At 39.5% G+C, this 72,089-nt stretch overlaps 1 pseudogene; it reads right to left on the bottom strand.

Moving 5' to 3' along the window:
• Positions 1-45,181: 45,181 nt before the first annotated feature.
• Positions 45,182-46,806, bottom strand: LOC129557940 (chromodomain Y-like protein pseudogene; annotated as a pseudogene).
• Positions 46,807-72,089: the final 25,283 nt, after the last annotated feature.

The following is a 72,089-nucleotide window of genomic DNA, read 5'->3' as shown; positions in this document are numbered from 1 at the left end:
GACGCTTACTCCTTGGAAGGAAAATTATGACCAATCTAAACAGGATATTAAAAAGCAGAGAATTACTTTGCCAACCAAGGTCTGCCTAGTCAAGGCTATGGTTTTTCCAGTAGTCATGCATGGATCTGAGAGTTGGACTATAAAGAAACCTGAGTGCAGAAAAATTGATGCTTTTGAACTGTGGTGTTGGAGAAGATTATTGAGAGTCCCTTGGACTTCCAGGAAATTCAACCAGGTTATCATAAAGGAGATATGTTCTGGCTGTGCATTTTAAGGAATGATGTTAAAGCTGAAACTGTAGTACTTGGCCATCAGATGTGAAGAGCTGACTCATTTGAAAAGACCCTGATGCTGGGGAAGATTGAAAGCAAGAGGAGAACGGGATGACAGAGGATTAGACGGTAGGAGGGTATCATCGACTCAGTGGACATGGGTTTGGTTGGACTGCAGGTGTTGGTCATTGACAAGGAGGCCAGGCGTGCTGCCATTCATGGGTTCGAAAAGAGTCGGACACAACTAAGCGACTGAACTGAACTGAGCTGATAGTTGATTTGAGGAAGATACCTTTAAAATGGATGCCTTAGTAAAATTAATATTTTCTTGTACTTACAGCCATCATGGGAATGTAATTCAACATAACAGTATAACCGGTTAAAGATTTTGTAAAGCTTGAATTCCTGTGAATGAAGAGCTATTGCTTTTTTAAATAAATAAGTAAAGGAGATTTAAAAGAGCACATAGACTGCCATTCATCCATAATATATGGCAACAGGTAAAAGACGTTGTGTGACAAATATAATGAATATTTTAAAGAGCAATGCAATAAAATTAAATAAAAAAAAATTACAACACTATAATATATAAAATGCACAAGTACATAGCATGGGTCAACTAGACAGAGTTGATTGTTGATGGTTCTGCCCCACCTCTTTTAAGGTAATTTTTTTCAGTGGAAATTTTTCAACCTTTAGACATGCACATATGCAGCAAAATATAATGTACACTCCAGTGTTCTTGCCTGGAGAATCCCAGGGACGGGGGACCCTGGTGGGCTTCTGTCTATGGGGTCACACAGAGTCGGACACGACTGAAGTGATGCAGCAGCAGCAGCAGTTTTATTTTTATTGCTGTTTTCTTCATAAGTGTGTTATGAATTTTGATGTAATATTCTGACATTTGCATTTCATTTGTCATTAAGTTGTACACATATACAGTTCTACTTTTGACTTCCAAGGTAATGTAAGATTCATTAGGAATAATGATGTTTATAAAAAAGTTAACATACTTTTAAAATTTAATTTTTTTTAGAATATACTTGCTTTCCATTATTTTGTTAATTTCTCCCCTAAAGAAAAACTAGGGAATGCTGCAGTCCTTCACGTCATAAAGACTAGTAAACGAGATAGTGACTAGACAGCAACCATATATCTATCTCCATGTTTTTGACTTCTATCTAAATCTGGTCACCACAGTGCATTAAGACTTCCCTGTCCAGTGATCATGTATGGAGGTGAGAGTAGGACTGTGAAGAAAGCTGATCGCTGAAGAATTGATGCTTTAGAACGGTGGTGATGAAGAAGACTCCTGAGAGTCCCTTGGACTGCAAGGAGATCCAACCAGTGCATTCTAAAGGAGATCAATCCTGGGTGTTCATTGGAAGGACGGATGCTAAAGCTGAAACTCCAGTACTTTGGCCACCTTATACGATGAGTTAACTCACTGGAAAAGACTCTGACGCTGGGAAGGCTTGGGGGCGGGAGGAGAAGGGGACGATAGAGAATGAGATGGCTGGATGGCATCACCGACTCGATGGACATGAGTTTGAGTGAACTCCGGGAGTTGGTGATGAACAGGGAGATCTGGCGTGCTGTGATTCATGGGGTTGCAAGGAGTCAGACGCTACTGAGCCACTGAACTGTACTATACTGTGCTGTACATATAGATCAGAAGTATATATGTGTCTGTTGTAATCTCCTAATTCCCACCACCACCAGTCATTTCATCCTTGATAACCGTATATTTCTTCTCCATTGCTGTGTCCCTATATGTTTCTCATAAAGAATCATCTATTACAGTTTTACCTACGTCTCATATATTTGTGTTAATATGTGATATTTATTTTCCTCTTTTGACTTAGCTTCATTGTATCTGACACTGTCTCTGTCCTTCTGTATCTATACAATTTACCCGATTTCATTCCATCTAAGGCACGGGTATGTATGTATCAACTAATTTTATCCATTCCTCTCTAGATGAATGGATATTTCTGTTGCTTCCATGTGGTGCTATTGAAAATATTGCTGCCATCAATATTGAGGTTGTGCATCATTTGGAATTATGATTTTCCTCACGAAAATTATTGACAATTATTGGGATTTCTTGATCATATGAAAGCTTCGTTCTTATTTTTAAACGATCCCCTGTAGTCTTCTCCATTTTAATCTACCAATGTACATTCCTACCAACAGCACAGGATTGTTCTGTTTACTCAGCACCGTCTCCAGCAATTTTTGTGTGGATTTTTTTTTCTTTGATAATGGTTATTCAGACAAATTTGAGTTGATACAACCACTGAAGACTTTATTTCCCTTTCTCTCACAGTGAGAGATGCTGAGCATCTTTACAAATGTTATTGGACATCTGTATGTCTTTTAGGAGAAATGTTTATTTCATCATCTATTCATTTGTTCCAATTGGGTTTTCGTTTTGCTGTTATTGAGCCACATGAGCAGCTTCCACATGTTGGAGATTCTTCTGTTGTCATTATCTTCAGTTGCAAATGTTTTTCCCATAATGAGACTTCATTTCTGTCTTGCTTATTGGTTTCTTGTGCAAAATGTCTAAGTTTAATTATGTCTCTTTATATATATTTGGTTTTATTTTCATTACCCAAGGGGTAGGTAAAAAAAAAAAAAAAAGATGCTGCTGCATTTCATGTCACAATATATTCTACCTATGCTTTCCTCACATATTATTGATTTACAATTTCTGGCCTGATATGTATATCTTTAAACCATCTGGAATTTGTCTTATCCTATGGTGCTAAGGAGAGACTAAATGTGATCCACTGGATGAAGGAATGCAAATCACCCAATTATACTTGCTATGGAACCTCTATGAACTGTATAAAAAGGCAACAAGTTGTGACACCAAAAAATTACTCTCCCAGGATGGTTCAGTTCACTTCAGTTCAGTTGATTCACCCAGTCGTGTCCGACTCTTTGTGACCCCATGAATCACAGCACGCCAGGCCTCCCTGTCCATCACCAACTCCAGGAGTTCACACAAACTCATGTCCACTAGTCGGTGATGCCATCCAGTCATCTCATTCTCTGTCGTCTCCGTCTACTCCCACCCCCAATCCTTCCCAGGTTCAGAGAATTTTCCAGTGAAAAGTATTTTCCAACTCTTAGCATGAGGTGGCCAAATAATTGGAGTTTCAGCTTTAGCATCAGTCCTTCCAATGAACACCCAGGATTGATCTCCTTTAGAACGGACTGGCTGGATCTCCTTGCAGTCCAAGGGACTCTCAAGAGTCTTCTCCAGCACCACACTTCAAAAGCATCTATTCTTCGGTGATCAGCTTTCTTCACAGTCCAACTCTCACATCCATACATGACCACGGGAAAAACCATAGCCTTGACTAGACGGACCATGGTTGGCAAAATAATGTCTCTGCTTTTTAATATGCTATCTAGGTTGGTCATAACTTTCCTCCCAAGGAGTAAGCATCTTTTAATTTGCTGGCTGCAATCAGCATCTGCAGTGATTTTGGAACCCTCAAAAATAAAGTCTGACACTGTTTCCACTGTTTCCCCATCTATTTCCCATGAAGTGATGGGACCAGATGCCATGATCTTCATTTGCTGAATGTTGAGCTTCAAGCCAAACATTTCGTTCTCCTCTTTCACTTTCATCACGAGGCTTTTTAGTTCCTCTTCACTTTCTGCCATAAGGGTGGTGTCATCTGCATATCTGATGTTATTGATATTTCCCCTGGCAATCTTGATTCCAGCACCATGTTCCTCATGATGTACTCTGCATAGACGTTCAATAAGCAGGGTGACAATATACAACTTTGATGAACTCCTTTTTCCTATTTGGAAGCAGTCTGTTTTTCCATGTCCAGTTCTAACTGTTGCTTCCTGATCTGCATACAGTTTTCTCAAGAGGCTGGTTGGGTGGTCTGGGATTCCCATCTCTTTCAGAATTTTCCACAGTTTATTGTGATCCACACAGTCAAAGGCTTTGGCATAGTCAATGAAACAGAAATAGATGTTTTTCTGAAACTCTCTTGCATTCTCCATGATCCAGCGGATGTTTGCAATTTGATCTCTGGTACCTCTGCCTTTTCTAAAACCTGCTTGAACATCTGGGAGTTCACGGTTCACATATTGCTGAAGTCTGGCTTGGAGAATTTTGAGCATGACTTTACTAGCGTGTGAGATGAGTGCAATTGTGCGGTAGTTTGAGCATTCTTTGGCATTCCGTTTCTTTGAGATTGGAATGAAGACTGACCATTTCAAGTCCTGTGGCCACTGCTGAGTTTTCCAAATTTGCTAGCATATTGAGTGCAACACTTTCACAGTATCATTTTCAAGATTTGAATTAGCTCAGTTGGAATTCTATCACCTCCACTAGCTTTGTTTGTAGTGATGCTCTCTAAGGCCCACTTATCTTCACATTCCAAGATATCTGGCTCCAGGTGTGTGATCACGCCATTGTGATTATCTTGGTCATGAAGATCTTTTTTCTACAGTTCTTCTGTGTATTCTTGCCACCTCTTCTTAATATCTTCTGCTTCTGTTAGGTCCATACCATTTCTATCCTTTATCGAGCACATCTTTTATTGAAATGTTCCCTTGATATCTCTAATTTTCTTGAAAATGTCTCTTGCTTTTCCTATTCTGTTGTTTTCCTCTTCCTCTATTTCTTTGTATTGATCTCTGAGGAAGGCTTTCTTATCTCTCCTTGCTATTCTTTGGAACTCTGCATTCAGATGCTTATGTCTTTCCTTTTCTCCTTTGATTTTTCACTTCTTTTCTTTTCACAGCTATATGTAAGGCCTCCTCAGACAGCCATTTTTCTTTTTACATTTCTTTTCCATGGGGATGGTCTTGGTCCCTGTCTCCTGTACAATGTCACGAACCTCCGTCTATAGTATGTCAGGCTCTCTATCAGATCTAGTCCCTTAAATCTGTTTCTCACTTCATCTGTATAGTAAGGGATTTGATTTAGGTCATATCTGAATAGTCTAGTGGTGTGCCTTACTTTCTTCAATTTATGTCTGAATTTTGCAATAGGGAGTTCATGATCTGAGCCACAGTGAGCTCCTGGTCTTGTTTTTGCTAACTGTATCGAGCTTCTCCATCTTTGGCTGCAAAGAATATAATCAATCTGATTTCGGTGTTGACCATCTGGTGATGTCCATGTGTAGAGTCTTCTCTTGTGTTGTTGGAAGAGGGTGTTTGTTATGACCAGTGCGTTCTCTGGGCAAAACTCTATTATCCTTTGCCCTACTTCATTTGGTGCTTCAAGGCCAAATTTGCCTGTTATTCTAGGTGTTGCTTGACTTCCTACTTTTTCATTCCAGTCCCCTATAATGAAAAGGACATCTTTTTTGGGTAGGTGCCTAATATGCTACTTGGGAGGAGCAGAGGTTAATAACTAACAATTCCAGAAAGTAGTAAGTTGTTGCCGCAAAGTGGAAATAAACCTCATTTTATATGTGTCTAGACATGAAAGTAAAACGGAATGCTGTAAAGAACAGTATTGCATGGTAACCTAGAATGTCACATCCATGAATAATTTAAATTGAATGAGGTATAACAGGAGATGGCAACAACTAACTCATTGGAAAATAGCCTGATTCTGGGAAAGATTGAAGGCAGCAGGAGAAGGAGGAAACAAGGATGAGATGATTGGATGGCATCACCTATGCAATGGGTATGAACTCGGGCAAACTCCAAGAGGTGGTGAGGGACAGAAAGGACTGGCATGCCGCAGATCATGGCATCCCAAAATGTCAGACACGACTCAGCCACAGAAGAATAACCAGGTCGTTTTCTAACTGTATTCTAATACTTTTAGCTGTCTGGATTTTCCAGCTTAACTTATCAAATATATTATCTTCTTTCCATTGCATATTCTTGCCTCCTTTATCAAAGATTAGGTGATTATTTGGGCAAGAGATTATTTTAGGGTTTTCTATATGTTCCATTGGCTCTAATCCCAATACTGTGCTAATTGCATCCCATGTTCAAAACTATATGTATTTTGTACAGACTGAAGTGAGGAAACCTGAGTCCTGCAACTCAGTTTTTCTTTCTCAAGTTTGCATGGTTATTCAAAATCTTTGTGTTTCCATCAAGTTTTAAAGTTTTTTTTGTTGTTGTTGTTGTTCTATTCTGTGAAAAATGTCATTGGTAATTTAATAGGAATGACACTGATTTTATAAACTCCTTTTTGTAGTGCAGTCATTTTCACATATTGATTTTTACAATCCCAAGAATAGTATACCTCTCATTCCATTTCTATCACCTTTTTTAAAAAAAATTAATTTTTCTATTTTATTTGGAGGCTGATTACTTTAAAATATTGTAGTGTTTTAGCCATACATTGACATGAATCAACAATGGGTGTACATATGTTCCCCATCCTGAGACCCCTCCCACTTCCCTCTCCATCCCATCCCTCAGGGTCATTCCAGTACAACAGCCCTGAGCACCCTGTCTCATGCATCAAACCTGGACTGGTGATCTATTTCATGTATGGTAACATACACATTTCAATGCTATTCTCTCAAATCGTCCCACCCTCGCTTGCTCCCACAGAGTCCAAAAGACTGTTTTTACATCTGTGTATCTTTTGCAGTCTCAAATACAGGGCCATTGGTACCATTTTTCTAAATTCTCTATGTGTTAATATTCTGGATTGGTGTTTTTCCTTCTGACATAGTTCACTCTGTATAATAGGCTTCAGTTTCATCCACCTCATTAGAAATGATTCAAATGCATTCTTTTTAATAGCTGAGTAATATTCCATTGTGTATATGTACCAAAGCTTTCTTATCCATACATTTGACAATGGCTATCTCGGTTGCTTCCAAGTCGTGGCGGTTGTAAGCAGTGCTGCAATGAACATTGGAGTACACATCTCTTTCTCAATTCTGGTTTCCTCAGTGTGTATCCCTAGCACTGGGATTGCTCTGTCGTATGGCAGCACTATTTTTCCAATTTTTTTTTTAAGGATTCTCCACCCTGTTCTCCACAGTGACTATACTAGTTTGCATTCGCATCAACAGTGTAAGAGGGTCCCCTTTTCTCTTCACCCTCTCCAAAGGATGTGTCATCTTTTATTTGTCTCATCCATACCTTATTCTTTCCGGCACAAAGTTCCTTTTTGTGTTTAGGCAGGGTTATTCCCAAGTATTTTATTTTTCCTTTTAAAAGGGTGAATCAGATTATTTCCTTAAATTTTTTTGTTTGTTTTTCTCTTGTTATTTATACGAATGCAGATTTCTTCCTGTTTATTTTTTATCCAACAACTTCCCTAAAATCATTGTTATTAATATTCTAGTGACATCTTAGGATTCTCTGACACAATAACTAATGTCCAAAAACAGTGACAGTTTTACCTCTTCTTTTACAGGTTGCTGGTAATTCTTCTTCTTCTTCTTCACCGACTGCTATAGTTAGGAGTCCCAAGATTATGTTGAGTAACAGTGGTGAGAGTGGCAAACTTTGTCTTTTTCATGACCTTAGGCAACATGCTTTCAGTTTTCACCTAGGAGAAGCATTTTAGTGTTGGGTTTATCCATACATGGCCTTTATTAAGTTGAAGATGATCCTCTCTGTTCCCACTTCCTGTTCAGCCTTTTACATAAATACGTGTTTAATTGTGTCAAAGGTGCTTTCTGCATCTATATTTTAGATGTGTTCAAGAGCTCTCTTTGGAAAGTTTTGTTATCTTTCATTGTTCTTTTCTCCTCTGGCCACCTGATGCAAAAGTGCTGTCTCATTAGAGAATGCCCTGATACTGGGAAAATTTGAAGTAAAAAGGGAAGTGGGTAGCAGATGATGAGAGGGTTGGATAGCATCACAAACTCTATGGACATGAGTCTGAACAAATTCTGGGAGATAGGGAAGGTAAGACTGATGGGACACAGTCCATGGGGTGGCAAAGGGATGGGCAAGAATAACTGACTGAACAACAATAGCAAAACATTCTTTCCTGTTATTGACAGTAGTAGTTATTCGTGACTACTTCATTTTCTATCCCACCATACCCTATTCTATATCTCAGTTGCACTCATTTCACCACGTACCATGCAAAGATTCAGCCATATTTGTTGTCATTATTGTCCCCCAAATGATCCAAAATATATGTGATTTCTCAACTACACATGATCCAGTGGTCTCCTAACCATTCTCCAGCATCCATTCTTGTTCCTCAGAAAGTCTCTACCTTGCTATAGACAGAGAAAATTGTCACTCACTAGCTAAGCCATGCGCTAGAAAGCAAGTTCTTGAGAATAAATACCCTTTCATGATTCTGTATTCTAACTTTGTCTCCGTCTTCACATTGTTCGTTTGTCCCATTTCTTCAATCTCACTGAAGTTTCAGTCTGCGTTCTCTTTTTCTCAGTCTCACTGTGCAGACACTGTTCTTCTATCTTATTTGATTTTCCTTTTTTAATTAATGTCTGTGAGATCTTATTTTAAATTACTCTGCAAATTTTTTCACTTTACAGATCATTTTGAGATTTTAAATTTAGATTAACCTGATTGACGAACTTTGATAGACTGTCCTCTCCAAAAGGAATAAATTATGACAACCCACATCTATTTTAGCTTGTGATTTACTCGCCTGTATTCAGGCATAAAGGGTGGTATTTGAATAATACAACCTGAATGAGTGTGCAAATTAGTCATTGAGTCATGCCCAACTCTGCAACCTCATGGACTGCTTTCCATCAGGCTCATCTATCCATGGACTTTTCCAGGCAAAGATACTGGAGTGGGTTGCATTTCCTTCTGCTGGAAAACATGAACAGTGGAACTAGTAAGAAATCAAAATTTTAACAGATAAAATTTAATAAATTCTGAGCTTGAAGAGTTAATTCCCTCCAAAGAAAAAAGTATCTTGATTGCAAGCTAAAACCACCAAGTTTCGTTGTCTGTCACAAAATCGGGTAAAGAAAAAATCATCAGCTTCTCTGAAAAGCATATTTTTCAATTATTAATACGACTAAGAAATATTAAATATTAATATGACTAAGGAATATTAAAAAAAGCAAAAAGAAATCTCAGAGATCTATATCATAGACAGTAGAGACAAATAATGGCATTTCTCTTCAAGACAAATTGAGGCTAGAATATGAATCTTTCTCACTTTATTTTTCTTGGTGAATGTTATTTGGCATTCCCAGTGGTAAATTTTCTTCAAGATCCCTTAAATCCGGGTCCATACTTGTTTTTCAAGAGAATTATTCGTGAGGATTTTCAGGAGAAACGGAATGACGGAAGCAAGATAAAGCAGAGTGAAACTAAATCCAATCTCTCAGTTGGAGGCAAAATGGTACTGGGTGTAAAATTTCTACATCAAATGTGTCAGTTCAGTCTGTCACTAGTGTCTGACTCTTTGCAACTCCATGAATCACAGCACGCCAGGCCTCCCTGTCCATCACCAACTCATGTGTAATATGTATATTGTACAAACGAGCATAGTAGTGCAGGTTTTCATCTTCATATATGGAATTATCGATGTATCAAATATGAAAATTTGAATGAATGTTTTCTGACAACACATGAAACTTTGCATATTTGGAAAAAGAAAGGCTGGTGATTTTTTATCTGAAATACGAACTGTGAATTTCACATGTAGCATTATAGGTTCAGTGTTGAGAGCTGAAATAGAGTTTTGTGTTTTTGTTTTTTTTTTTAATAGGAGAACATGAGGATACATTCTCAAACATGTAATTAGAAAGTCTGAATTCTTATAAACAGGACTGCACAAAGATATTCATACATATATTATGGACCTTTGATATTTTGTATATGAAAATATCACTTCATATTTTCAAGCATGAAGTGTAACATTCCTATATTTTTAATTTGGTAATCTGAGTGCAGAGGACATATTATTCTAATGAATTATGGAATAAACACTATTTCACATTTGAAAAGTTGAAGACAACATTTAATTATAGAAGTTTGGAATTTTCTGTGCATGATATATGAACAACTAAGCTGCAATTTTAACACGGAATATTGAATTCTTTACCTTTCAAATATAAATAAATGGGTATCAGATATACTCCCTGAAATATGGAATACTGTATATTTCACATATGAAATTTTGAACATATCTTATCTTACATGAAATATGCAGACTTTTCAATATGACGCATGAAAAGCTGCACTCTGATTTTCCTACATGAAATATGGAAATCTCTGTGTTTAGCATAAGAAAACCTGGACACAAATTACCTTATAAAATAGATAGATATCTCTATGTTTTACATGAGAAAATCTGGGGACAGATTTTCTACTGAAACATGCCATTTTCTACATTCAACATATAAAATTCTGGGCGTAGTGCGTTTGTTGAACAAGAAATATAACATCCTTGTGTATAACTAACATGTGAGAATCTGGACACAGCTTATTCTACATGAAAAACAAAATACTCTTTCACGTTTAAAACGTGGGTTGGATTTTCTTTTCCTCCGTGACCTATAACATTCTCTGTATTTCACATATGAAAATTTAGGCAAAAAAAATAAAAAGAAAAAAATTAGGTGCAATTTGGAAATGTTTATATTTCCCAGGCAAAACTCTAAAATCAGTCATTCCAAATGCAACTCTGTGTATTTTACATATAACATGACATTTTTTTCTATATTTAACATACAAAATTTTATGTTGATATTCACATAAGAAAAGCCACTAACTAGTTCTCCTGTGTGATGAACATTGTGTAAAAATGTTTCTTGAAATGTAGAATTTTTTTACATTCCACATAAAAAAATCTTGGTGCTGATTTTCCAACCTGAAAGGCAGAATCCTTATATTTCACACTTGGAAACCTGGGAGTGACTAGCGGTCCCTGGATAATGGAATTTTCTATGCTCATGTGTGTTAATCTAAGTTCAATAATTCCTATATGAAATATGTTATTTTTTCTGTACACATATGAAAATCCTGGTTAAGAATGTTATGAAATATGTTTTTGTCTGCATATGACATATGGAAATATAATCACAGATTTCCTTATGTGAAATTGGGAATCATCTGCATTTCATATTGAAAATGGAGTCTCATAATTTCCATAATGAAGTATGGAATAGTCTGTATTTCACATATGAACATCCGCTTGCAGATATTCCAACATGCAATGTGGAATTTTCTATATTTAATATGCCAAATCTGGGCAATAATTTTCTAACGAGAAATATGGATTTTTTTCATTATTACACATGTGAAAATATGACTATCTGGAATACACTACATTTCCTTTTTATTTATTTTTCTTTTTTTAATTTTTTTACTTTATATTATTGTATTGGTTTTGCCATACTTTGACTTGAGTCTGCCCCTGGTGTGCATGTGTTCCCCATCTTGAACCCTCCTCCCACATCCCTCCCCATCTCATCTCTCTGGTTCATCTCAGTGCACCAGCCCCGAGCATCCTGTATCATGCATCGAACCTGGACTGGCGATTCATTTCACTTATGATAATATACGTGTTTCAATGCCATTCTCACAATCATCCCACCCTCGCCCTCTCCCACAGAGTCAAAAAGATTGTTCTATACCTGTGTCTCTTTTGCTGTCTCGTATACAGGGTTATCACTATCATCTTTCTGAATGCAATATATATGCATTAGTACACTGTAATGATATTTTTCATTCTGGCTTACTTCACTCTGTATAATAGGCTCCAGTTTCATCCACCTCATTAGAACTCATTCAAATGCATTCTTTTTAATGGCTTGATAATAATCCATAGTGTATATGTACCACAGCTTTCTTATCCATTCATCTGCAGATGGACATCCAGGTTGCCTCCATGTCCTGGCTTTTATAAACAGTGCTGTGATCAACATTGGATTACATGTGTATCTTTCAATTGTGGTTCCTCGCTGTGAATGCCCAGGAGTGCAATTGCTGGATCGTATGGAAGTTCTATTTCCAGGTTTTTAAGGAATCTCCACACTGTTCTCCATATTGGTTGCACTAGTTTGCATTCCCACCAACAGTATAAGAGGGTTCACTTTTCTCCACACCCTCTGGAGCATGTTTTGCTTGTAGACTTTTGGAAAGCAGCCATTCTGACTGGCGTGAAATGGTACCTCATTGTGGTTTTGATTTGCATTTCTCTGATTATGAGTGATGCTCAGCATCTTTTCATCTGTGTGTCTTCTTTGGAGAAATGTCTTTTTAATTTTTGGCTCATGTTTTGATTAGGCAATTTATTTTTCTGGAATTGATCTCAGGAGTTGCTTGCATATGTTTCAGATTAATTCTTTGTCAGTTGCTTAATTTGCTATTATCTTCTCCCATTTTGAAGGCTGTCTTTTCACCTTGCTTATTGTTTCCTTTGCTGTGCAGAAGCTTTTAATTTTCATTAGGTCCCATTTGTTTACTTTTGCTTTTATTTCCAATATTCTGGGAGGTGGGTCATGGAGGATCCTGATGTGATTTATGTTGGAGAATGTTTTACTTACGTTCTCCTCCAGGAGTTTTATAGTTTCTGGTCTTACATTTAGATCTTTAATCCATTTTGAGTTTATTTTTGTGTATGGTGTTAGGGAGTGTTCTAGTTTCATTCTTGTGGTTGACCAGTTTTCCAAGCACCATTTGTTAAGGAGATTGTCTTTTGTCCATTGAATATTCTTGTCTCCTTTGTCAAAGATAAGGTGTCCCTAGGTGCATAGATTTATCTCTGGGCTTTCTATTTTGTTCCATTGATCTATATTTCTGTCTTTATGCCAGTACCAAACTGTCTTGATGACTGTGGCTTTGTTGTAGAGCCTGAAGTCCAGCAGGTTGATTCCCCCATTTCCATTCTTCTTTCTCAAGATTGCTTTGGCTATTCGACACTTTTTGTATTTCCATACAAACAGTGAAATTATTTGTTCTAGCTCTGTGAAAAATAATGTTGGTAGCTTGATAGGGATTACATTGAACCTATAAATTACTTTGGGTAATATATTCATTTTCACAATATTTATTCTTCCAATCCATGAACAGGGTATATTTCTCCATCTATTAGTGTTCTCTCTGATGTCTTTCACCAGTGTTTTTTAGTTTTCTCTATATAGTTTTTTTTTTTTTGTTTATTTCTTTAGGTAGAGATATTCCTAAGTATTTTATTCTTTCTGTTGCAATGGTGAATGTAATTATTTCCTTATTTTCTCTTTCTATTTTCTCATTATTAGTGTATGGGAATGCAAGAGATTTCTGTGAGTTGATTTTATATCCTGCAACTTTACTGTATTCATTGATTAGCTCTAGTAATTTTTTGGTAGATTCTTAAGGGTTTTTTGTGTAGAGGATCATGTCATCTGCAAACATTGAGAGTTTTATGTCTTTTCAAATTTAGATTCCTTTTATGTATTTTTCTGGCCTGATTGCTGTGGCCAAAACTTCCAGAGCTATGTTAAATAATAGTAGTGAGAGTGGGCACCCTTGTCTTTTTCCTGATTCAGAGGAAGCGCTTTCAGTTTTTCACCATTGATGATAATGTTTGCTGTGGATTTGTCATATATAGATTTTATTATGTTGAGGAATGTTCCTTCTATTCCTGCCTTCTGGAGGGATTTGATCATAAATGGATTTTGAATTTTGTCAAAGGCTTTCTCTGCATCTATTGAGATAATTATATGGATTTTATTTTTTATTTTGTTATTGTGGTGTATTACATTGGTTGATATGTGGATACTGAAGAATCCTTGCATTTCAAATATGCAAAGTTTCATGTGCTGTCAGGAAACATTCATTCAGATTTTCATATACAATCTATCAAGAATTCTATATATGAAGATGAAAATCTGAGCTAGGACTTTCATATGTAAAATATACACAATTACACATTTGATGTAGAAAATTCTGCACCCAGTGCAATTTCACCTCCACTTGAGATTAGATTTAGTTTCATTCTGCTGTATCTTGCTTCCCTCATTTCATTTGTCCTGAAAATCCTCACCAATAATTCACTTGAAAAACAAGTATGGACCATGATTTAAGGGACCTTGATGAAAAATTACCACTGGGAATGCCAAGTAACATTCACCAAGAAAAAGAAAGTGAGAAATATTCATATTCTAGCCTCAATTTCTCTTGAAGAGAAATGCCATTATTTGCTATTTCTTTTTACTTTTATAAAATATCTTCTTAGCCATATTAATAATTGAAAAATATGCTTTTCAGATGAGTTAATGATTTTTATTTTAACCTGATTGTGGGATAGACAACAAACGTTGGTGATTTTAACTTGCAATCAAGATACTTTTTTTTATTTGGGGTGAATTCTCTCTGCAAATTCAGAATTTATAAGCTGAAAACTTATATTTATTAGTTCCAGTATTCTTGTTGCCCTGGAGAAGGAAATGGCAATCCACTCCAATATCTTTGCCTGGAAATATCCATGGGCAGACGGGTTTGTAAGGCTGCAGTCCATGAGTGTGCAGAGTTAGGCATGACTCAGTGACTAAGATGCACACCCATTCAGGTTGTATTATTCAAATACCACCCTTTATGCCTGAATACAGGCGAGTAGAATCACAGCAAAAATAGATGCAGGTTGTCATAATTTATTCCTTTTGGAGGGGACAGTCTATCAAAGCTCATCAAAAAGGTCAATCTAAAGTTAAAATCACAAAATGATTTGTAAAATGAAAAAGAGCTTCCTGAGGAATTTAAAATAAGATCTCACAGACATTAATTAAAAAGAAAAATCAAGAAAAAGAGAACAGTGTCTGCACAGACAATGAGACTGAGAAAAAGAGAACGCAGACTGAAACTTCAGTGAGATTGAAGAAATGGGACAAACGAACAATGTGAAGACGGAGACAAAGTTAGAATACAGAATCATGAAAGGGTATTTATTCTCAAGAACTTGCTTTCTAGCGCATGGCTTAGCTAGTGAGTGACAATTTTCTCTGTCTATAGCAAGGTAGAGACTTTCTGAGGAACAAGAATGGATGCTGGAGAATGGTTAGGAGACCACTGGATCATGTGTAGTTGAGAAATCACATATATTTTGGATCATTTGGGGGACAATAATGACAACAAATATGGCTGAATCTTTGCATGGTACGTGGTGAAATGAGTGCAACTGAGATATAGAATAGGGTATGGTGGGATAGAAAATGAAGTAGTCACGAATAACTACTACTGTCAATAACAGGAAAGAATGTTTTGCTATTGTTGTTCAGTCAGTTATTCTTGCCCATCCCTTTGCCACCCCATGGACTGTGTCCCATCAGTCTTACCTTCCCTATCTCCCAGAATTTGTTCAGACTCATGTCCATAGAGTTTGTGATGCTATCCAACCCTCTCATCATCTGCTACCCACTTCCCTTTTTACTTCAAATTTTCCCAGTATCAGGGCATTCTCTAATGAGACAGCACTTTTGCATCAGGTGGCCAGAGGAGAAAAGAACAATGAAAGATAACAAAACTTTCCAAAGAGAGCTCTTGAACACATCTAAAATATAGATGCAGAAAGCACCTTTGACACAATTAAACACGTATTTATGTAAAAGGCTGAACAGGAAGTGGGAACAGAGAGGATCATCTTCAACTTAATAAAGGCCATGTATGGATAAACCCAACACTAAAATGCTTCTCCTAGGTGAAAACTGAAAGCATGTTGCCTAAGGTCATGAAAAAGACAAAGTTTGCCACTCTCACCACTGTTACTCAACATATTCTTGGGACTCCTAAGATTGCACCAGAAAATTAATAGACAATGACTTTACGGAAGTTGTTGGGAAAAGAAATAAACAGGAAGAATTCTCCTGCATGACTATAAATAACAGGAGAAATCCAAAATCAAAAAATAAGGAAACAAAACAATCTGATTCACCATTGTAATAAGAAAATAAAATCCTTGGGAATCAGCCTGCCTAACCAGAGAAAAGACTCATAGCCCGAAAAGAATAAAGTATGGATGAGACAAATCAGAGATGACACAAATGGAATGAGAGATATACTATTCTTTGGACTATAAAAATCAATATGTGAAAATGGCTACACTATAAAGAAAAGTTTACAGATGCAATGTCATCACGATTAAATTACCAGTGACATTTTCCACAGAAATAGAACAACAACAACAACAAGAAAATCTATACAACTTGATGGAAACAAAAAGACTGATTAACCAGGCAAACTGAAGATAGAAAAACTGAGCTGCAGGACTCAGGTTTCCTCACTTCAGTCTGTATAAAAATCTATAGTTTTAAACATGGCATGCAATTGGCATAATATTTGGATTAAAGCCAATGGAACAGATAGTAAACCCTAAGATAATCTCTTGCCCAAATAATCACCTAATCTATGACAAAGGAGGCAACAATATGCAGTGGAAAGAAGAAGCTATATTTGACAAGTAAACTGGAAAATCTGGACAGCTAAAAGTAAAATAATACAGTTAGAACAGTACCTGGTTATTCTGTGGCCGAGTTGTGTCTGACTTTCAGGATGCCATGAACTGCAGCATGCCAGTCCTTCCTATCCCTCACCACGTCTTGGAGTTTGCCCGATTTCATATCCATTGTATAGATGATGCCATCCAATCATCTCATCCTTGTTTTCCCCTTCTCATGTTGCCTTCGCTCTTTCCCAGAATCAGGGTCTTTTCCAATGTGTTGTCTGTCACCATCTCTTATTATACCCCATTCAATTTAAATTGTTCATGGATCTAACATTCCAGGTTGCCCTGCAATACTTTCCTTTACAGCATTTTATTTACTTTCATCTCCAGACACATAAACAATGAGGTTTACGTCCACTTTGGGGCAACCACTTATTGCTTTCTGTAAACATTAGTTATTACCCTCTGCTCCTCCAAAGCAGTATATTTGGCACCTACCATCCTGGGAGGCTCATCTTTTGGAGTCATACCTTGCTGCCTTTTTATATAGTTCATGGAAGTCCCCTAGCAAGTTTAATGGGGTGGTTAGCCATTCACTCCTCCAGTGGATCACATTTAGTCACTCCTTTCAGTTCAGTTCAGTTCAGTCACTCCTTAGCACAATGGAAAAGACAAATTCAAGACGGATTAAAGACCTATATATAAGGCCAGAAACTGTAAATCAATAATATTTGAAGAAAGAATAGGTAGACTACATTGTGACATGAAATGCAGCAGCAACTTTTTTTTTTTTTACTTACCTTCTTGGGAAATTAAAATAAAACCAAAATTAAATAAAGAGACCTAATTAAACTTAAATATTTTGCACAACCAACCAACAAGCAAGACAAAAATGAAGTCTCGTTATGGGAAAAACATTTGCAACTGAAGATAATGACAACAGAAGAATCTCCAAAATATGGAAGCATCTAATGTGCTCAATAATAGCAGAACAAACAATCCAACTTGAACAAATGAATAGATGATAAAATAGACATTTCTCCTAAGAAGACATACAGATGCCCAATAATATTGGAAAATATGCTCAGCATTACTAACTGTGAGAAAAATGGAAATAAAATCTTCAATGGGGGTATCAACTCACATTTGTCTGAATACTTTATATATATATATATACGTATTATATATATATAAGTAATATATATAAATATATATATGTATGTATGTATCAGTAATTTATATACATAAATTCCGCACAAAACAAATGCTGGAGACATTTGTGGAGAGGGTGTGGAGTAAACAGAACAATGCTGTTCTGTTGCTAGGAATGCACATTGATCGATTAAAATGGAGAATAGAACAGGGTTCGTTTAGAAATAAGAATAAAGCTATGGTGTGTTCAAGAAATTCCAATAATTGTCAATAATTTTCATGAGGAAAATAATTCCAAAAGATGCACAACCTCAATATTGATGGCAGCAATATTATCAATAGCAGGCCATGGAAGCAACAGAAATATCCATCTAAAGAGGAATGGATAAAATGAGTTGGTACATACATACCAGAGTGTTAAGATGGAATGAAATCAGGTAAGTTGCATACATGTAGAAAGACAGCGACAGTGTCAGACACAATGAGGCTAAGTCAAAAGAGGAAAAGAAATATCACATATTAACACAAACATATGGGATCTAGGTAAAACTGGAATAGATGATTCTCTATGAGAAGCATAGATAGGGACACAGCAATGGAGAAGAAATATACATTTATCAAGAATGAAATACCTGGTGGTGTTAGCAACTGGGAGATTACAACAGAAACTTATATACTTTTGATCTATATGTACAGCACAGGGAAGTCTACTTAATGCAATGTGGTGATCAGATTTAGAAAGAAGTCAAAAACATGGAGATAGATATGTGGTTGCTGTTTAGTCACTATCTGGTTTAATTGTTTATGACCTGAAGAACTGCAGCATTCCCTAATTTTGCTTTAGGGGAGAAACTAACTAAATAATGTAAAGCAAGTATACTCCCAAAAAAGTTAAGTTTTAAAGATATAATAACCTTTCTTAAACATCAATATTTTTAATGAATCTCACATTAACTTGGACGTCAAAGGTAGAACTGAAAATGTGTACACCTTAATGACAAATGCAATGCAAATTTAGAAAGCTATATCGAAATTCATAACACGTTTATTAAGAAAACATCAATAAAAATTAAAGTGAGTGTACGTTATATTTTGCTACATATGTGCACGTCTAAAGATAGAAAAATTATCCCCAAAAGAAAAGTTACCATAAAAGAGGTGGGACAGAACCATCAACAATCAACTCTGTCTAGTTGACCCATGCTATGTATTTGTGCATTTTATATATTCTAGTGTTTTTAATTTGTTGTATTTAATTCTATTGCATTGCTTCTTTGAGATGTTCATTGTATTTATCACACAACGTCTTTTACCTATCTGTTATGGATGAATGGTAATCTGTGTGCTCTTTTATATCTCCTTTATGAATTACTTTCAAAAACAATAGTTCTTCATTCCAAGGAATTTCAGCTTTACAAAATCTTTAAAGGGTTATATTGATATGTTGAATTATATTCCCATGATGGCTGTAGGTACAAGAAAATCTGAATTTTACTAAGGCATTCAGTTCAAAGGTATCCTTTGGAAATCAACTATCAGTTCAGTTCAGTTCAGTCGCTCAGTCATGTACAACTCTTTGTGACCCCATGAAACACACCAGGCCTTCCTGTGAATCACAAGCTCCCAGAGTTTACACAAACTCATGTCGACTGAGTCAGTGATGCTGTCCAGCCATCTCATCCCCTGTCAGCCCCTTCTCCTCCTGGCCTCAATCCCTGCCAGCATCAGGGTCTTTTCCAATGAGTCAACTCTTCGCATGAAGTGGCAACATATTGGAGTTTCAGCTTCAACATTAGTCCTTAAAATGAATACCCAGGACTGATCTACTTTAGGATGGACTAGTTGGATCTCCTTGCAGTCAAAGTGACTCTCAAGAGTCTTCTCTAAAGCCACGGTTCAAAAGCATCAATTCTTCAGCACTCAGCTTTTTTCGCAGTCCAAATCTCACATCCATTAGTGACCACGGGAAAAACCATAGCCTTGAGTAGGCGGACCTCTGTTGGCAATGTCATGTCTCTGCTTTTTAATATGCTATCTATGTTAGTTGTAACTCTCCCACCAAGTAGTAAGCGTCTTTTAATTTCATGGCTGCAGTCACCATCTGTCGTGATTTTCGAGCCCCACCAAAATAAAATCTGACATGGTTTCCCCTGTTTCCCCATCTATTTCTCATGAAGTGATGGGACCAGAAGCCATGATCTTAATTCTCTGAATGTTGATCTTTAAGCCAACTATTTCACTTTCCTCTTTTACTTTCATCAAGAGGCTTTTTAGTTACTCTTCACTCTCTTCCGTAAGGGTGGTGTCATCAGCATACCTCAGTTATTGACATTTCTGGAAATTTGAATCCAGCTTGTACTTCTTCCTGCTCAGCGTTTCTCATGATGTATTCTGCATATAAGTTTTATAAGCTGGGTGACAATTTACAATTTGTCGTACTCCTTTTTCTATTTGGAACCACTCTGTTGTTCCATGTCCACTTCTGTTGCTTCCTGAACTGCATTTAGGTTCCTGAAAAACAGGTCAGGTGGTCTAGTATTCCCATTTTTTTCAGAATTTTCCACAGAATAAACTGTGATCCACACAGTGAAAGGCTTTGGCATAGTCAATAAAGCAGAAATAAATGTCTTTCTGAACACTCTTGCTCTTCCTATAATCCAGCAGATGTTTGCAATTTGATCTTTTGTTCCTCTGTCCTTTCAAGCTGGTTTTAGAAAAGGCAGAGAAACCAAGATCAAATTACCAACATCTGAACTATATACAGATCATATGTCTTGCCAGAAAATCTGCACCCTGGATTTTTATGTGAAATGAACAAAAATCCTTATTTCATGTCAAAAGGTCCTCATCAGTTTTATATGTGAAATATGGAGAATTACATATTGCATGGAGGTATATCTGCTGCTGCTGCTGATGCTAAGTCACTTCAGTCGTGTCTGACTCTGTGTGACCCCATAGACAGAAGCCCACCAGGCTCCCCCCGTCCCTGGAGGCAAGAACACTGGAGTGGGTTGCCATTTCCTTCTCCAATGTGTGAAAGTGAAAGTGAAGTCGCTCAGTCGTGTCCGACCCCTAGCAATCCCATGGACTGCAGCCTACCAGGTTCCTCCATCCATGGGATTTTCTAGGCAATAGTACTGGAGTGGCTTGCCATTAAGTAATATACAGAGAATTCCATATATCAGCTAGAAATAGCTACACCTAAATAGTGAAATAAATAATATAAAGAATACCATATTTCGTGTCAGAAAGTAAGTGCCTTGGTTTTCTATGAGAAATTTAGAGGATTCCAAAATGCACATGAGACCATCTACACCCATATTTTCATGAATTAATTGCTGAGGTTCCATATTTCATGTCCAAAAATTTTTGCCCAGGTTTTAGAAACAAGAAATAGGGATCATTCCGTATTTCATTCAGGAAAATGGCATCAAAATTTTTACGTGTGAAATATACAGATTTCCACAGGTCATGTGGGGAATCCAAAATCTAGAAATTCACGTTACTATAGAGATGTACACATTTCCCTGTCGAAATATTTGCACCCAGACTTTCATGTGACACATAGAGTTTATTCCGTATTTCAATTTGGGAAAACTTCACATGGACTTTCATCAATGAAATACAGAGAATTATATACTTAAATAGGGAAATCAGGTATCAGACAGTCAGAAAAGAAATAAGTCAATTCTTTATTTGTCTGCTCCTCCAAGATCTTAAATTCTGAATCATCAGTTCAGTTCAGGTGCTCAGTCATGTCTGACTCTTAGCGACCCCAAGGATCACAGCACTCCAGGCCTCCCTGTCCGTCACCAACTCTCAGAGTTTAAGCAAACTTATGTCCATTTAAGCCATGATGCCATATAACCATATCATTTTCTGTCATCCCCTTCTCCTGCCTTCAATCTTTCCCAAAATCAGGTTCTTTCAAATGAGTCAGCTCTTCTGAATCATGGACAATTCCATATTTTATGTGTGAAATATCTGACACAGGTTTTCCAGTGTGAATAATAGAGGCTTTGTAATTCATATGAGCAAATCTGTCCTCAGATTTTCAAATGTGAAATATAACAGATTCCATATATCTTGTCAGAAGATTCTTTCGGTGAAATGTAGAGAATTTTATTGCTCAATCATGAAAATCACGTTGTCTTATATGAAATAGAAGATTCCATTTTTTATGTCAAAATAGATGCCATTTTTCAAATATGAAATGCACAGCAATCTGTATTTCATGAAGGAAAGCAGAACACAGATTTTCAAATGAGAAATCTGAAAATTACATCAAGATTTTCCTATATCATGCAGAAAACTCTATATCCATACTTTCATATGATATACAGAAAATTCCCTACTTTTAATTGAAAAATCTGTCCCCAGATTTTCATATGTGAATTATAGAGAGTTTCATAGTTCATGTCCTAAAACCTGCAGGTAGTGGTTCTGATGTGAAACTGAGAATTTTATCTTTCATGTAGGACTATCTGGTGTGATTTCAATATATGAAACAGAAAATTTGGTAATGCATCCATAATCACATGTTATTTCACAAAAGAAAATGTATCCCTAGATTTTCATATTTGAAATATAAAATATTTCATGTCATTTTTTATGGAGATATTCCATGTCAAGATATTTTAATTCATATATTGGTGCATGAAATATTGAAACTGTCATAGTTTAAGAGGAAAGTTCTGTACCAAGACATCGATTTATGAAGTAGAGAAAATTCCATATTTCCTGAAGGAATATCAAATTTTTATATGGACAAAAAAGGATTTCCATGTTTCCAGTTCGAGAATCTCATCCTGATTGATATATGTGAAATACAGTTGTTGGCGATATTCTGTCACTCAGTCACGTCCAACACTTTGCAACATTGTGGATGGCAGCACTCCCAACCTCCCTATCCTTTACTGTCTCCAACACTTTGGTGAGACACATGTTCATCAACTTAAGTGATTCTGTCCAACGATCTCACCCCTTGTCACCCCATTCTCCTTCTGTCCTCCATCTACCCATATCAGAGCTGATAATAATTATTATTTTTTTCAGTGACAAGGCAGAACCTCAATCTTTTCCCATGTATTATTTCTTCACACCAGGGTAGCCAAAGTATTGGAATTTCAGTTTCAACATCAGTCTTTCCAATGAATGTTTAGGGTTAGTTTCCTTTAGGATTGGTGGGGTTGAACTCCTTGCTAGACAAGGATTTCTCAAGAGCCATCGTTAGCACTCAGCTGCAAAGCCTCAATGCTTTGGCACTCAGCGTTCTTTATAGTGAAGCTAGCACATCCGTACATGTCTTCTGCTAAAACCAAAGCCCTGACTAAATGGACCTTTATTGCCAAAGAGATATCTCTGCTTTTCAGTATATTGTGTCTATGTCTAGGCTTATCATAGCTTCTCTTCCCAGGAGCAGGGGTCTTTTATTCTTATGAATGTGATCACTGTCCCCAGAGATTTTGGACTCAAAGAATCCTGTCTGTCACTATTTTCATTTTTACCCTTTCTATTTGCCAAAGCATTGCCAGTCTTTGTCATACCTCATTTCATACACCAAGGTCAAACATACCCATTGGACTAGGTATCCTTTGCTTCTATGTTTTTACATTCCAGAACCCTGTGATGAAATGGACATCTTTTCTCAGCTTTAATTTTAGAAAAAGTTTACAAGTCTTCCTAAAATCTTTCAAGTTCCCTGGTAGCATAGATGATAGTGAATTGAAAAGCAGAGATTTCCATTTTTCGTGCACGAAAATCTGCACCCATATATTCTTGCTCAAGAAAAGGAACTCCTCATTCCTTGTAGGAAAAAACAACTAATCTGATTTTCATCTGTGAAGTGTAGAAAATTCTATATGTAATGTAGGAAAAAAAATTCACCAAATATTCATATGTAAATTGTAGAGAATTGATATTTCAAATAGGAATATAGACATTGATTTGCCTATGTTAAATAAGTAATTCCATATTTCTAGTAGGAAATTTGGCACTTGTATAGGTGATGTGAAACAAAATGATTTCATACTTCATGGAAAAAAGCACCATGCCTAGAGTTTCAAATACGGAAAATATAGAAATCTGTATTTCATGTAGGAAAATCAGAGCGAGATTTTCATTTGTGAAATGCAGACAGTTGAAAATTTGGGCCCATATTTTGCTAAATGGAATATAGGAAATTCATTTTTTCATGGATTCCATCTGCGATAGGGTTGTAATATGTGAAATACAGAGAATTCCATACTTAAATGAAGAAAATCAGTGCCCAGATTTACATATATGAAACAATCAAAATCCTTATTTTGTGTACTAGAATCGATGGCTAACATTTAATAAGTGAAATACACAAAATTCCAGACGTCATGGAGAAACTTTAGCATCCAGTTATATCTAGGTGAAATACATTAATTTCCCATTTTCATGTAAAAAAATATGCATACAAATTTTCACATGAAATAAAGAGATTTTCACTTTTTTTTCTTTTCTTCTTCTTCTTCTTCTTTTTTTTTTTTACTGCAAAGACTTTTATTTTTACTCAAAATGATACAGAGAATCATTGAGGGGTACTGAATGGTGGAATAAAATGAATTGACAGGATACAGTGAAAGAACTGATGCTTTCAAACTCTGCTGGTAGAGTAGATGCTTGAGAGTTCCTTGAACTGCAAGGAGATAAAACCAGCCAATCCTAAATGAAATCAGTCCAGAAATTTCAGTGGAAGGACTGATGCTGAAACTTAAGCTCCAATACTTTGACCACCTGAAGCAAAGAGCCAACTCATTGGAAAAGACCCTGATGCTGGGAAAGATTGAAGGCAGGAGGTGAAGGGGGTGACAGAGGATGAGAAGGTGGGATGGTATCACCGATTGGATAGACATGATTTTGAGCAAGGTCTGGGAGTTGGTGATGGACAGGGAAGCCTGGTGTGCTGCAATCCATGGGGTCACAAGGAGTCAGACATGACTTAATGACGGAACAATAACAAATAAAAAAGGTTAGCAGTAATGATGGCTAACCCTTCAGTATAAGTGAAGATGATAAGTGTTCAAATGCTAGATTTGCCAAAGACTGAAATGTGGCCTGTGAAGGAAGAAAGTCAATGATGACTATGTCATTTTTTTTTTTTTAACAATTGGAACTGAGTTCCCATTTTTTGAGAAAGATACTAAAGCAGGTTTGGGAGTCAGGCAAGAGATGTGCTAAATTGGAGAAAATTATCGGTCAATTATGTAGAAATATATAGGAGATTAGAAGTTTCATTTTTAGAAGAAAGAACTATCTTTTGAAAGTTTATTTTAAATTATTATAAGAGAGTTTGCCAGTTTCTGTCATTTGAATAAGTCCTTGGTGGGATCTAGAATGCTGACCTTCTTCTAGACATGCTCAGTATACTTAAAACCCAGACTGAAAAAGCCTACATTGTCAAGTTGAGGCCCTGATTCCACATCTCTTGAGGTGTTATTTTGTCCCCTCTTGTTCAAAATAGCTAACTGCCTTCTGGATTAAACTGAATTGTATACAGTACTTGTACCAGTCTGAAATGGTCCACATTAAGAAAGAAAAGACTGGATATGAGGAATATCCAAACTCTATTCTCAATAAAAAATGCCCTATTCGCCTAGCAGCACTGGGTTTTAGCCTTGTAATTCCTACAGTGATGCTTTCCCAGTGGTTCTGTTTGACACACTTAGCTCTCGGGGTTTCTTGCTGGACTCACTGATTTGTGACATGAATTTAAAAATTTGATAGAACATGAGTTCCTCTGGGTGTATGTAATAGCCTGTAGCTACTTGATCAGTACCTACTTACAAAGTCTGAGCTGATTTGCGGATAAAGGGATTAACTAGAGATTGAGAAAGGTATAAGTTCTTACTTCATTCCCGGTACTTGACAAACATTGTGCTGGAAGCCCTTGTCGCTAAACTTTAACCTCTGTGAATACCTTTCTCAACCCTCCATAAATCTTCCAAGCCAACTTAATTGTTCTTCCTAAACTGTGTAGAAGTCTGATTGCCGGAGAATTGATGCTTTTGAACTGTGGTTTTGGAGAAGACACTTGAGAGTCCCTTGTACCGCGGGGAGATCCAACCAGTACATTCTAAAGGAGATCAATCCTGGGTGTTCAATGGAAGGACTGATGCTAAAACTGAAACTGCAATACTTTGGCCACCTCATGCGACTAGTTGACTCACTGGAAAAGACTCTGATGTTGGGAAAGGTTGTGGGTGGGAGGAGAAGGGGACGACCGAGAGAGATGGCTGGATGGCATCACCGACTCTGTGGACATGAGTTTGAGTGAACTGCGGGAGTTGGTGATGGACAGGGAGGCCTGGCGTGCTGTGATTCATGGGGTCACGGAGATTCGGACACGAATGAGTGACTGAACTGAACTGAACTCAACTGAACTTAAAGTATCTATTAAATGACTAGGTTTTGAGATCCAGTTGAAGATATACAATTTTAGCTACACACGTTGTTAAGCATAGTGTTCTGGTGACATTCAGCAGGGTTCAGTAATTAGCTTAATGAATAGGTGTAAAAGTATATTAGTTATCCAGATGTTAATTTGCAGTAACATGTGCTCCCTGATTAGGGAGGGTTCTTGTCTGAACTAAAACCAGTAAGATTTGTTACTTAATTAGGAAATCATGTGTGTGTGTGTGTGTGTGTGTGATTCCCACCATTAGAACCATTCAGTTCAGTTCAGTTCAGTTCAGTCACTCAGTCGTGTCCGACTCTTAGCGACCCCATGAACCACAGCACGCCAGGCCTCCCTATCCATCACCAACTCCCGGAGTTCACTCAAACTCATGTCCACAGAGTCGGTGATGCCATCCAGCCATCTCATTCTCTGTCGTCCCCGCCTCCTCCTACCTCCAATCGCTCCCAGCATCAAAGTCTTTTCCAGTGAGGCAACTCGTCGCATGAGGTGGCCAAAGTATTGCAGTTTCAGCTTCAACATCAGTCCTTCCAATGAACACCCAGGATTGATCTCCTCTAGAATGGACTGGTTGGATCTCCTTGCAGTACAAGGGACTCTCAAGAGTCTTCTCCAGCACCACAGTTCAAAAGCATCAATTCTTCGGCGATTAGCCTTCTTTACAGTCCAAATCTCAAATCCATACATGACCACGGGAAAAACAATAGCCTTGACTAGACGGACCTTTGTTGGCAAAGTAATGTCTCTGCTTTCTAATATGCTATCTATGTTGATCATAACTTTCCTTCCAAGGAGTAAGCGTCTTTTAATTTCATGGCTGCAATTAGCATCCACAGTGATTTTGGAGCCCCCAAAATAAAGTCTGACACAGTTTCCACGGTTTCCCCATATATTTCCCAAGAAGTGATGGGACCAGATGCCATGATCTTCGTTTTCTGAATGTTGAGCTTCAAGCCAACTTTTTCACTCTCCTCTTTCACTTTCATCAAGAGGCCTTTGGGTTCCTCTTCACTTTCTGCCATAAGGGTGGTGTCATCTGCATATCTAAGGTTATTGATATTTCTCCCGGTAATCTTGATTCCAGCTTGTGCTTCTTCCAGCCCAGCGTTCCTCATGATGTACTCTGCATATAAGTTAAATAAGCAGTGTGACAATATACAACCTTGACGTAATCTTTTTCCTATTTGGAATCAGTCTGTTGTTCCATGTCCAGTTCTAACTGTTGCTTCCTGACCTGCATACAGGTTTCTCAAGAGGCAGGTCAGGTGGTCTGGTAGTCCCATCTCTTTCAGAATTTTCCACATTAGTATTGTTTAATGTGTTCTAAACTTTGGGATTCCAGTTGAGCTATTTCAAGTCTTGAAAGATGATGCTGTGAAAGTGCTGCACTCAAGATGCCAGCAGATTTGGAAAACTCAGCAGTGGCCACTTGACTGGAAGAGGTCAGTCTTCATTCCAATCCCAAAGAAAGGCAATGCCAAAGAATGCTCAAACTACCGCACAATTGCACTCATCTCACACGCTAGTAAAGACATGCTCAAAATTCTCCAAGCCAGGCTTCAGCAGTATGTAAACTGTGAACTGCCAGATGTTCAAGCAGGTTTTAGAAAAGGCAGAGGCACCAGAGATCAAATTGCCAACATCCGCTGGATCATGGAGAAAGCAAGAGAGTTCCAGAAAAACATCTATTTCTGCTTTATAGAGTATGCCAAATCCTTTGACTGTGTCGATCAAAATAAACTGTGGAACATTCAGAAAGAGATGGGAATCCCAGACCACCTGACCTGCCTCTTGAGAAACCTGTATGCAGGTCAGGAAGCAACTGTTAGAACTGGACATGGAACAACAGACTGGTTCCAAATAGGAAAAGGTGTACGTCAAGGTTGTATATTGTCACCTTGCTTATTTAACTTATATGCAGAGTACATCATGAGGAACGCTGGGCTGGAAGAAGCACAAGCTGGAATCAAGATTGCTGGGAGAAATATCAATAACCTCAGATATGCAGATGACACCACCCTTATGGCAGAAAGTGAAGAGGAACTCAAAAGCCTCTTGATGAAAGTGAAAGAGGAGAGTCAAAAGGTTGGCTTGAAGCTCAACATTCAGAAAACAAAGATCATGGCATCTGGTCCCATCACTTCATGGGAAATAGATGGAAAAACAGTGGAAACAGTGTCAGACTTTGTTTTTTTGGGCTCCAAAATCACTGCAGATGCTGATTGCAGCCATGAAATTAAAAGACGCTTGCTCCTTGGAAGGAAAGTTATGACCAACCTTGATAGTATATTAAAAAGCAGAGACATTACTTTGCCAACCAAGGTCCGTCTAGTCAAGGCAATGGTTTTTCCCGTGGTCATGTATGGATGTGAGAGTTGGACTGTGAAGAAGGCTGACCGCCGAAGAATCGATGTTTTTGAACTGTGGTGTTGGAAAAGACTCTTGAGAGTCCCTTGTACTGCAAGGAGATCCAACCAGTCCATTCTAGAGGAGATCAATCCTGGATGTTCATTGGAGGGAGTGATGCTAAAGCTGAAACTGCAATACTTTGGCCACCTCATGCGACGAGTTGACTCACTGGAAAAGACTGTGATGCTGGGAAAGGTTGGGGGCGGGAGGAGAAGGGGACGACGGAGAATGAGATGGCTGGATGGCATCACCGGCTCTGTGGACATGAGTTTGAGTGAACTCCGGGAGTTGGTGATGGACAGGGAGGCCTGGCGTGCTGTGATTCATGGGGTCGCAGAGAGTCGGACACGACTGAGCGACTGAACTGAACTGAACTGAACTGAAACTTTGGGAACACTCTTGCTAATGTCATTCCTATGACTTTAGGCACTATACAAGAGACAGGATGAAATCTACCTTTCTGTCGGATGCCTTAATTAGTGCACAGCTCTAGGCAATGCAGTGAGGGGAAGATTCGCAGTTGTAATATGCAGCTTATAAAAGGAGATGGAAATGCACTCTCCCACTGCATATTGCATGAGCCATTCCTTCCAAGGTTTGGTAAATAAATGTGTTATCCCTCACAGAATTGATTCACAAACAATTGGAAATGAAACTGTGCACCCTTTTGGCTAAGAACAAATGAGATTTCCATTTGCATTCTGGAAATTGAGGGTTGAGAAATTCACATATGCAATACAAAGAATTCCATATTTCATACAGGGGATTTACATGCATACATTCGTATTTGAAACACTGAGTTCTGTGCTTCACGTAGAAATATTTTGCTCATACGCCAATATGAGACCTACAGAGAATTCCATATTTAGAGATGTAATTCTCTGTAAAGAGAATTACAGATGAAGAATCTCTAATTAAGGGATATCAATGTCAGCATCCCCCTATGGGACATGACTCATCATTTCAGGGGCATTGAAGTCAGCTCATTTACTGTACAGAGACCCTTTCAAAGTGGTTCTGTTTTCTTCCTGCTTCCACGTGAGAACACGTGCCAGCTAATCCTATCACCTCAGCCTTGTGGGTATGAGAGCAGCAGAAGGATCATCCATCCTAAGCCATCCACTGCAAAGCGCTTATGCTTTAAAATTTTGTGAAGACTTGAGTGATGTTGGAAACTGGCAAATTCTGCAGGTTCAGCTCAGTTCAGGCCCTCAGTCATGTCCTACTATTCCTGAGCCCATGACCTTCAGTATGCCATACCTCCCTGTATAACATCAACTACAGGAGTTGGCTCAAACTGATCTACATTGAGTCTGTGATACCATCAAACCATCTCATCCTCTGTCATCCCGTTCTCCTCCTGCCTTCAATCTTTCCCACCATCAGGGTCTTCTCCAGTGAGTCAATTCTTTGCATAAGGTGGCCAAATTACTGGAGTTTCAGCTTCAACATCAGTCTTTACAAAGAACACTTAGGACTGCTCTCTTTTAGGATAGACTTGTTGGATCTCCTTGAAGTCCAAGGGATTCTCAAGGGTCTTCTTCAACACCATAGTTGGAAAGAATCATTGTTTCACTGCTCAGCTTCATTTATAGTCCAAATCTCACATTCATACCTGACTAGTGGAGAAACCATAGCCTTCATAAGATGGACCTTTGTTGACAAATTAATGTCTCTGTTTTTTACTATGCTGTCTACATTGGTCATATGTTTCCTTCCAAGGAAGATGTGTCTTTTAATTTCATGGCTGCAGTCACCATCTGCACTGATTTTGGAACCCAAACAATTAAAGGCAGCTGCTTTTTCGTTTATTTCCCCAATTTTTTGTCATGAAGCGATGGGACCAGAGGCGGTGATCTTAGTTTTCTGAATGATGAACTTTAAGCCAGCATTTTCACTCTCCTCTTTCACATTAATCAAGAGGCTCTTTAGTTCTTTTTCACTTTCAGTGATAAGGGTGGTATGATCTTCATATCTGAGGTTATTGATATTTCTCTCAGCAATCTTGTCTCCAGCTTGTGCTTCATCCAGCCCAGTGTTTCTCATGATGCATATAAGTTAAATGAGCAAGGTGACAATACACAGCTTTTTCCTATTTGGAGCTAGTCTGTTGTTCCATGTCCACTTTTCACTGATGCTTTCTGACCTGCCGGCAGATTTTCAGGAGGTAGGTCAGGTGGTCTGGTATTCCCATCTCTTTCAGAATTTTCCACAATTTATTGTGATCCATACACTCAAAAGCTTTGGCATATTATAAAGCAAAAATAGATGTTTTTCTGGAACTCTCTTGCTTTTTGGATGAGCCAGAGGATGTTGGTAATCTGATCTCTAGATCCTCTGCCTTTTCTAAAGCCATCTTGAACATCTGGAAGTCCATGATTCATGTATTGTTTAAGTCTGGTTGGAGAATATTCAACATTACTTTACTCATGTGTCAGTTGAGTGTAACTGAGAGGTAGTTTGATCTTCTTTGGCATTGCCTTTCTTGGGCAATTCTACTCAGCAGGCCGCATCAGCTTATGCTACCGAGCCATCAGGCTCCCAAACCTTACATAAAAGAAAGATGTGCCTGGTCTTATGGCTGAAAGAGTACTGCTGCATTTGAGAAAGACAGAAAGCTCTTTGAAGGGGCTCTGCATACCACATCTCTTTGCTTTGTAATCTGGGCCATTCTGTTTCTTGGCTGCTTTGCATCTCCCTCAGTGGCCCTGAGTGCTCTCTTCCCGCCACTCTTGCATCCTTGGGCTTGATTCTCTGGCTTCAAACTGCCAGCCAGGCCAGTTCTGGCAGTTCGCATGCACTTTTGGGCCAGTGAGTGCAGACACAGACACAGATACATCCAAAACTAAAAGGAAATTTTCACAGATGCAGAACTATACCTTTACTTGTCCAGGATAATGGACTTGGGTAAGGACCTCTCATTTTCTCTGGTGGTTTTCTTCCATTTACTTGTCAATCAAGTTAGTGTCCTCTTCTATCTATACCGTTTATTCTGGAAGGTTACAAAATGTTGGGATATGTTCATGAGGAGGACTGACATGCAAAGAGTTGGGTGGGTTGGAAGTGCTCGTGGTGAACAGCTGAATGAGTGGTGCTATTCTGTATTCCTCCATCATATTGACTTGTTCACAGTGTCAGTCACACTGGCATGATTCCATTCCATGCACTTTCCTTCCAGCAACCACACCAGAATAACATGGGGCTGCGGACTGCACTGACTTTGAGCACCCCATCTCAACAAGCTCTCTCAGAATCATTGTTTGTCAATGTCATGCAGTAATGGCAGGCCCAGTACCCACTCAGGCCCAAGACCTTCTGAGAGAGGTGCCCCTGTGCCTGCTAATTGTGTAATAGTCTGTTTGGAGATATTTTCACTCCCCCTTCCCCTATGGTTATATCCCTGTAGCAGGGAAAGGCCAAATCGGGGCCTCAAAAGGCCAAAGAGAATGTGACAGGACTGTGTCTGAAGCAATATCATGAAGAAGGTACATATGGATCCAAAGGACCTCTGCTGAAACAAGTCACTGAACATGAAGCCCAAAAGGTCAGGTGGCTTCCATTTTTGGCAACACCATAGATTACTTCTACCCACACATACACAGAATCTCCACACAGATCACACCCTGGGGAGCCTGCCTGCCCTGGGCCCACAACTCATGTCTTCATTCTGCAGAAAGTGGCATTCCTCTCCCAAATGTTCCAAGAGGGCATGATTCCAGGCCAGGCCTCCCTAACTTGCTAAATGCCAAGGCTCTCTTTCTGTTGCCCTCATGAGGTTGTGGTAGATCTTCCTATAGTTCAGGATCCCTGCCAGGCTACTAGCCTATGGAGTTCATGAACCATGAATTCAGCTGAAGTTTTGGCTGGGGAACAACCAGATGCCCGCTTAAATTCCAATGTCCTTGTGAGTCTCATGGTGCACATTTCACTCAGGAATACCGTAACAAAATCAGAGATTGTCCTCCAGTGAGACCTTCAGAACCATCCCTCAAGTGCAGAGAGACATTTTCCCTCTCTTCCATCCACAGCCAAGGATGAGATCCCACAGAAAGAAAGGAATATATGTCAGGATTTTTGGCCAAGAAGTGGAACATCTTTGTGATGACTGCTATTCCCTTCTCCCTGAGCCTGAAACGTGAAGGCTCTGAACTGCCTTCAGGGGAATCCAAGTCTCCCACTGTCCTAGGATCCCTTGATGAAAACAGCCCACAAACATTCATTTCAAGTTATTTCTGTCCCTCATTCATCCTACACTTTGTGACCCCATCAACTGAAGCATGCCATGTGCATCAAAAACTCCCAGAGCTTGCTCAAATACTTCTCCATCAAGTGGTGATGCAATATCTCTCTTGCTATTCTTTGGAAAATGGTGATGCCATCCAAACTTCTCATTTTTTGTCGTCCAATTCTCCCTCTGTCATCAGTCTTTCCAAGTATCAGAGTGTTTTACAGTGTCTGTTCTTTACATCAAGTGGCTAAAATACTGAAGTTTCAGCTTCAGCATCTGTCTGAATACTCATGAACAATTTCTTTTAGGATTCACTCGTTTCTTCTACATGCAGTACAAATCTCAACCGTCTTTTCCAACACAATCGATCAAAATATCAGTTCTTTGGTAGTCAGGTTTAAGGTCCAAACCTCACATCGATACCTGACTGCTGGGAAAACCATAGCTTTGAATAGAAGGACCTTTTTCAGCAAAGTAATACCTCTGCTTTTTAATATGCTATCTATATATGTCATAGCTTTTATGACCGCAGTCACCATCTACAGTGATTTTGAAGACCAAGATAGGAAAGTCTGTCATGGTTTCCACTGTTTCCCTATCTCTTTGCCATGAAAAAATTGGGACCAGATGCCATGAACTTCAGTCACTGAATGCTCAGGTTGAAACCAAAATTTTCACTCTCCAATTTCACTTTCATTAAGAGATTTCTTAGTTTCTCTTCACTTTCTGTCTTAATGGTGGTGTCGTCGTATATCTGTGTTTGTTGCTATTTCCCCTGGCAAACTGGATCCCAGCTTGTTCTTCATGCAGCTTGGCATTTCACATGACGCAGTCTATGAAACTAAACAGGTTGACAATATAAAGCCTTGAGTTGCTACTTTGCCTAACTTTGGAAGCAGTCCATTGTTCCCCTTTCATGATAACTGTTGCTTCATTATCTTCATAGAAGTTTCTTAGGAGGAAGGTCAGGTGGTATGATATTCTCATCTCTTGAAGAATTTTCCACACTCCTTGTGTTACACAAGCCAGGTTTTGACATAGTCAATAAAGCAGTGGATGTTTTTTTCTGGAAATTGCTCGCTTTTTTGAGCATACAGTGGGTATGGGCAATTTGATCTCTGGTTCCTCTGCCTTTTATAAATGGAGCTTGAACCTCTGGAAATTCTTCTTTTACATACTGTTGAAAACTTCCTTGGAGAATTCCATGAATTACTTTTTGCTTTATGTGAAATGAGTGCAATTGTGTGTTAGTTCAAAGACTCTGACATTGTCTTTCTTTGGGAATGCGATGAAAAGTGATCATTTTCAGTCCTGTTGCCACTGCTGAGTTCTCCAAATTTGCCTTCATATTGAGTGCAGCACTTTCACAGCATCAAATTTTAGGATTTTAAATATCTCAACTGGATAGTCAACACCTCCACCAGATTTGTTCTCACTAATGTTTCCTAAAGCCTTCTTGACTATGCATTCTAGGATATCTGGGACTAGGTGAGTGATGATACCATCGTGCTTTTCAGGGTTGAACATTTTCTTTGTGTAGTTCTTCCATTTATTTTTGCCACCTCTTCTCATATTTCTGCTTGTCTTTGTTCCCTAATATGTGTGTCCTTTATTGTGCCCTTCATTGCATAAAATCTTCCCCTGGTATATTTAATTTTCTTGAGGAGGCCTCTAGTCTTTCTTATTCTATTGTTTTCCTCTAATTCTTGGCATAGATCAATGAGGAAGATTTTCTTATAAGCCATAGCTATTCTTCAAAACTCTGCATTTAGGTGGGTGTAACTTTCCTGTTCTTGTTTTCCTTCCACTTCTCTCTCTCTCACTTTCTCTCTCTCTTTTTTTTCCTTTTCCTCAGCTGTTTTTAAGGCTTCTTCAGGTAACCATTTTACCTTTTGCATTTCTTTATTCTGGGGATATTCTTCATCGCTTCATTTTGTCCAATGTCACAAACTTCTGCACAAAGTTCTTTCTCAGATCTAATTCCTTGAATCAATTTACGTTTGCAATTGCAATCAAAAGAGATTTTATTTAGGTTACACCTGAATGATCAAGGGGTTTTCCCTACTTTCTTCAATATAAGTATGATTTTTTTCAACGTGTGTTGCTGATCTGAGCCACAGTCAACTCCCAGTATTGTATTGACTGACTGTATAGAGACTTCAGCAATAAGTGAACTGTGAACTTCCAGATGTTCAAGCTTCTTTTAGAAAAGTCAGAGGAACCAGAGATCACATTGTCAACATCCTCTCAATCATCAAAAAAGCAAGAGCGTTCCAGAAAACAAATCTATTTCTGCTTTATTGACTATGCCAAAGCCTTTGACTGTGTGGATCACAATAAATTGTGGAAATTTCTGAAAGAGATGGGAATAGCAGACCACCTGACCTACCTCTTGAGAAACCTATATACAGGTCAGGAATCAACAGTTAAAATTGGACATGGAACAACAGACTGGTTCCACATAGGGAAAGGAGTGTGTCAGAGCTGTTTATTTTCACCCTGCTTATTTAACTTATATGCACAGTACATCATGAGAAACGCTGAGCTGGAAGAAGAAGCTGGAATCAAGATTGCTGGGAGAAATATCAATAATCTGAGTTATGCACATGACACCACCCAAATGGCACAGAGTGAAGAGGAACTGAAAAGCCTCTTGAAGAAAATGAAAGAGGAGAGTGAAAATGTTGGCTTAAAGCTCAACTTTCAGAGAACTAAGATTATGGCATTTGGTCCCATCACTTCATGGAAATGGCTGTGGAAACAGTGGAAACAATGTCAGGCTTTACTTTGGCGTGCTCCAAAATCACTGAAGATGGTGATTATGGGCATGAAAGTAAAAGACGTTTACTCCTCATAAGGAAAGTGATGACTAACCTAGACATTACATTAAAAAGCAAAGACATCACTTTGCCAACAAAGGTCCATCTAGTCAAGGCTATTGTTTTTCCAGTGGTCATGTATGGATATGAGAGTTAAATGGTGAAGAATTTTGAGTGCCAAAGAATTGATGCTTTTGAACTGTGATTTTGGAGAAAACTCTTGAGAGTCCCTTGGACTGTAAGGAAATCCAACCAGTCCTAAAGGAATGATTCTAAAGGAGATCAGTGTTTTGTGATCTTTGAAATGACTGATGCTAAAGCTGAAACTCTAACACTTTGGCCAGTTCATGGAAAGAGTTGACTCGATAGACAATACCCTGATGCTGGGAGGGATTGGGGGCAGGAGGAGAAGGGGACGATAAAGGATGAGATGGTTGGATGGCATCACCCACGCAATGGAAATGAGTTTGAGTAACTCTAGGAGTTGGTGATTGACAGGGAGGCCTGTTGAGCTTCTGTTCATGGGGTGGCAAAGAGTTGGGCATGACTCAGCGACTGAACTGAACTGAACTGAAAGAGATTCTGTATCCTCAACTCCATAGTATATTATCAGTTTGATTTCGGTATTCATCATCTAATGATGTGCATATGTGGAGTCACGTCTCTTGTTGTTGGAAGAGGGTGTATCCAATGACATTAACTTGTCTTGGGAAAACTGTTAGGTTTTGCCCTGGTTTATTTTGTACCCGAAGGCCAAACATGTCTGTTATTTTAGGTAGTTCTTAATTTCCTACTTTTCCATTCCAGTCCCTTATGATGAAAATGTCTTATTTTTTGTGTGTAAGCGCTAGAATGTCCTACTGGTAATCACAGACCTACTCAACCTCAGCTTCACCCTGGCCTTCAGCCCAACTTCCACTTTAACATTCCTGGTCATGACATAGACTTGAATTACAGTACTACTGAATGGTTAGCCTTGAAAATAAGCAGAGATATTTCATTTTTATATTGCAATCAAGTACTGAAATTCACACTCTTTTTATTGATGAGGGTAGCTTCTTCCATTTCTTCTCTAGGTATTCTTGCCCACTTTAGAAGATAAAATGGTCATCTGAATTAAATTTGGCCATTCCACTCAATGAACAAATGGATTGCTGAAACTTTGATCTTCACACTTGTCATCTCCTGTTTGACCACTTAAATTTTACCTTCATCATGGACTTAACTTTGTAGGTTCCTATGAAATATTATTCTTTACAGCATCAAACTTTACTTTTATCACCACTCATATCCACAACACGGTGTTGATCCTCCTTTGGCTCCTTCTCTTCATTTTCTCTGTAGTTACTTCCTCACTGAGTTCCAGAAGTATATAGGACACCTACCAACCTGGAGAGTTCATCTTTCCGTGTCCTATCTTTTTGGCTTTTCATATCTTTCATGGGGTTTTCAAAGCAAGGATACATAAGTGGTTTTCCATTCCCTTCTCCAGTTGAAAACATTTTGCCAGAATTCTCCACCATGTCCAATCCATTCTGGGTGGCCCTACATAGCATGTCTCATAGTTTCATTGAGGTAGACAAGGCTGTGATGTGATCCATTTGAACAGTTTGGTTAGTTTTCTGTGATTGTGCTTTTCATTCTCTCTACCCTCTGATGGATAAAGACAAGAGGCTAATGAAAACTTCCTGATGGGAGAAACAGACTGAGTGAGCCTCGGTCCGGCTCTGATATATGTGACCATATTCAGTGAATCTTTAATCCAATTTAATCTTGTGGGTTTGGTTGTTTTCAGGCCTTGTTGTTTTAACTGAGCCCAAACTATCATATGGGAACTCCTTCAAAAGGATTTGAGCAAGCACTCTTTTATTCAGTGCCCATGACCCCTCTGCATCCCACTCTCTGCCGGAGACTCCTGGACACTAACAAGCAAGTCTGGCTCAGTCTCTTTTGGGGACACTGCTCCTTATTCTTGACTCCTCGTGCATGCAATGTTTTGTGTGTGCCCTCCAACAGTCTGTTTCACTCCTGTGGAAATTGTATATTCAAATCCTACTGGCCTCCAAAGTAAAATTCCCTGGGTTTCTCAGTCCCTTTGCCAGATCCCCAGGTTGAGAAAATTGTAGGAGTACTAGAACTTCCTTAAATGTACAAAACTTTCTTTGGAAATATCATCCTTCAACTTGTGCATTGTGTGCTAGGCGGCTTTATGCTAGCTTGAAAGGTGACTTCCTCTGAGAGAGATTATGTCACAAACTGCATGACCAGGTCTGCAGCAGCCAGAGCCTCTCTTCCCTGTCAGACCGCCTCTTCAGGAGACCCTCAATCATTTAAATGCATTTCTGAATCTGTCTCTGTGCAGTTTCTGGGTATAGGTGCACAAAATGTTTTATTGAGCACTTGAGACATCGCTGGTATTTATTGATTCTAAATGCAAATTCACTGCTCCTACATTCTTGTTAGGAGTTTTCCTTTGCCCTTGGACATCTATTGTTGTTGTTTTTTTGTGGGACCCAATATTCTCCTCTCAAGCCCTTAAGAAACAAGCTGTAATTTTGGAGTTCTAACTAGGAACGCTGGGCTGGAAGAAGCACAAGCTGGAATCAAGATTGCTGGTAGAAATATCAATAACCTCAGATATGCAGATGACACTACCCTTATGGCAGAAAGTGAAGAGGAACTCAAAAGCCTCTTGATGAAAGTGAAAGAGGAGAGTGAAAAGGTTGTCTTGAAGCTCAACATTCAGAAAACAAAGATCAGGGCATCTGGTCCCATCACTTCATGGGAAATATTTGGAAAAACACTGGAAACAGGGTCAGACTTTATTTTTGGGGGGCTGCAAAATCACTGCAGATGCTGATTGCAGCCAGGAAATTGAAAGACGCTTGCTCCTTGGAAGGAAAGTTATGGCCAACCTTGATGGTATATTAAAAAGCAGAGACATTACTTTGCCAACCAAGGTCCTTCTAGTCAAGGCAATGGTTTTTCCCGTGGTCATGTATGGATGTGAGAGTTGGACTGTGAAGAAGGCTGATCGCCGAAGAATCGATGCTTTTGAACTGTGGTGCTGGAGAAGACTCTTGAGAGTCCCTTATACTGCAAGGAGATCCAACCAGTCCATTCTAAAGGAGATCAATCCTGGCTGTTCATTGGAGGGACTGATGCTAAAGCTGAAACTGCAATACTTTGGCCACCTCATGCGACGAGTTGACTCACTGGAAAAGACTCTGATGCTGGGAGCGATTGAGGGTAGGAGGAGACGGGGACGACAGAGAATGAGGTGGCTGGATGGCATCACCGACTCTATGGACATAAGTTTGAGTGAACTCCGGGAGCTGGTGAGGCTTGGCGTGCTGTGGTTCTTGGGGTCACTAAGAGTCGGACACTACTGAGCGACTGAACTGAACTGAACTGAACTGAAGGTTGATCATAACTTTCCTTCCAAGGAGTAAGTGTCTTTTAATTTCATGGCTGCAATCAGCATCTGCAGTGATTTTGTAGCCCCAAAAAATAGAGTCTGACACTGTTTCCACTGTTTTTCCATCTATTTCACATGAAGTGATAAAACCAGATGCCATGATCTCTGTTTTCTGAATGTTGAGCTTCAAGCCAACTTTTTCACTCTCCTCTTTCACTTTCATCAAGAGGCTTTTGAGTTCCTCTTCACTTTCTGCCATAAGGGTGGTGTCATCTGCATATCTGAGGTTATTGATATTTCTCCCGGCAATCTTGATTCCAGCTTGTGCTTATTCCAGCCCAGCGTTCCTCATGATATACTCTGCATAGAAGTTAAATAAGCAAGGTGACAATATACAGCCTTGATGTACTCCTTTTCCTATTTGGAACCAGTCTTTTGTTCCATATACAGTTCTGAATGTTTCTTCCTGACCTGCATAGATTTCTCAAGAGGCAGGTCAGGTGGTCTGGTAGTCCCATCTCTTTCTGAATTTTCCACTGTTTGAAGTGAAGTCCTAATTCCGTGACGAAGTCTTCTCTCCAGTTTTTGATACAGTAAATACAAGCCATTTCCCACTTCATGGAATCCATTCTTTGTTTTGGGATATGCTTTCAGAAATACAACAAACTCTCTACTTCATGAAGAAACAGTGGTGCCCATATGTTCACTTGTGCAATAGAGATAGTTCCAATTTCATACTGGTTTTCCATGTCTTCAGAAAGCAGTGCTAAGATTTTCATGTGTGAAATTTATAGAACTTCACACTTAATAGTAGAGAACCACCACCTAGATTCATGTATGAGGTGTAGACTAGTCTACATTTTACATTAAAAAAAAAAGCTTCCAGATTTACTTAAAATGAAGGAAAAAATGCAGTATATCATGGAGTAAAACAAGCATCACCATATTTGCACGTTAAAATGTAGGTAATTCTCCATTTGAGTTCAATTCAGTCCAGTCTCTTAGTCATGTTCAACTTTTGCGAACCCATCAACTACAGCTTGTCTTGCTTCCCTGTCTATCACCAACTCCCTGAGATTACTCAAACTCATGTCCATCGAGTCGGTGACACCATTTATCCACCTCATCTTCTGTCATCCTCTTCTCTTATTGCCTTCAATGTTTCCCAGCATCAGGGTCTTTTCCAATGAGTCAGTTCTTTGTATCAAGGGTCCGGATTATTGGAATTTGTGCTTCAGCATCAGTGCTTCCAATGTATATTCAGGACTGATTTCCTTTAGCCTCCTTGCAGTCCAAGAGACTGTCATGGGTCTTCATCAATGCCTCATTTTAAAGGCAATTCTTCCATGCTCAGTTGTCTTTAAAGTCTAAATCTCACATCCATACATTACTGCAGGAGAAACCATCGCTTTGAAGAGGTGGATCTTCGCTGGCAAAGCAATGCCTCTGCTTTTCAATAGGCTGCCTAGGTAGTTCATAGCTATTAATCCAAGTACCAAGTGCCTTTTAATTTTATGGCTGAAGTCACAATCTGCAAATATTTTGGAGCCCCCCAAAATAAAGTCTATCAGTATTTCCGTTGTTTCTCCACCCATATTTTAAGCAGGAATGGGACCATATGTCATGATCTTAGTTTTCTGAATGTTGAATATTAATTCAAAATTTTCACTCTCCTCTTTCATTTTCATTAAGAGGTTCTTTATATCTACTTCATTTTCTGCCATAAGAGTGATTTCATTTGAGGCTGTTGATATTTCTCGCAGCAATCTTTATTCATGCTTGTGCTTCTTAATGTCCGGTATTTAGCATGTTGTACACTACATATGAACTATGGATGGAGGTTTGTGACATTCTACAGGAGACAGGAACCAAGACCATCCCCAAGAAAATGAAAAGCAAAAAAATCAAAACAGCTGTCTGAGAAAACCTTAACAATGTTCTGTGAAAAAAAAAAAAAAGAGAAGCCAAAAGCAAAGGAGCAAAGGAAAGATTTATCCATTTGAATGCTGAGGTGCAAAGAATAGCAAGGAGAGTTAAGAAAGTCTTCCTGAGTGATCAATACAAAGAAATAGATAGGAAAAATTGAATGAGAAAGACAAGAGTCCCTTTAAGAAAATTTGAGATACCAAGGGACTGCAAAGAAGGGCTCAATAAAGAACCGAAATGGTATGGACCTAATGAAGCAGAAAATATTAAGAAGAGCTGCAACAAATACTCAGAACTCTTCAGAAAAGATCTTTACCACCTATATAATCACAATGGTGTGATCATGTACACTCACCTAGGGCCAGACATCCAGGAATGGGAATTCAAGTGGGCTTTAGGAAATATCACTATGAACAAAGCCAGTGGAAGTGACAGAATTCCAGTTGAGGCATTTCAAATCCTAAAAGATGATGCTGTGAAAATGTTGCACTCCACATGTCAGCAAACTGGGAAAACTCAGCAGTGACCACAGGACTGGAAATGATCAGCTTTCATTCCAATCCCAAAGAAAGGCAGTGTCAAAGAATGCTCCAAACTACCGCAAAATTCCACTCACCTCATGCGCTAGAAGATAATGTTCAATATTCTCCAAGCCAGCATTCAAAAACGGGTGAATCGTGGATTTCCAGAAGTTCAAGGTGATTTTAGAAAAGTCAGAGGAACCAGAGATCAAACAGCTAACATCTGCTGGATCGTCGAAGAAGCAAGCGAGTTCCAGAAAAACATCTCTTTCTTTTTTATTCCCTATGCAAAAACCTTTGACTGTGTGGATCTCAATAAATTATGGAAAATTCTGAAAGAGATCGGAATACCAGACCACCTGACTTGGCCATTGAGAAACTTGTAAGAGGTCAGGAATCAATAGATAGTATTGAACATGGAACAACATCCTGGTTCCAAATAGGAAAATGAGTATGTCAAGGCTGTACTTTCACCCCCCTTATTTAACTTTTATGCAGAGTACATCATGAGAAACGCTGGGCTGAAGGAAGCACAAACTGGAATCAAGATAGCTGGGAGAAATATCAACAACCTCAGATATGCAGGTGACACCACAATTATGACAGAAAGTGAAGAACAACTAAAGATTTTCTTGATTAACATAATGAGGAGAATAAAAACCTTGGCTTAAAGTTCAACTTTTATCAACTCAGATTATGGCCTCCAGTCCCATCACTTCTAGCAAATAGGTGGGGAAAGAGTGGCTGCCAATATTTTTTTTTTCCCCCAGGGGGTGGCTCCAAAATCATTGCAGATGGTGATTGTAACCATGAAATTAAAAATGCTTACTCCTTGGAAGGAAAGCTGTGATCACCCTAGACAGTATAATAATAAGCAGAGACCTGATTTGCCAATAAAGCTCTCTTTAGTCAAGCTGTCGTTTTTCCAGTAGTCATGTTTGGATGTGTTATTTGGACTATAAAGAAAGCTGGGTGCCAAGAATTGATGCTTTTGAACCATGGTGTTGGAGAAGACTCTTGAGTGTCCATTGGACTCCAAGGATATCCAACCAGCCAATCCTAAAGGAGATCAGTCCTGGATGTTCACTGGAATGACTGATGTTGAAGTTGAAACTCCAATACTTTTGCCACCAGATTCAAACAACTGATTCAATGGAAAAGATCCTCACAGTGTGAAAGATTGAGGGTAGGAAGAGAAAGGGATGACAGAGAATGAGGTGATTGGACAGTATCACCAATTCAATGGACATGAGTTTGGGTATACTCAAGGGGTTGATAACGGACAAGCAGGTCTGGCTTTCTTCAGTTCATGGGGTCACAAATAGTCGGACATGACTGAATGACTGAAGTGATTATTCCATTTACAATTTAAATAAGCACGGTGACAATATGGACAGCACGATGTGGGTGAAGCTGTCCTGCTTCCAGACCACGATATCTCGGTACCTGTAGGGGCTCTCAGTCTGCTTCACGCTGAAGCACAGCCGCTTGTCAAAGGGCTGGTCTCGCCTGTCCTTGATGAACTTCCTCTTGCCGGCTGTGACGCCCCTGACAAATGTCTGCAGGGTGGTGGTCCTGATTGCCATCAGCATGTCCGTGAATAGTGAGTTGCCTTTCCTGTTCACCGTCAGCCCCATAGTCATGCCCGAATTCAAGGGCCAGACACCTGTGGCACCAAGGGTATCAGGGTGCCCCATCCGCACCCGCTCAGCCCCTGGACCCAGGAGGTCCCCGACCAGATTCTGGGATGATGCCTCCAAGGCCGGGGAGTTCTCCCGTCCCTACTGCAAGGGGTCCGGCTTCTCAGGGCTCTCGTCCTGAAAGCCGTCCACCCGACTCTAGTTCTTGATGGAGCACTTGGGCACGAGCATCTTGATGCCTGATCGAGCCCGGTCCATGTTGTTTCGGGGTCCAGGCCCTGCTTGGGGATCTTCGGAACATCAGGCTGACGATAGACAGCGGGCTACTCTTGGCCTCATGCCCCTTGCCAACAACTAGTGCTCTGGGGCGGGGGGCCTTGAGAAGCTGCTCTTGCTGCATCTGGAGATCTGCTTCTGGGCATGGTTCAGGGAGGTCTGGTTACATCTGCTGAAACTGCCCTACTTCTGTTTCTTGCTGAGGCACCGTTTGACGTCGTGAATGTGATACTTGCTGTACAACAGGTGCTGCTCAAGAGGCCCTGAGCAACCCTATATATCCCCCTCCCCATGGGGTGGCACCCTTATTCTTTTTTCTTTTTTGAAAGAGTTAAAAAATCTTAGTTTTATGCAACCCATTTTCACAGCTGAGTACTTATTCTATAAAAAGTTTACAGATTGTTTAGTTTACATATATATTTGAAACTACAGAATGAAAAAAGTGGGTCCCACTGCTCCAAAAATACTTCATTGACCAAGCCACGTAAAGGCAGATTTGCACTCTGTAAGCTCTCCACGAGGCCGAGAGGTGGTCAGTTCGAAGTAGAAACTTCAAAACTGTACAAAAATATGGTTTTGATTTCATTTCACTCTTCGTACATTCAATATGATTGCAAGCTTAGAAGCCTGCCAGGGGGACAGGCTTCTGGAATCGTCCCCACCTCTGGTGGCAATGTGGATGTCTAGATACACAGGACACATTGACAGCATCCACTACTTGGTATATTGTGGAGACGTGAAAGCCGAGACCAAGAATATGAAAAGTTGATATAATTTGGAAGTTCTCTTAAAAAGGAGGTTCTGCATTTAACAGTGTGCCAACAGAATTTTAACTTATTAAATAAAATATAATCTAAGTGAACCTAAAAATAACACTTTATACACATAAAAATACATCTTATTTGTGGTGCAAGTAGGAAACCAAAACTGTATATAAAGTAGGAGTTCTAACACAGCACCCAGAAGTACTTAAATAGTTATTTTTCAAAGGGTCAGAAAAACTCATGGTAAACATGCCAACTTGTAACTTAAGATACCATACTGAAGCTACTGGTGATTCACTGATACTGCAAAACAAGCTTTGCCCTAGAGAGAGTGGTTTCCTCCTGCTAACTGGGTAAGAATCAGACCTTTCCAAAAGAGCAAAGAATCAGTTGATATCTCAGCATGAATCCTAGGCTTCCTTTATTTTGGGGATATGTCCATCAGTGGCTCTTTAGCCAGAAATATTTATCCTAAAAGATAAGTCTTCCATTTGATTTAGAATTTTCTATCTCTGAGGCTTTGGACCTCTTAGAGATAAGGCACACCGCAGATCTTACCATTTGTCTCAGTTTGGGGCGGGGATGACGAGGTTCACTAACACCTCTTTCTTTTCTTCTAGAAGGAAATGAAACAAGGAAAACAAACATTATGTGAGACTTTTCTGAAATCCAATCTAAAAAATGACAATTTTCTCTAGAGTACTAGCCGAAGATAACAAAAATCTTGAGCTTCAAAGAGCAGCCCGGAGTTCACGTTTATACTTTTACACTTTTGTGTGTATTAAGTATAAAATAATGATGCTTGGACAGAGGACTTTTGTACTTATTTATTTTAAGGTTACAGTACTTAAAAAGGGGCTTGACAATAAACAGCTTGGCTTTTCTCAAGTCCTGCTTCCCAGCGGGAGCTCCGGGAGAGCCTGGCCCAGGCTGTGAGGTCTGGCACGGTGTAGGCCTAGTGAGGTCATGCGGCCCCACCATCAGAATTCATCGATCTTCCTCTGCAGATACTTGAGCATGGAGTCCATGCCCTGTGCTGAGCCCCAGATCTTCTTCACCACCTCGCATTCCCACTCGTTTGCCTGCTCCAGCTCCAGCCTGATGTGGCAGTACACAAGGGCCTTGGATTCCTCAAGCATGACGGGATTGCAGGAGGCGAGCTCTTTGATGCAGACCATGACCTCCTGGGGGAAGGTCCCAGGCCAGAACACCTGGGAGACCAGTCCTTTACCGCAGGTCTCCTGGGCCATTAGCTTCCACCCACTGAGCAGCATTTCATTCGCAGATGCTCCTCCCATAATCTTGGGGAACGTGACGGTGGATCAGCCATCTGGACTCTGTCCGAAGGTGGTATAGGGAGTCTGGAACCACGCCTTGTCATTGGCCCAGACCATATCACAGAGAGGCAGGATGGATGCTCCTAGCCCAATGGCCGGGCCATTCACGGCTACGATAATCGGTTTCTTGAACTGAATGATGGTGTTCACAAAATTTCTGATGTCCTGGGCCATCCTGGTGCTCTCCCTCTTGTGGTCATCCGTCAGGCACCATATGAAGTAGCTGAAGTCCAGGCTGCAGCAGAAGACGCTTCCCATGGCACTGAGCAGTACCAGCTTGCTGTCGTCCGCCACAGCCCTGCTCAGCATGCACTGCAGCTGCTGCATCACCTATGGGTTGAGCGAGTTGTGCGCAGATGACTTGGTGGACAGCACGATGTGGGTGAAGCCATCCTGCTTCTGCACCAGGGTATCCCGGTACCTGTAGGCGCTCTCCCTCTGCCGCACGCTGAAGCTCAGCCACTTGTCAAAGTGCTGGTCTCAGCTGTCCTTGCTGAACTCCCTCTTGCCGGCCGTCACGCCCCTGGCCAACGTCTGCAGGGTGGTGGTTCTGTTGGCCATCATTGAGTCCCTGAACGGGGAGGTGCCTTTGCTGTTCACGGCCAGCCCTTTGGCCATGGCCTCCATCATGGGCTGGACGCCTGCGGCAACAGCGGGTGTATCAGGGGCCGGCTTCCAATCCGTGCCCACTCCGCCCCTGACCGGCTTCTTGGCCGCCTCCTCCATGGCTGGCGAGTCCTCCGGCCCCGGCTCATGGGGTCCAGCTTCTCGGGGCTCTCGTCCTGAAAGCCGTTCACTGCGCTCCTGCTCTTGATGGGGCTCTTGGGCACGAGCATCTTGATGCCCGACCGGGCCAGGTCCTTTTTTTTGTGGGGAGGCCAGGCCCCGTGCGGGGCTCTTCCGGAACTTCTGGCTGGCGGCAAACAGTGGGCTCCTCTTGACCTCGTGCTCCTTGCCCACTAATAGTGCTCTGTTGGTAGGGGGGGGGTGCGGCTGGAGAAGCTGCTCTTGCTGCATCTGGACATCTGCTTCCGGGCACTGTTCGGGGAGGGCCCGTTGGTTCTGGTGAAGCTGCCCTTCTTCAGTTTCTTGCTGTGGTGCCAGTTGAAATCGTGGATGTACTCTTTGCAGTTCACCAGGTGCTGCTCTGGCTCCCAGGTGTCCTCGCTGTCTTAGCCTATACACCGAGCCAAGTATTCTGTCTTCCCTTTCTTGGTTTTCCTTTTGTCAAGGATGCTTTCAGCGTCATACTGCTCCTCCTAGGCCATGGCGGGGAGTGGGGAGCATGGTGTGGTGCAGGGCCAGCTGGCGAGGCGCTGGTCAGGGGGCGGCCCATACTTTGCTCCAGTCGGGTCCTGGGGAAGCTGCTCTTCCTGCTCTGCGCTCCGCTGTGCAGGGCGGGCCGGCCGGCGGGAACTCATTCCCGCCATTGTGGGACACTGTCCGCGTCGGTGCAGGTGCAGCTAAAGGACAGCACCCTCTGAGGCACACTCTTCAAAGAACCTTGAAGACTATTTCATTCTGGACCACCTATCAGTAGACTTCCATGCCACATCTTTTTCTCAGTGTTCACGTAGCTCTCATCAGTGTTCTAGATTCCAGTGTGCAACAGCTGTCTTCAGACATTGAGAATAAAGTGTATAAACGTGTCCTTGCTCCACTTGGAGCTACCTTTTTCGAATTTTTAGACACACTGTGATTTGCTTCAGAGGCCCTGAGCAGCCCTATATATACTCCTCCCCAGGGGGACATACCCTTATGATTTATGATGTTGGCAAGTCACTTCCCCAGGCAATGGTGGCCCTGGTGGAGCATTGACAGCACACAGCCCTAACCTGAAACCTCTAGGAGAGGATGGGTAGAAACTCAGATGGTTGGGTGGGATCAAAGAGGAATTTTGATGCCACTGATGAGAACTCGAAGCTCACCTGCCATCCGCACCACCCCCGCCCTCACTCAACACGGATGTGTCACATGTCGGGTATAGTGTATCTCCTCCAAACCTGGCTTCACAGCCACATTATTTAGGCTTTTATTCTTTTCTCTATCACAATTCACCATTATCTCATTTTTAATATCTCGCCTAAACTCCCTCCTTGAAATGTAGGATGTACGAAGTGTCTGTGGCAAGGAAAATCATTGCCCTTTCTTCAGAAAATCTTGTGTTAAGGCACATTTTAAACCATTTAATTCCTTGCCACCTACAAGAAAACTTCCATCCCATGACATTTCGCACTCTTCAGGTAGCTCGCCTCAGTATTTTCGTTTCTAGTCTGAAAGCCCTGTCTTCAGGCTGTGAGGATGTACTGTATGCATTTGTCCTTGCTCCACTTGGAGCTGTCATTTCTCATTTTGATAAGGTGCAGCGGTCTGCTCCAGAGACCCTGAGCACTCCTATATATACAGCTCTCCAGGGAGCCACACCCTTCTGCTGTATGAGATCAATAAGACAGGTCCAAAGTCAGTGGTGGCCCTGGCTGAGACTTGACATCAAAAAGCCCTATGGTGACAACACTATGGGAGGTTGTGGAGAACTTCAGATTGTTTGCTGGGATGATAGAGGCATTTTTCATGCCCCTTAGGAGCCCGAGCAACTCACCTGCCATCCTCATCTCTCTCAAACTCCACACTGATGTGTCACATGGCAGGGGTAGTGTGTCTCCTCAAACCTGGGTTCACAGCCACACTAGTCAGGCTTTCATTCTGTTCTCACTCACCATTCACTATTATCTAGATTTTAAGAACTTGCCTAAAATCCCACCTTGATAATAGGTTGTATTGAAGTTTCTGGGGAAAGCTACACTTGGAGCGGGCTTTTGCCAGTTTGAAGGTTCCAGAGTTCTGCTCAAGAGGCCCTGAGCAACCCTATATATCCCCCTCCCCACGGGGCCACACCCTTATTCTTTTTACTTTTTTGAAAGAGTTACAATTTGTTAGTTTTATTCAACCCATTTTCACAGCTGAGTATTTATTCTATACAAAGGTTACAGACTGTAAGTTCCTATATATATTTGAAACCACAGAATGAAAAGAAGTGGGCCCCACAGGTCCAAAAATACTGCATCGACCAAGGCAAGTAAAGACAGATTTGCACTCTGCAAGCTCTCCGTGAGGCCAGGAGGTGGTCGGTTCGAAGTAGAAACTTCAAAACTGTACTAAAGTACGGTTTTAATTTTATTTCACTCTTCATAAATCCAATATGATTGCAAGTTCAGAAGCCTGGCAGGGGGACAGGCTTCTGGAATCCTCCCCACCCCTGGCGGCAATGCATTCGTCTAGGTAGACAGGGCACTCTCGGACAGCATCTGCTACTGGGTATATTGTGGAGACGTGAAAGCCGAGACCAAGAATATGAAACGTCGATATAATATGGCAGTTCTCTTAAAAAGGATGTTCTGCATTTAACAGTGTACCAACAGAATTTTAACTTATTAAATAAAATATATTCTAAATGAACCTAAAAATTACACTTTATACACATAAAAATACTTCTTATTTGTGGTGTAATGCATTGATCATATCTGCAAGTAGGAAATCAAAACTGTACATAAAGTAGGAGTCTCACCCAACAACAAGAAGTATTTATATAGTTATTTTTCAAATGGTCAGAAAAACTGATTATAAACCTACTAACTTATTTACTGAAGCTAGCTGGTGACTCACTGATACTTCAAAACAAGTTTTGCCCTAGAGAGAGTGGTTTCCTCCTGCTAACTGGGTAAGAATCAGACATTTCCAAAAGAGTGAAGAATCAGTTGATATCTCAGCATGAAGATAGGTGTCGTTTACTTTGGGGGTATGTCCATCAGTAGCTGATTAGCCAGAAATATTTATCCTAAAAGATAAGTCTTCCATTTGATTTAGTATTTTCTATCTCTGAGGCTTTGGACCTCTTAGAGATAAGGCACACCGCAGATCTTACCATTTGTCTCTGTTTGGGGCGGGGATGGCGAGGTTCACTAACACCTCTTTCTTTTCTTCTAGAAGGAAACGAAACAAGGAAAACAAACATTATGTGAGACGTTTCTGACATCCAATCTAAGAAAAGACACTTTTCTCTAAAGTACTAGCCAAAGACAACAAAAATCTCGAGCCTTGAAGAGCAGCCCAGATCTCACCATTCTACTTTTACACTTTTGAGTGTATTGGATATAAAATAATGATGCTTGGACAAAGGAGTTTTGTACTTATTTATTTTAAGGTTACAGTACTTAAAAACTGCTTGGCAATAAATAACTTGGCTGTTTTCCAGTCCTGCTTTCCAGCGGGAGCTCCGGGAGAGACTGGCCCGGGCTGTGAGGTCTGGCATGGTGTAGCCCTGGTGAGGTCAGGCGGCCCCACCATCAAAACTGTTAGCCTTTGATTGGATTCCTTTTTTTACTTGAATGCAAAGTTTATTTGTTACTCAGGTATCTCTTGACTTTCTAAATTTGCATTCCATTCCTCTCTTTTGAAAAGGACATCTTTTTTGGGGTGTTAATTCAAAACCATTTTGTAAGTCTTCATGGAAATATTCCTCTTCAGCTTCTTCAGCATAACTGGTCAGGATACAGACTTGGGTAACTACCATTTTGAATGATTTGTCTTGGAAGTGAACAAAGATCCTTCAGCCTGTAAGCAGTCTCTTGATCTGTCACCTTCATCTCTTCATCAGCTGTGGAAATACACATATATATCCACATGGAAAAAACACAAAAGCACAGGCCACAAACTCACACTTGTAGACACACACAAATGTTCAAGGCACAGGGAAACAGGAAAATTAGGAACATATGTGTTCTGCAGCTCAAGAACCGGTGCTTCATATGAAATATAGAGATTTCCATGTTTTTATGGGAAAATATCAATTCTGATAACAAATACGAAATATAGAGAAGCTCAACATCCACGATGGAAAATGAGCACATAGCTTTTAGTACAGTAAATACAGAACATTACACATTTCATGGAAGAAACTCTTTCTTCTGCTATATGATTGAGAAATGTAAAGATTCTCTACGTTATGAAGAAACAATGGTGTCCAGATTTTCATTTGTACAATACAGAAAATTGAAATTTCATACTGCTTCTCCTTATCTTCAGAAAGCCAGTGTCAAGATTTTCATATGTGAAATATGCATACTTCCACATTGAATGGTAGAGAAACACCACCCAGGTTTTCATACATGAGCTGTAGAAAATTCCACATTTCCCCTAAGAAAAACTGCTTCCATATATTCATGAATGACCATGAAATTGCAATATACCCTGTATTAAAACTAGTATCACTATATTCACATGTAAAAATGTAGCTGATTCTACCTTTGAATTTAGTTCAATTCAGTATCTGGATCATGTCTAACTCTTTGCGACCCCATGGACTGTAGTACGCCACGCTTCCCTGTCCATCACCAACTCCCAGAGCATACACAAACTCATGTCCATTGAGTCAGTGATTCCTTCCACTCATCTCATCCTCTGTCGTCCTCTTCTGCTTCAGTCGTCAATGTTTTCAACCATCAAAGTCTTTTCAAATAAGTCAGTTATTCTCATCAGGTGGCCAAATTATTGGAATTTCACCTTCAGAATCATTCCTTCCAAAGAATATTCATGATTGATTTCCTTAAGCCTTCTGAAGGCCAAGAGACACTTAGAGTCTTCAGCAAAACTAGTTTTAAATCATCAATAATTGGGCACTCAACTATCTTTAGAGTCCAACTCTCACATCTATACATGACTGCTGCAAAAAACGTAGCTTTGACTATGTGGATATTTGTTGGCAATGCAATGTTTCCGCTTTTCAATGTACTGTCTAGTTTGGTCATAGCTTTGTTCCAAAGAGTTCATCTTTTAATTTTGTGGTGCAGTTAGCATCAGCAGTAATTTTAGAGCCCCTCAAATAGTGTCTTTTGTTCTTTCCATTGTTTCTCCCTCTGTTAAGCATTGATTGGATTAGATGTCATGATGTTAGTTCTCTGAATGTTGAGGTTTTAAGCCAAAGCTTTCACTCTCCTCTTTCATTTTCATCAAGAGGATCTTTTGTTCTTCAATTTCTGCCACTAAAGTGATGTAATCTATTTCACAGAGGTTATTTGTATTTCTGCCAGCAGTATTAATTCAAGCTTGTGCATCATCCAGCTTGGCATTTCGCAAGTTTTACACTGCATAGAGGTTAAGTAAGCAGGCTGGCAATATGCAGCCTTGGCACAATCATTTCCTGATTTGGAAGCAGCCTGTCGTCCCATATCCTGTTGCTTCTTGACCTGGATATAGATTTCTCAAGAGGCAGGTCAGGTGATCTGGTTTTCCCACCATTTTATTATTATCATTATTAGTTAACAATTTGTTGTGATCCCCACAATCACAGGCTTTGGCATAACAATGAAGCAGAAGTAGAGATTTCGGTTTTTCTTTTCTGTTTTTTGGAGATCTCTTGCTTTTCTGATGATTCCCATGGATGTTGGCAGTTTGATCTTTCATTCCCTACTCTTGTCTACATTCAACTTGAACATTTGGAAGTTCATAGTTCATGTACTTGAATCTGGAAGGGAGAATTCTGAGCATTACTTTTCTACCGCTTGACATGGGGGAAAATGTGTGGTAATGTGAACATTCTTTGGGATTTGGCCTTTCTTTGGGATTGGACTGAAAACTGAACTTTTCCAGTCCTGTGGCAATTGCTGTGTTTTTCAAATTTGCTGGCATATTGAGTGTAGCACTTTCACAGAATCATCTTTTAGTCTGTGAAATAACTCTACTGGAATTCCATCAGCTCCACTAGATTGCTCCATATGATGCTTCATAAGGATTACTTGACTTCACATTCCAAGATGTCTGAGTCTAGGTGAATGATCTCATCATGGTTATCTGGGTATTGAAGATCCTTTCTGTATAGTTCCTCTGTGTATTCTTGACAACTCTTTTTGATATATTCTGCTTCTGTTAGGTCCGTACCATGTCTGTTCTTGATTTTGACAATCTTGGCATGAAATGTTCCCTTGGTGTATTTAATTATCTTGAAGAGATCTAGTCTTTTCCATTCCATTTTCCCCCTCTTTTATTTGCATCGTTCACTGAGGTAGACTTTCTTATCTCTCCTTCCTCTTCTTTGGAAATCTGCACAGATGAATATATCTGTCCTTTTCTCCTTTGTTTTAGCTTCTCTTCGTTTCTTAGCAATTTGTAACATATATCCAGACACACATTTTGCCTTCTTGCATTACTTTTTCTTGAGGATGGTCTTGATCACTGCCTTTTGTACAATTTCACAAACCTCTGTCCGTAGGTAGTCAGGAACTCTTTCTATCAGATTCAGTCCCTTGGATCCATTTGTCACTTTCACTGTCTAATCATAAGGGATATGACTTAGGTCCTACCTGAATAGTCTAGTGGTTTCCCTACTATTTTAAATTTAAATCTGAATTTGGCAATAAGGAGTTCATGATCTGAGCCACAATAGATCCCAGTCTTATTTTTACTGACTGTATATAGTTTCTCCATCTTTGGCTGCAAAGAAAAGAATCAATCTGGTTTCAGTTTTGACCATCTGGTGATGTCCATGTATAGAGTCTTGCCTTGTGTTACTGGAAATGAGTGCTTTCTGTGAGCAGTGCGTTCCCTTGGCAAAGCTCTGTTTCTTTTAACTGGCTTCGTTTTGTCCTCCAAAGTCAAATTTGCCTGTTACACCAGGTATCTCTAGATTTCCTACTTTTGCATTCCATTCCCCTATGATGAAAAGGATATCTTTTATGGGTGTAAGTTCTAGAACTTTTTGTATGTCTTCACAAAGCTGTGGAACTAACCTTCCAGGTTCCTATGCAATATTACTCTTTACAGCATCAGAATTCATTCCAGCACCAGTCACATCTGCAACTGGGTCCTGTTTTTACTCTGGCTCCATGCCTTCATTCTTCCTGTCATTTCCTCTCCACTGATCTTCCATAGCATATTTGTCAATGACCAACCTTGGGAGTTCCTCTTTCTGTATGCTATATTTTGGATTACATGTTGCTCATGGGTTTCTGAAGGCCAAAATACTGAAACGGTTTTCCATTCCCTTCTCCAAGGACCACAATTTGTCAGAACCCTTCACTATGACCCATCCCTCTTGGGTGGCCCTATATGCCTGGCTCATAATTTCATTGAGTTAGACAAGGCTCTGGACCAGGTGATCAGTTTGGTCAGTTTTCTGTGATTATGATTTTCATTCTGTCTTCCCTCTGATGGACAAAGATAAGAGGCTTATGGAAGCTTCCTGATGGGAGAGACTAACTGAGGGAAAAACTGGTTTTTATTCAGATGGACAGGTCTATGTTCAGTTGAGGTCAGTTTTGTGGCTCAGTCATGTTTAAATCTTTGCATCCCCATAAACTGCAGCATGTCAGGCCTCCTTATCCATCACCAACTCACTGAGTTTACTAAAACTCATGTCCATTTATTCGGTATACCCTCCAGCTATATTCTGTTGACCTTCCTCCTCCCACCATGTACCTTTCCCAGCAGCAGGGTCTTTTCCAATGAGTCAGTTCTTCACATCAGCTGGCCAAAGTATTGGAGTTTCCCTTTTAGCCCCAGTCTTTGCAAGGAATATTCAGGACTGATATCCTTTAGGATAGTCTGGTTGGATTTCTCCTAGCCATCCAAGAGACTCTCAAGAGTCTTCTCCAACACCACAGTTCAAAAGCATTAATTTTCCTGCTCAGCTTTCTTTATAGTCCAACTCTCACATCCATACATAATTTCTGGATAAACAGCTTTAACTAGATGCAAATTTCGTCTAAAATTTTCACATCTGAAATAAGTACAGTTCATTACTTCTAAAACAATGTGTATCCTGCTTTTCACGTGTGAAAGAACAAAAATCCCACCTTTCCGTGTCCAAAATTCCTCAGCACTTTTTCATACGTCAAATATAGAGAATTCATTACCGCATATCGGAGACTCTGTTTACAAATTTAAATATGTGATCTATAGAGTATCCCCTACTTCAGTTAGAAACATCTACATCTAGATGATGAAATATAAAATATACAGAATACCATGTTTTGAGCAATTTTCTTAGTTTATTTATGTTTAACTTAGGGATAATTATTTTACAGAATTTTGTTTTCTATTAAAACTTAGCTTTCACTTGAGAATACTGTACTTCATGAAAGAAAATATGTGCCTTGATTTTTATACATGAAATAACATGCATTCCATAATTTATGTAAGATTTTCTAGTACCCACCGTTTATGCATGAGTTCCACATATTCTGTCTATCATGCTGAAAAGTCTAAAACCAGATTTTCAAAAGGGAAATAAAAACAATTACATATTTCATGTAACAAAAACTGTGCTCAGGTTTAGGTCTTGGAAATACTGAGAATTTCATATGTAATGTAGGAAACGGACTCCCAGATTTTCTAATGACATATTTACAGAATTTCAGAGCATCATGTAGTAAAACCTGCATGTAGCAATTCATAAGTGAACTCCATGTTTCACGGAGGTAAAAATGGTATCCAGATTTCCATATGTGAAATATGCAGATTTTATATTTCATGTGGGAACTTCACAAACTAGAAATCCAGATTTTACTCTAGTGATTTACATGTTTCATGTAGAAATATTGGCACCCAGATTTTCAAAAGTAAATATAGATTTTTTTCATATATCATGTAAGGATATCTTCACCCAGCCTTTCAAAATTTAATATAGAGAATATTAAATTTAAATAGGGAATTATGTGGCCACCTTTTCTTACAGGAAACATAGATGTATGTACATTGCCTGTTTGGCACAGATCTAAATTTCCGAATCATGGAATATTGCAAAAATTATGTATGAAAATCTGACACAAATTTTCTTATGTGAATAACTGAGAATTCATATTCCATATTAAACTCTTGTCCCAAGTTTTTCAAATTCAAAATATACAGTATTCTATATTTCACAGAAGAAGGTCTTTCTTCAAATTCTCTTTGCTGAAATAAAAAGAAATTCATAGCTCAAGCGATTTTTCTATATGATACATAAAATTCCATACATATTGTAGGGAAATAGATGCCTGATTTACAAATGTTAAACACACAGTATTCCCTATTTCTTGAAGGAATGTTAGCACACAGATATTCAAATGAGAAATATAAAAAATTCCACTACTCAGGTTGAAAACTGGTGACGGTACTTTGAGACTTAAAATAGAGACTTTATATTTCCTGAATACAACTGTGCATTCAGAATTTAATAACTATAATATTAAAAATTGGATATTTCATTCAACCAAATCTTCATATGTGATACACCAAGAATTCTCATGTTGGAAACTTGGTCCCCAGATTTTCAAATATGAATTATAGAGACTTTCATAATTCATGTCTTAAAATCTGCACCTAGATTTTCATATGTGAAACTGAGAATTTCCTCTTTGTTGAAGGACTGTCTGCTGTCAAACTTCAACACAAGAAACAGAAAATTCGACAGTGTGCCCATAATCATATTTGAAATATATCACATAAGGACATGCATACTCTGATTTTCACATTTGAAATGGAAATACTCCATATTATATGTAAACATATTTTTATTAAAATTTGGGTGCCTGAGTAATTGAATCCCTCATAGTTTAAGAAGTACAATATCCAACCAGACATTCATAAATGAAATAGAGAGACATCTATCATTCATAAAGAGGCATGCAATTTTTCTAAAGGCATATACAGAATTCCATATTTCAGGTTCGAAAATCTCCTGATTGACAAATGTGAAACCAAGTTGTTGCCGTTTTTCAGTTGATTAGTCATATCCAACTCTGCAACACCATGGACAGCAGTCCTCCAGGGTTCCCTGACATTCCGTGTCTCCAACACTTTGCACAGATTCATGTTTGTTGAATTGAGATATTACCGTCTCTTGAAGAATTTTACACAGTTTACTGTGATCCAGAGAGTCAAAGGCTTTGGCATAGTAAATAAAGCAGAAATAGATGTTTTCTGGAACTCTCTTGTATTTTCAGAGATCCAGCGGATGTTTGTAATTTGATATCTGATTCCTTTGCCCTTTTCCAAAACCAGCTTGAATACCTGGAAGTTCACGGTTCACATATTGTTGAAGCCTGCCTTGGAGAATTTTGAGCATTATCTTATCAGCAGGTGAGATGAAGCTCTTTGTTTAGTAGTTTGAGTATTCTTTGGCATTGCCTTTCGTTGTGATTGGAATGAAAACTGACCTTTTCCATTCCTTGGCCATTGCGGAGTTTTCCAAATTTGTTGGAGCAGTGAGTTGTGGCTGTGTGGCACAGGAGCAGCCAGCAGTCAAGAGGAGATATCCCACACCCAATGTAAGGAGTAGAGGTTGTGTTTTGCTGTAGGAGTAGTGAAGAGATACTCCCTATCCAAAGGAAAAGAAACCCCAGTAAGATGGTAGGTGCTGAGAGAGGGCATTTGAGGGCAGAAAGACTGAAACCACCATCACAGGAACCTAACAAATCCATCACATGTACCACCACCTTGTCTAACTCAGTGAAACTAAGACATGCTGTGTAGGGCCACACATGAGAGGCAAACATACCTATCCAGTGGGAAAGAACCTAGCTTTGCCTATATGGACATTTTTTGACAAAGTGATGTCTCTGCTTCTCAGTACATTGTGTTTAGGTTTGTCATAGCTTTTCTTCCTGGGAGCAAGAGTCTTATATGTTCATGGCTGTAAGACTCTGATGCTTGGAAAGGTTGGGGGTGGGAGGAGAAGGGGACGACCGAGAATAAGATGGCTGGATGGCATCACCGACTCTGTGGACATGAGTTTGAGTGAACTCTGGGAGTTGGTAATGGACAGGGAGGCCTGGCGTGCTGTGATTCATGGGGTTGTGGAGAGTCGGATACAACTGAGCAACTGAACTGAACTGAACTGAATCTGTCCCCAGTGAGTTTGGAGCCCAAGAACACTGTCTGTAGCTGTTTTCATTTTTAACCTTTCTATTTGCAAAATTCTGCCTTTAGCCTTTGTTCTGCATCACTTTGTACCCCAAGTCAAAACTTGCCTGTTACTCTACGTTTCGCTTGACTTCCTGTTTTTACATCACAGTTAGCTATGATGAAATGGACATCCCTTTTTGGTGTTAATTTTATAAAATCTTGGAGGTTTTCCTTAATCTATTAAAGTTCCCTGGTAGCTTTGATGATAAAGAGTTGAAATAAAGAAACTTGCATTCTTCATTTACAAAAATCTACACCCAGATTTTCATACAAAATAAGTGAATTTCACACTAGCAGTAGGAAATATAACCATCCTGCATTTCAAATGTGAATTATAGAGAATTCCAACTTTCAAATAGAACTGATACCTAGATTTTCATATGTGAAATTTAAGAGAATCATATAGGAAAATATACACCAAGATACTTATATATGAAATATAGAAAATTTATATTTTGTTTGGAAATACTGCCCTTGATTTTCATATTTGAAATAGAGGAATTCCATATTTCAAGTAGTAAATCAACAGCTGGATAATCAATGAAATACAAAAATTTCGTATTACATGGAAGAAATTTATGTATCTAGATTTCATTTATTCATAATTTTTAGTATTTATTTATTTACAGCTGCACTGAGTCTTCATTGCTGTGCATAAAGTTTCTCGAGTTGCAGCAATTGGGGACTACTCTTCAATGCAATGAGCTAGCTTCTCATGGCAGTGTCTTCTGGCGCACAAGCTCTAGGGCTCTCAGGTTCAGCATTTGGGGGCACACAGGTTTATCTACTTTGATAGTATGTGTGGTCTCCTCAGACCAAGGATCAAACCCATGTCCCCTGCATTGACAGGCAAATCCTTAAGCCACTGGATCACTGGTGAAGACCAACAGGCTTTTTTTTTTTGGTGCATTTTTAAAAAACTTATTTATTTAGTTGGGGGCTAATTGTAATATTGAGTGGGTTTTCCATACATTGACATGAATCATCCATGTGTTTACATTTGTTCTTCATGTGAACATTCCTTCCACCTCACTCCCATCCCAAACGTCGAGGTCATCCCAGTGCACCAGCCCTGAGCACCTTGTCTCATGTATTGAACACGAACTGGTGATGTGTTTCACATATGATCATATACATGTTTCAATGCTATCCTCTCAAATCAACCACTCTCTCCTTCTCCCACAGAGTCCTAAAGACTGTTCTATACATTTGTGTCTTTATTGCCGTCTCGCCTACAGTGTCGTTGATATCATATTTTGAAATTTCATTATATGCATTAGTGTACCCTAGTGGTATTTTTTGTTCTGATTTACTTCTGTTTCTGTAATAGGCTTCAGTTTCATCCACCTCATTAGAACTGATTTAAATTAAATATTTTTATGACTGAATAATATTCCTTTGTGTATATGTACCAAAGATTTCTTATCCATTCTTCTGCCAGTGGACATCTTGGTTGCTTCCACGTCCTGGCAATTATAAACAGTGCTGTGATGAACATTGGGGTACCCGTGTCTCTTTCAGTTCTGGTATCCTTGGTGTGTATGTCAGGCAGTGGGATCGCTAGGTCATATGGCAGTACTGTTCCGAATTTTTTTACCTAATCTCCACAATGTTCTCCATAGTGCCTGTACTAGTTTGCTGTTCCACCAACAGTGTAAGAGGGTTCTTCTTTCTCCACACCACTCCAGAATTTCTTTTGTGTAGACTTTTGGGTAGTATCCATTCTGAACAGCATGAGGTGTTACCTCTTTGCTGGTGTCATTCTTTTACACGTGGTTGACCAGTTTTCCTAGCAAAATTTGTTTAAGAGTGTGTTGTTGTTTTGTTTTTTTTTTTTTCCCTTTGTAGATACTTGCCTCCCTTTTTAAAGAGAAGTTGTCCATAGGTGTCTGACTTCATTCCTGGGCTTTCTATTTGTTCCAATGATCTGTATTTTATCTTTGTGCCAGTACCATACTGTCTTGATGATTACAGCTTTGTAATATAGCCTGAAGTCAAGCAGGTTCATTCCTCCAGGTCCATTCTTCCTTCTCAAGATTGCTTTGGTTATTTGAGGTTTTTGGTATTTCCATACAAATTGTGACATTATATGTTTATAGTTCTATGAAAAATACCGTTGGTAGCTTGATAAGGATTTCATTGAATCTATAGATTGCTTTAAGTGGTATACTCATTTTCACTATTTTGATATTTTCAATCCATAAACATGGTATATTTCTCCATCTATTTATGTCCTCTTTGATTTCTTTCATCAATTTTTTTTTTTTAGTTCTTTATATATAGGTCTTTTGTTTCTTTAGGTAGATTTATTTCTAAGTATTTTATTCTTTTCATTTCATTGGTGAATGAGAATGTTTCCTTAATTTGTCTTTCTGTTTTCTAATTGTTAGTAAATAGGCATGTAGGGAATTTCTGTTAATTTTACAACCTGCAACTTTACTATATTTATTGCTTCAGTTCAGTTCAGTTCAGTTCAGTTCAGTCACTCACTCGTGTCTGACTCCTTGCGACCCCATGAATCACAGCACTCCAGGCCTCCCTGTCCAACACCAACTCCCGGAGTTCCCTCAAACTCATGTCCATCGAGTCGGTGATGCCATCCAGCCATCTCATTCTCTGTCATTCCCTTCTCCTCCCGCTCTCAATTCTTCCCAGCATCAGAGTCTTTTCCCTTGAGTCAACTTGTCTCATGTGGTGGCCAAAGTACTTTAGCATCAGTCTTTCCAATGAACACCCAGGATTGATCTCCTCTAGAATGGATGGTTGGATCTCCTTGCAGTCTAAAGGACTCTCAGCGCTAGTCATTTTCTGGTGGAGTCTTTAGTGTTTTCTATGTAGAGGATCATGATATAGGCCAAGAGTCACAGTTTTAATTCTTATTTTCCAATAGAGATTCCATTTATTTCCTTTTCCTCTCTGATTGCCTGGTTAAAACTACTAAATCTGTTTTTAATAGTAGCAGTGAGAGTGGGCATTCTTGTCTTCTTCCTGACTTTAGGGGGAATGCTTTCAATTTTTCACCATTGCGGATCATCTTTGCTGTGGGTTTGTCATATACAGCTTTTATTATGTTGAGGTATGTTCCTTCTAGTCCTTCTTTCTGGAGGTTTTTCTTATTTTTTTGTCATAAATGAATGTTTTGTGGAAGACCTTCTCTATGCTTTTGATCATTCAATTTGTTAACTTGGTGTATTACGTTGATTGACTTGCAGATATTAAAGAATCCTTGGATCCCTGAGATAAAGCCCACTTGGTCATGATGTATGATCTTTTTAAAATGCTGTTGGATTCTGTTTGTTAGGATTTTGTTAAGGATTTTGGCATCTACGTCCATCAGTGTTATTGGCGTGTAGGTTTTTTTCTTGTGGCATGTTTGTCAGGGTGACAGTGGCCTCTTAGAATGAGTTTGGAAATTTCACTTACTCTGAAAATTTCTGGAAGAATTTGAGTAGAATAAGTGTTCAGTTCAGTTCAGTCGCTCAGTCGTGTTCAACTCTTTGTGACCCAATGAATCACAGCACGCCAGTCCTCCCTGTCCATCACCAACTCTCGGAGTTCACTCAAACTCACCTCCATCAAGTGGGTGATGCCATTCGGCAATCTCATTCTTTGTCATCCCCTTTTCCTTGGCCCCCAATCCATCCCAGCATTATAGTCTTTTCCAGTGAGTCAACACTTTGCATGAGGTAGCCAAAGTACTGGAGTTTCAGCTGTAGTATCAGTCCTTCCAAAGAACACCGAGCACTGATCTCCTTTAGAATGGACTAGTTGGATCTCCTTACAGTCCAAGGGACTCTCAAGAGTCTTCTCCAACACCACAGTTCAAAAACATCAATTCTTCAGCAATCAGCTTTCTTCACAGTCTAATTCTCACATCCATACATGACCACTGGAAGAACCATAGGCTTGACTAGACAGACCTTGGATGGCAAAGTACTCTCCCTGCTTTTTAATATGCTATCTAGGTATGTCATAACTTTGCTCCCAAGGAGTAAGCATCTTTTAATTTCATGGCTGCAGTCAGCATCCGCAGTGATTTTGGAGCCCAAAAAATGAAGTCTGACACTGTTTCCACTGTTTCCCAATCTGTTTCCCATAAAGTGATAGACCCAGACGCTATGATCTTTGTTTTTTGAATGTTGAGGTTCAAGCCAACTTTTTCACTCTCCTCTTTCACTTTCATCAAGAGGCTTTTGAGTTCCTCTTCACTTTCTGTCATAAGGGTAGTATCATCTGCATATCTGAGGTTATTGATATTTCCCCGGCTATCTTGATTCCAGTTTGTGCTTCTTCCTGCTTAACGTTCCTCATGATGTACTCTGCATATAACGTCAATAAGCAGGGTGACATTTTACAAGCTTGATGTACTCCTTTTCCTATTTGGAACCAGTCTGTTTTTCCATGTCTAGTTCTAACTGTTGCTTCCTGACCTGCATACCGATTTCTCAAGAGGCAGGTCAGGTGGTCTGGTATTTCCATCTCTTTCAGAATTTTCCACAGTTTGATGTGATCCACAGAGTCAAAGGCTTTGGAATAGTCAATGAAGAATAAGTGTTAGCTCTTGTCAGTTTTTTTTTTTTTTAAAGAATTCATCTGTGAAGCCACCTGGTTCTGGGCTTTTGTTTGCTGGAAGAATTATGAATACAGTTTCTATTTCCGTGCTTGTGACATGTCTGTTGAGTGTTTCTATTTCTTACTGCTTCAGTTTTGGAAAGTTATAATGCACTAAGAGTTTGTTCATTTCTTCACAGTTGTACATTTTATTGGCATATAGTTACTGTTAGTAGTCTCTTATGATCCTTTGTATTTCTGTATTGTTTGTTGTAGTTTCTCCAGTTTCATTTCTAATTTTATTGATTGATTTTTCTTCCTTTGTTTCTTGATGACTCTGGATAATGTTTTGATTTTTTTTTTTCAATTTTATTTTTCGTCTCATTGAACCAGCTTTTATATTTGTTGATTTCTGCTATGTTCTCATTTGTTTCTTTTGAATTTGCTTCTCTCCTAATTTTTATAATTTCTTTCCTTCTACTACATGGCATTTTTCATTTCCTCCTCCAGGTGAGGAAACGTCCCTGTTTATTTTCTCACCCTAACCCTGTGGGGCAGGTGCAGCGGGAGAATAAACCAAAACCATCCTTTGTAGAATCCTGATACCCAAGCCAAGATTTAATAGACTAGTTCTGGAAGGCAGAGAGCCTGATGAATTATGAATGTAGGTTCGTGACATTATACAGGACAGAGATCAAGACCATCCCCAAGATAAAGAAATTCAGAAGAGTTAAATGCATGTGGGGAGCGTTTACAAATAGTTGTGAAAAGAGGGGAAGTAAAAAGCAAAGGTGAAAAGGAAATATATACCCATTTAAATGCAGAGTTGCAAAGAATTGCTAGGAGAGATAAGAAAGACTTCCTCAGCGATCAAAGCAAAGAAAGAGAGGAAAATAATAGAATGGGAAAGGACAGAGATCCCTTCAAGCAAATTAGATAACCCAAGGAAACATTTCATGCAACGATGGGCTAAATAAAAGACAGAAATGGTAGAGACCCATCAGAAGCAGTAGATAATAAGAAGAGGTGGCAAGAATACACAGAAGAACTGTACAAAAAAGATCTTCATGACACAGATAATCAGAATGGTGTGATCACTCACTTAGAACCAGACATCCTGGAAATTGAAGTCAAGTGTGTCTCAGTAAGCATCACTATGAACAAAGCTAGTGGATGCGATGGAATTCCAGTTGAAGTATGTCAAATCCTGAAAGATGATGCTGTGAAAGTTCAACATTCAGTATGCCAGCAGATATGGAAAATGCAGCCATGGCCACAGTACTGGAAAAGTTCAGTTTTCATTCCAATCCCAAAGAGAATCAATGCCAAATAATGCTGCTATCTATGGGTTCTCAAAGAATCACCCCAAGGACATGACTTGGTGACTGAACCAAAGCTAATCTGATTTAAAAAGACTTTCCAACTTTCCACAGGATGTGTTTTCATCCATGCACAGACCCTTGAATGAGACCTTTCAGGCAGTGATGCCAGTATCCACACTACCCACTCTTCTTGCATTTTGTGGATCCATCTGTGGCCAGCAACTTTAGAATGAAAAGTATTAGGGTCATTTGGGTAGTGTCATCTGCATATCTGAGATGACACTACCCTTATGGCAGAAAGTGAAGAGGAACTCAAAAGTCTCTTGATGAAAGTGAAAGCGGAGAGTGAAAAGGTTGGCTTGAAGCTCAACATTCAGAAAACAAAGATCATGGCATCTGGTCCCATCACTTCATGGGAAATAGATGGAAAAACAGTGGAAACAGTGTCAGACTTTGTTTTTTTGGGCTCCAAAATCACTGCAGATGCTGATTGCAGCCATGAAATTAAAAGACGCTTGCTCCTTGGAAGGAAAGTTATGACTAACCTTGATAGTATATTAAAAAGCAGAGACATTACTTTGCCAACCAAGGTCCGTCTAGTCAAGGCAATGGTTTTTCCCGTGGTCATGTATGGATGTGAGAGTTGGACTGTGAAGAAGGCTGACCGCCGAAGAATCGATGCTTTAGAACTGTGGTGTTGGAGAAGACTCTTGAGAGTCCCTTATACTGCAAGGAGATCCAACCAGTCCATTCTAGAGGAGATCAATCCTGGATGTTCATTGGAGGGACTGATGCTAAAGCTGAAACTGCAATACTTTGGCCACCTCATGCGACGAGTTGACTCACTGGAAAAGACTGTGATGCTGGGAAAGGTTGGGGGCGGGAGGAGAAGGGGACGACGGAGAATGAGATGGCTGGATGGCATCACCGACTCTGTGGACATGAGTTTCTATGAACTCCAGGAGTAGGTGATGGACAGGGAGGCCTGGCGTGCTGTGATTCATGGGGTCGCGGAGAGTCGGACACGACTGAGCGACTGAACTGAACTGAACTGAACTGATGAGTAGCAACAACCTCATTATAAGCAATGCAATGTCGCTGGAGGTTTGCTCCATTCTTCCTGCCCTCAGGCTTCTCTCTTTTTAAGGATAGTACTCCAGGCTCACCCAATTGTCTGAAATTGCATCTGTTCACCTAGTCCTTAGGGATGCCACAACAAAATGGGTTCTTAAAAATATCTTCACATTCACAGATTCCTATGCTGTGGCTAATGCCCTTCTCCATCCCCTCACCCCCCGTAGATTGATTTCACCGGCCCAATGCTCCTTTCTCATGGGGATTCAGACACTGTTGCCACAATCACTAATGCTCACACAAGATTCCTCCCCAAGACAGGTAATTGCTTCCCTTAATTAATTTATTCTTGGTTCCTTGGAATCAATATATATCACTGACTCTGGTCAGTGAAACCACTCCAACTCTTAAAAAACTCAACAGAGGACACTTCAACAAAAAATTCTTTCATATTTTCAATGCAAAGGACTTTGTTTATTGAATGCCATATCAAGCTTCTTAATGAGACACTCATAAAAGTGATTCCAGCCATGAATCCCAGAAATGGATAGAAAAGAAGCTCTTTGTCCTCATCTTGCTGAACTCTCACACCTTGAGTCTTCTTCCTCACATAGAAATTCTTAAATTCTCCCCAGAATCCACGTTAGGTCTTTTTTAGGCAATAATCAAGTTTTTACACTCTAAAACAATGTTCTAATTTGTCCTATGATTCTACTTCCCCAGTCTGCTATAATTTTAGAATCACTTCACTACACACTACTTGGGTGCAACCTCAAAAATGACAGAATGACCTTAGTTCATTTCCAAGGCAAGCCACTCAAAATCACAGTAATGCTAGTCTCGGCCCTGAATTCTGATCCTGAAGAAGTTCAGATTCATCAGTTCTGTGAAGACAAAGAACACCTCCTTGAGTTAACAGCAAGTGAAAGATGTTCTTATCATCATAAGGGATTAGAATGCAAAAGGGCAAAGTCAAGAGATACCTGGAATCGCAGGCAAGTTTGGCCTTGGAATAAAAGATGAAGCAGAACAAAGATTAATCAAACTCTGTCAAGAGAATGCATTAGTCAAAGCAAAGATCCTTTAACAACAACACAAGAGATGGCTTTACACATGGACATAACCAAATTGTTCCTAATGGTATCAGCCTGACTATATAATCAGAGGGAGCAGTGTATAAGGTCAGGGGGAAAAAAAGTCTGGAGCCCACTATGGATCAGATCATCAGTAACAATCTGCAAAATTCAGAAGGTCAGGTTCACAACTACTAGGCCATCCAGGGACTAAAAAATCAAATCCTGTATGAATATGCAGTGCGGATGGCAAAGAGATTCCAGGGTTTATATCCAGTAAACAGAGCGCCTCAAAAACTAGGGAAGGAGGTACAAAATATTGTACAGCAAACAGTGAGTGAAATAATGTCAAAGAAAAAGAAAAACATGAAGGAGGACGTACAAATAGCTGAGGAAAGAAGAGTGGCAGAAAGCAAGTGGAAAAGGCAAAGGTACCCAAACAAAGTTCAGATTTCCAGAGAAGAGAAAGGAAATGTAAAGCACTCCTGCAGTACAAAATGCAAAGATATAGAAGAAATCAAAAGAAGGGGAAAGACTAAAAGATCTCTTTAAAAATCTGAATATATAAATGCAACATTTCATCCACAGGTGGGCTCAGTAAAGGACAGAAAGTTGAAAGGCCTAAAGGAAGGAAAAGAGATCAAGACAAGATAGAAAGCATGCAAAGAACTTTAGGAAAAAAAGATCTTACTGACCCAGATAACCAGGACACTGTGATTAATCCCACAGAGCCAGCCATTCTTCAGTGTGAAGTCAAATAGGCCTTAGAAAGCACTGCTGTCAACAAAGCTAATGTAGGTGATGGAATTCTCCCAGTGCTGCATAAAATTCCAAAAGTTGATGCTATGAAAGTGCGACATTCAATATGTCAGCAAATGTGGAAAACTTAGCAGTGGTCACAGGACTAGAAAAAGGAAATCCTTACCCAAGTCCGCAAGAAAGACAGTACTAAAGAATGATAAAAACCACTGCACAACTTCACTTGTCTTCCAAGCAGGTAAAGTTATGCTCAAAATCCACTAAGCTTCTCTTCATCATTACATGAACTGAGGACCTCCAGATGTTCAAGCAGTGTCAGACACATCAGAGGAATAAGAGTTGAAATGGTCACCGTTTGTTGAAATTTAGAAGTCATAGAAGTACTAAATTTCGTTGATCACTCTCAGAAAATTTGGAAACTCAGAAGTGGACACAGGAAAGGAAATGGTCAACATGCATTTCAATTCCAAAAAAGGCAATGACAAAAAATGCGGAAACTACCACACAAATGCACTCATCTCACACGCTAGTAAAGCAATGCTTAAAATTCTCTTAGCCAAGCTTCAGCAATATGTGAACCATAAACTTCTAGATATTCAAGCTGGTTTTAGAAGAGGTAGAGAAACCAGAGATCAAATTGCTAATATCTGCTCTTTCATAAAAAAAGAAATAAACTTCCATAGAAACATCTATTTCTGCTTTACTGACTATGCCAAAGCTTTCCGACTCTGTGGATCACAATAAACTATGGAAAATTCTAAAGGGAATGGGAATACGAGACCACCTGATCTACCCCTTGAGAAATCTGTATGAAGGTCAGGAAGCAACATGTTAGAACAGGACATGAACAACAGTCTGCTTCAAAATAGGAAACGGGGTACATCAAGGCTGTATGTTGTCACCCTACTTATTTAACTTATAGGGAGAGTACATCATGAGAAATTCTGGGCTAGAGGAAGCACAAGATGGAAGCAAGATTGCTGGGAGATATTTCACTAAACTCAGATATGTACATGACACCACCCTTATGACAGAGAGTGAAGAAGAAGTAAACAGCCTCTTGATAAAAGTGAAAGAGGAGAGTGAAAAAGTTGGCTTAAAGCTAAACATTCTGAAAACTAAGGTCATGGCAGCCGTCCCTACCACTTCATGGCAAATAGAAGGGGAAAAATGGAGATCAGTGACGTGTTTTATCTTCTTGGGCTCTAAAATCACTCCAGTTGGTGACTTTGGCCATCAAATTAGAAAACAAATATTTCTTATCAGAAAAGCTGTGGGGAAGAGAGACGTGTGTGAAAAAGAAAAGATACGAGGTCATTCACAAACTTTCATATAGTCAAGTCTATGGTCTTTGTGGTATTCACATAAAGTTGACTGAGTAGGACCACAAAAGTGGCAGAAACCTGAAGAATTGATGTTTTGAATTGTGGTATTGGAGAAGATTCTTGAGAGTTCTTTGGACAGCAAGGAGATCAAATTAGTCAATCGTCAAGGAAATCAGCCCAAAATATCCAATGGATGAACTGCTAGTAAAGGTGAAACTCTAATACTTTGTCCATCTAATGCAAAGAGCCAACTCATTGGAAAAGACCCTGACAATGGGAAGTACTGAAGGTAGAAGGAGAAGGGTGTGACAAGAATGAGTGTGCTGGATGGCATCACTGCCAATGTAATAGATACGAACTTGGGCAAGCTCCGGGAGATGGTGGGGCATATTGAGGCTTGCCTGATGCAGTCCATGATATCACAAGGAGTCAGATATGACTTGGCCACTAAACAACAAAAGGGAGCGTCCTAATTTCACTTTCAACTTTATCTCTCAAGATTTTCCAGCAGCACCTATAAAGGATAATATATTCTCTCCATTGTATATTGTTGCCTCCTTTGTCATAGATTAGGTAAGCATTTGGACAAGAGATTATTTCAGAGTCTTCTATCTGATCCATTGGCCTGTATTCCTCTTTTTTTTTTTTCAAGTTTCATGCTGTGTAGATTACTAAGGCTTTGTATTACAGACTGAAAGCAGGAAACCTGATTCCTCCAGGTCTGTTTATTTTTCTCATGATAGCATAGCTATTAAAGATCTTTTACATTTCCCAACAAGTTTTAAAAAGAAAATTATCTAGTTCTGTGAAAAATGTCATTAGTAATTTCAAAGCTATTGCTTTGAATATGTAAACTGCTTTTTGTCACACAACCATTGTCACAGTATTGATTCTCCAAGTCAAAGAAAATGTAATATCTCTCCATTTATTTTGTCACCCTTGATTTATTCCCTTCATGTCTTATTCAACTAGCACACAAATCTTTCCCCAGGTTTATTTTCGGGAATTTTATTCTTCTTGCAGTGGTGACTGGGATTCCTTTCTTAGTTTGCTTTTGATGTCAGTATATAGGAATGCCAGAGTTTTTTGTGTGTTAATTTTATAGCCGGACACTTCCCTGAATTCATGGAGTACTACTAGTAATTATCTGGTTGTATGATAGAATTCTCTGTGCATAGTATCATATCATCTGCAAACAGTGACAGTTTCCCTCTTCCTTTTCATTTGAAACTTTTTTCCTTCTTCTTCCTCTTCTCTGATTGCAGCAGCTAGGTGTCCCAAGACTGTGTTGAATAACCATGGTGAATAGGAAGCATCTTTCACTTATTCATGAATTAGGGGTCATGGTTTCAGATTTTTACTATAGAGAACTCTGTTTGTGGTGAGTTTACCCATAAATGGTCTTTATCAGGTTAAAGAAGATTCCCTCTATTCCCTCTTCCTCTACAGGTTTAATCATCAGTTCAGTTCAGTCCCTCAGTCGTGTCCGACTCTCCACGATCTCATGAATCACAGCACGCCAGGCCTCCCTGTCCATCACCAACTCCCGGAGTTCACTCAAACTCACGTCCACAGAGTCAGTGATGCCATCCAGCCATCTCATTCTCTGTCGTCCCCTTCTCCTCCCGCCCCCAACCTTTCCCAGCATCAGAATCTTTTCCAGTGAGTCAACTCGTCGCATGAGGTGGCCAAAGTATTGCAGTTTCAGTTTTAACATCAGTCCTTCTAATGAACACCCAGTATTGAAGGTTTAATCATAACTAGGTGTTAAATTTTGTCAAAAGCTTTTTCTGAATCTATATCCTAAACAGATTCACCACCTCTCCTTGGAATACTTAGGTATCTTTCTGTTTCTTTGTTTGTTTTTCCTCCTTTGGCCACATGATACAAGGAGCTGACCCATTAGATAGTGTCCTGATGCTTGGAATGATTGAAGGTAAAAGAGAAGTGGGTAGCCAGTGATGGGATGGTTAGATAACATCACTGATTCTATGGACGTAAATCTGAACAAATTGTGGGAGATAGTGAAGGGAAGCCTGGCAGGCTAAAAGTGCCAGAGCTAACTTACTGACTGAATAACAACAAATATTCACCTTCTGTTCTTGACAGGAGTAGGATTTTTTTTTTTAACTACTTCATTTTCTATCCCACCTCACCCTGTCTAGATTCTACTTATGTTACATCGGCTCCTTATCATGTTGATATCCAACCACATTTTGCTGTTTTTATTGCTACCCACTTGGCCCAATATTTGTGTGATTTTTAACTCCATGTGTTTCAGTGGTTTCCTAACCACCAGCATCCTGATATTTTCCTCAGGCACACTGATGTTCTGTTCATCTCGGTCTCACTCTGTGTGCATATGCCATTTTTCTGTTTCCCTTGATTTTTCTTTGTTGTTAATGTATATGATACCTTATTTTAAATTCCTAATGAAGATTCTTTTTTCTTTGTTTTGCACATTCTTATGTGATTACTATTCCAGATTGACCTGTTTGATGTTCTCCAGTTGAAATAAACAATCATATCATATGACTATTTCTTTTTATGATTTACTCACCGCTGTTCAGGATTAGAGGCCTGTATTTGAAAAGTACAGCCTAAATAATGAAACAAATAAGAAACAAAACTTAAACATATAAATCTTAATAAATTCTAGATTTGGAAAGAAAAATGTCTCCAAGAAAGGAGTATATTGTTTGCAAGTTAAAACTGCCAACTTTGTATATTCACCCCTAGATCACCCAAAAAATATCATCAGTTTCTTTGAAAAGCATATTTTTAAATGATGATTAAGGCAAGTGGCAGAAAAAATAATGGACAAAGAATTAATCTGAAACATATACAAGCAACTCCTGCAGCTCAATTCCAGAAAAATAAACGAACCAATCAGAAATTGGGCCAAAGAACTGAGCAGACATTTCTCCAAAGAAGAAATACCAATGGCTAACAAACATATGATGATGCTCATTATCAGAGATGCAAATCAAAACCACAATAAGGTACCATTCTACACCAGTCAAATTGGTTTCTATCCAAAAGTCTACAAGCAATAAATGCTGGAGAAGTTGCAGAGAAAAGGGAAGTCTTTTACACTGTTGGTGGAATGCAAGCTAGCACAGCAACTATGGAGAACAGTGTGGAGATTCCTTAAAAAATAAAACTGCAATAGAACTGCCATATGACCCAGATTACACTGCCTGGCATACACACCGAGGAAACCAGAATTGAAAAAGAAAGGTGTACCCCAATCGTAATTGCATCACTGTTTATAATAGACAGGGTATGCAAGCAACCTAGATGTCCATTCGTTGCAGACGAATGGATTAGAAAGCTGTGATGCATATACACACTGGAATATTCAGTTCAGTTCAGTTGCTCAGTAGTATCCGACTCTTTGCACCCCATGACTCTCAGCACGCCAAGGAGACCTGTCCATCACCAACTCCCAGAGTTTACACAAACTAATGTCCATCTAGTCGGTGATGCCATCCATCCATCTCATCCTCTGTCATCCCCTTCTCCTCCTGACCCCAATCTCTCCCAGCATCAGAGTATTTTGCAATGAATCAACTCTTCAAAGGACGTGCCCAAAGTATTAGAGTTTCAGATTCAGCATCAGTCCTTACAATGAACACCCAGAACTGATCTCCTTTAGAATGGACTGGTTGGATCTACTTGCAGTCCAAGGGACTCTCAAGAATCTTCTCCAACAACACAGTTCAAAAGCATCAATTCTTTGGCACTCAGCTTTCTTCAAGTTCAACTCTCACATCCATACCTGACCACTGGTAAAACCAGAGCCTTGACTGGACGGACCTTTGTTGGCAAATTAATGTCTCTCTTTCTATATATGCTGTATAGGATGATCACTTTCCTTTCAAGTAGTAAGTGTCTTAATTTCATGCTTCAATCACAATCTGCAGTGATTTTGGAGCCTAGAAAAATTAAGTCCGACACTGTTTCCACTGTTTCCCCATCTATTTCCCATGAAGTGATGGGACCAGATGCCATGATCTTAGTTATTTGAATGTTGAGCTTTAAACCAATTTTTTCACTCTCCTCTTTCACTTGCCTCAAGAGGCTTTTTAGTTCCTCTTCATTTTCTTCCATAAGAGTGATGTCATCTGCATATCTGAGGTTATTGATATTTCTACCAGGAATCGTGATTCCAGCTTGTGCTTCTTTCTGCCCAGTGTTTCTCATGATGTACTCTGCATAACTTAAATAAGCAGGCTGACAATATATAGCCTTGACGTACTCTTTTTCATATTTGGAACCAGTCTGTTGTTCCAGTAGTAGAATATTACTCAGCCATTAAAATCAGTTCTAATGAGGTGGATGTAACCAGAGCCTTACTTACAGAGTGAAGTAAGCCAGAAAGAAAAACACCAATAGCATATACTAATGCATATTTGTGGAATTTAGAAAAATGGTAATGGTAACACTGTATGCGAGACAGCAAAAGAGACACACATGTAAAGAACAGTCTTAGGACACTGTGGGAGAG

The sequence above is a fragment of the Moschus berezovskii genome, chromosome Y, assembly GCF_049115385.1.
Source record: "Moschus berezovskii isolate FMDL1 chromosome Y, NW_MosBer_1.0, whole genome shotgun sequence".
NCBI classification, from domain to species: domain Eukaryota; kingdom Metazoa; phylum Chordata; class Mammalia; order Artiodactyla; family Moschidae; genus Moschus; species Moschus berezovskii.
Note: the sequence above shows the minus strand (reverse complement) of the source record. Positions and strands in the feature narration are given on the sequence as shown.